This window comes from Pistacia vera, unplaced genomic scaffold, assembly GCF_008641045.1.
Source record: "Pistacia vera cultivar Batoury unplaced genomic scaffold, PisVer_v2 Contig533, whole genome shotgun sequence".
Classification (NCBI taxonomy): domain Eukaryota; kingdom Viridiplantae; phylum Streptophyta; class Magnoliopsida; order Sapindales; family Anacardiaceae; genus Pistacia; species Pistacia vera.
In genome coordinates, this window is record NW_022196372.1 from 119,106 (window position 1) to 191,194 (window position 72,089).

The 72,089-nt window shown below is 35.2% G+C and overlaps 1 protein-coding gene across 4 annotated transcripts; it reads right to left on the reverse strand.

The window, feature by feature from the left end:
* Nucleotides 1-26,374: 26,374 nt before the first annotated feature.
* On the reverse strand, nt 26,375-38,574 carry LOC116107366. 4 transcript variants are annotated; one of them, XR_004124448.1, is made up of 21 exons: nt 38,239-38,574; nt 38,062-38,134; nt 37,776-37,898; nt 37,043-37,212; nt 36,440-36,589; nt 34,346-34,486; nt 33,804-33,864; nt 32,991-33,304; nt 32,470-32,601; nt 31,504-31,623; nt 31,223-31,309; nt 30,972-31,091; nt 30,659-30,779; nt 30,441-30,566; nt 29,884-30,018; nt 29,007-29,158; nt 28,597-28,737; nt 27,732-28,052; nt 26,861-27,010; nt 26,465-26,495; nt 26,375-26,434 (listed from the first exon to the last, which is right to left on the reverse strand). XR_004124448.1 is itself a non-coding variant. In XM_031393648.1 (20 exons), the coding sequence occupies exons 1-19, from the start codon at nt 38,305-38,307 to the stop codon at nt 26,900-26,902; spliced, it is 2,667 nt and encodes an 888-aa protein (XP_031249508.1). In that variant the 5' UTR covers nt 38,308-38,574; the 3' UTR covers nt 26,469-26,697; nt 26,861-26,899. The 4 variants fall into 4 exon arrangements, 1 of the variants encoding a protein (XP_031249508.1); XR_004124449.1 differs by having other exon boundaries at nt 26,379-26,434; nt 26,465-26,492; XR_004124450.1 differs by lacking the exon at nt 26,375-26,434 and adding an exon at nt 26,628-26,697 and having other exon boundaries at nt 26,463-26,495.
* Nucleotides 38,575-72,089: the final 33,515 nt, after the last annotated feature.

Consider the following 72,089-nt stretch of genomic DNA (forward strand, 5'->3'; position numbering starts at 1 on the left):
ATCAACTCCAACCACACATTGGCCAAGAGTTTTCTAGTTTTTCTAGATGCTAATCTTTCTCTCAGAGAAGTCCAACGATTTCTTGGAATTTTGAATTATGGTCTCCTTCATACATAAATTATCCCCCCTGGTGTACCCCTGCAAGTTTAGCTTAAAAAATCCACCCCCGTGGGGCCTTGCTCAAACCACAACTGTCAAGAATTTGAAGATTACATATTCCCTCTAATGGAAAGCGTATTCTCTAAACAGATGCTAGTGATTCTCACTAGTCTGCCATTCTGCTTAAAGAACTTGATGGGGTTAAAAAAATTGTGAATACAAGAGTGGGCATTTGAAACCCAGTGAGGAGCATTATCACTCACCCTATAGAAATACTTGCAGTCCGACGTGGTATCGAGAATTTGAATTTCACCTCGTAAATCACCATTTCTAGGTTAAGATGGATAGGTCTGCTTTCCCCGAATGCTTGAATTCAAACAGAAGGAGATCCCAGATAGCTAACGGCTTTGATGGGCTCATGGTTTTCAAAGTACCAGTTTGATGTCAAACATATCAAAGGAAAACCATACTCTGCCGATAGTTTGTCCCGTCCCAAAATCCAAACAAGATTTTCATATTGCCCGAACCCCATCCACACCTATTATTTGTATGATGAACCCTTTCTTTGATCAACTGCTTGAGATCTTGGAACTCCTTAAGACAAACCTCTACCCTTACAGATCTCTAACCTTACCCAATAGTACCAAACCATGACTATCACGCTACTAGTTTACAGACACTTGGGTCTCCATTATCACCCGGAATACCCATTTGTAACCCTGATCTTGCTCAATGAATACCACCTTCACCCCACATCTCCTGTACTTGCTATGGTGTTTACTGTACAAGTACATCATTGCCATAAATTTCCTATACAACAGAAGGCCTTATATTTGTGTCTCTTAAAAAGGCGTGTCCTACCCGATTTTCAGGCTTATCTCTTTCAAACCTTCCTTGAATGGTTTTATCCCATATCCTGTTGGATAAGCCTTTTCAAAGCAAAAGAGACCCTTTGCAATGGAGAGAATCTTCAGTCTTCACATGTCATTTTTACATTCCAGCACATCCCCTATAAAAACCAAGACTTCACCTACACTCATGTTGGGACAATCATAGAATATGCTATACACCTTTTTATTTACACTCAGCTGGCCATTACATACCACTAGATTAAACACTTCCAAAATCACATGCCAACTCAACCAATACATCCCCTTCCTTTGGCCTCGACCTGATCCAACATCTGCACCTTGGTATTCACTCCCTCCTGAATATTGTCTGACCCTCCTCTCCGCTGTGGAAGAACATGCTTGCAACCAAGGAACCTCATCCTCCGTCCAAAAGTAAAACACACATTTCCTCACAACAATACACCCAACTTCTTAGTCACAGTCCACTTTAAACTTTGTACCCACTTGAGGATACTCGGGTCATCAATCTCTTCCCTGGAAAACAAACTGGTGACCCCGACCTTGATATAGTTCTTAACAATCCAGCATACATACAGTATCAAGATGCCCAGAACCCAATACTCCGGATCTAACTTGGTGGAAGACTTTTGGGTACACCCACTGTTAGAGCAGATGCCCTAGAGCCAATCAATTATTGTAGATTGACTCTTTGTAATAATGTTCATTAATCAATAAAAGGCATTTTATCCCATCACGTAATCATTATTATTGTTGTATGATATATGTCCTTAGAATGGTAGAACTGTGACGAGGGTATCAAGTGTTTCAAATCTGATATTGGAACCCTATGAGCACATATGGTGGCCATTCTAAAACGTCTGTAGCCCTAGTATTATTCTGAAGTAAGGGCACAGATAATACGTAAGGCTATCATAGTGTTGAATGACCCTGCCGAAAGACAGTGACTGATCTCACTTGTCAAGGTTGTTTGGTGACAATCTGGTACAACCATAGGTGCTTGTTGAAGGTGGATATACCACAGCAAGTTCACTGGACTAACCTACCAGAGAATTCCATATGGTGGTAACCCCAGTGTCTATGGACAAATCCTCTATTGAATGGTGATGCATGTGATCCTTAGACTTGAGATCACCAGAGCGCCTTGTGCACCGATTGGTGCATTTGACACTAGCCGAACGCAGTTCTATTCAAAGCTGTCAATCAGTGGTGATTGGCTGCATCAAGAGTATCAGACTATGGTGGATAACAGAGGATTTATCACTCTCGAGTACGGGAGAAGTTATCTTATGCATGGCAATGACACTAAAACTGTGGCCACAATGGTATTGAGTTGTTGCTTCATCTGGTTTATATAGGTCATTGGTCCAGAAACTAAATACTTATCGAGAGTAACCGGAGATTGACAATATTTCTATGCCTTCGTCTCATCGAGATAACGGATGATGAAAGGATTGAAGTGTACGGTAACCATATCGTTGACAGGTAGCTACTTTGCTGAATCCGAATCTATCAGGTGGCCATGATGCCTTGCTAGGGGCCATCTTGGTCTGTGTATTAGTGAGATGATTAATTCGTGTTAATTACGATACTATAAACTATCGGTATGATGAGGAGCCTTGGGTCACACACATAGAAGATAATTTAAGAGCCAGGAAGAAGAAGAGTGTTTTCGTCTTTTTGGGTGAAAGGGTTTTTGGTAATTTCACAGTGCAATTAAATTTGTTGAGGTCGTACCTTCATTTAATTTATAAAAATTAACTAAGTAAAATTACGTTTAAATATGTGTTCGCATATATTTAATAAGTTATCATTATTAAATGTTAATAATATATTAATTATATTATTTGATTTTAATTGAAGATAATGATAAATAAAAATCTCTAATTGGGAGTGTTTGGTAACATGGTGTGTTTGGGTTGGAGCCCAAGCCTTTCCAAAGGGAATAGAGTAACTAAAATATGACTATAAAAGAAAAAGGTGTGTGTGTGATTTTAAATTAATTGATTCTTCTTTGATTGAGAAAGAAAACACACAACCCCAAAACACCTCTCCACGCCACATTGCATTTTGCTTTGAAATCAAAAGAATTTTCTTCTTGTTTCTTAAAGCTAGGAGGATCTAGCAAATCCCTCCTTAGTTCTTTGTGATTGTCTTCGTGTGGACTACGTGGGTTCGAGTCTACAACCTGGTCAATAGCAAAAAACGTTCAGGACAAAGTTGGTGGAGCCTCCAAATGTGCGTAAGATTATTGAACCTTGAATCGATTTTCTGCAGATTTAGTTTATATATGTTAAACTGTGATATTATACCCATATCTTGGTTCTAAGGAATGATCCATGTCATTTTAAGCTTTATTTTCCGCTGCGTAAGTGTCGTTCACTAACAGTGGTATCAGATCAGAGCCTCGGTTATTAATTTCTATAGTTATTGTACGGTTTATAACATGTATTTGGTTGATAACATGTTATTTTGTAAAATTTGCAAAATCTGAAAATCTGCTTTTGGAATATGATTCAAATGATAAAATGGTTTAGAATGTGTTATGGATGTTATATTGGTTGGTTGATACCTGGTTGAACGTGTGTGTTTCGATTTGATTTGGATTCGTGTTATTACACAAAAACTGCAAAAACGCAAACTATTCATATTGGAGTTTCCAAGTTTCGCCGCGGTGAATTGCTCTCTAGAATTTTCCGCCGGCGAAGTCTGTAGCTTTCCCAATTCTGTATTTCTGCAAAGGGACTGAACTGCAGTTTTTAAGACCTATAAAGCCAATAATCATTCTGCACATTTAGAGGGTAATTAATAAATAACCCACCCGATTCAAAAATTGATTGTTTTTAAATGTATGCTATGTACTATTTGTATATTGCATGGAGCCCCGTACATGAGCCTTAGACCTATGGTGAATGTTTTAAAATGTTTGGTATATATGGCTGTAAATTTTAATAGGGCCTGCTGTCCTGCCTATCTCCTCTTCTGAATGTACATTCACTTCTCATCTCATTCCCCTCGAATGTAAATCAAGGTTTCTAAATTTTTTGATGTAAAATTAGTTTAAGATTATTTTATTGTAAATTTAGAAGTATGTATTTGTAATGTACTTAAAGACGGAGCAAGGACGAGGCAACCATACTTGAAGACTCAAGATATTTATTACAGGACCCTAGGACCCACCGATTTCTCTAGGCTCGAGGAAATCGGTTTTAGTTGGGCCATGTACCAGCATGTTAATATTATGTTAGAAATGCAAGCTAAGGTTGAATGTTGAATAACATGCCAAACAATCATTCTAACAAAGATAATAATCTGATGAGACATTAAATAACAAACCCTCAATTAAAGTATATTAAGTCACGTAAGCCTTCCATCACCATGGTTTTAAATCAAATCACTGTTTGTCGAAACCTTGTTCGCCAGTGAGGGTACACTTCTACCAATGGGAGGTTAAAATGCATTAGAGTTTTCCTTAATGGTGATGGGTCGACTTAAAATGACGGTTTTGCTTATTCCCAAAGCGAACGTTGATAAACCTCATAGGCATAGTAGAGTAGTACACATATTGCATATTGTGGTGACATGTAGTGTCCTCTACTGATACTAAGAATCACGCTTGAGGACAATGGTTGGAGCCATTGGATTGTGTGATTGGCTTGGTGGCTTTTCACATTTGATTTGATAGTGGGAGCTATCAACTGGTGTGGATTAAGTTTGTTGGCCTACCTAATCAACTCTTTTGGCTTGTTCGCCAAAGCGAAGGTTTGAAATGGGCAGGATGGGATCTCGGTCCACTAGGAAAGTCAATGGGCTTTCCCGAGTTATAGTGAGGCTATTGGCTTGAGTAAAATAGTGGGAGCATCGTTTAATAAATGACCATATTAAATAATAATGAACTTTATATAACTTTATCTTTTTTGTAATTGTAGATTCACCAAAATGAGCATTATGAACCTACGACCGATAATCGAGAAAGAACATCGTTGGACGGATCCAATTTCTCAGACTGGTATCATAATCTTTAGATTATACCAAGTCAGAAAAGAATGTATATCCGAAAAGCCACGCATGGCTGAGCCTGATCCTGATGCCACTCAAGAAGTAAAGGATACTTATCAAAAGTTCCTTGATGATATGATAGTGTACAATGCTTGATCTTAGCATCGATGACACCTATGCTGCAAAAGCAGCATGAGATATGGATGCTTCTTCCATTATTCTACCCTCAAGGAGCTTTACAAACAAATGCTTGACATGAGAATACAAGGTGTCGAAAGCATTGTTGGGAGTCATCGGACTGAGGAGCCCAATTTGGTCCTCATGTGCTCAAATGATCGGCACATAGAGACTTGAGACTTTGGGATGTGGCTTGGATGCAGAATTACAAATGGAATTAATTCTGCAATCCTTGCCTAACTCTTATGCTCCGTTCATAATGAATTTCAATATGAACACGATGGAAAAACCTTGTCAAAACTTTTGAACATGCTGAGGACTGTAGAGCAAGACTTGAAAAGTCCAGCCTGTTTACTGTTGCTGCCAGTAAAGCAAAAGGTAATGGCAAGGGTAAGGCCAAGGCCAAACCTAAGCCCAAACCCAAAGGACAGGTACTCTTGGGCCTGAGAGTGGATAAGGAAGGGCAAGGTAGTCTGCTTCTTTTGTGGCAAGCCTGGCCACTGGAGGAAACACTGCAGGCTTTCCTCACAAGCAAGAAGAAGTCTGAGGCTACGACTTCAGGTATTTTTATGATTGATATTAATTTCTCTCCCTCAACATCTTGGGTCATTGACACAGGATGTGGTACTCACATTTGTACTGATGTGTAGGGACTAAGGCAGAGTAGAGTACTCGCCAAGGGAGGGTGGACCTACGAGTTGGAAATAGAGCACATGTGGCTGCATTGGCTTTGACTTACTGTTTATCTTTGCCTACGGGCTTGTTATTGGAACTACATAACTGTTATCATACCTTCTATTTCTAAAACATTATTTCAGTATTCGCTTTGGATAATATAGGGTATCATTTTGGATATCTAATGATTGTTGTCCTTTAGTTTGAATGGTATTCTATTTGGAATTGCAAGGTTATATAATGGATTATATGTTCTTGATTTAAACAATAAGATATTCTCAACATTGAAACCAAGAAAGCTAAACATAGCGATCAAAACCGCATATCTCTGGCACTGTAGTTGTGTTATGTTAATAAGACTCGCATTGCAAAACTTCAAAGGATGAAGTTTTGGACCCTTTGACTTTCAGTCATTTGAGGTATCGAGTCATGTCTTTTAGGCAAGATGACCAAGTCTCCTTTCACCGGACAAAGTGAAAGGCTACTGAGATGTTAGGCATCATCCATAGTGATTGTAGTCCCTAACAGTTGAGGCCAGAGGTGGATATTCATACTTCATCACATTTACTGATGATTTCAGTAGATATGGCTATGTCTACCTTATGAGACATATATCTAAGCCTTTGATAAATTCAAGGAATTCATAATGAAGTTCAGAATATGTTGGGAAAAAGTCTTAAAGCTCTTCAGTTGGATCGAGGAGGTGAATACTTAAGCTCAGGGTTTTCAGAGTACCTAAAGGAATGTGGGATAGTATCACAACTCACCCCTCCTTATCACCCCAATACATGGAGTGTCTGAAAGGAGGAACAGGACATTACTGAAATGGTTAGGTCCATGATGAGTTTTGGTGATTTACCTGCATCATTTTGTGGTTATGCCTTAGAGACTGCGACTCACGTTTTGAACCGGGGTGCCGTAAAAGTCTGTAGATAAGACTCCATATGACTATGGAGTGGGCGAAAGCCCAACTTGTCTTATCTAAGAATTTGGGGTTGCGAAGCTTATGTTAAGAAATTGACTTCGAACAAGCTGGGCCTAAATTCCTGTAAATGTATATTTGTGGGGTATCCAAAGGAGACCAAAGGATACTATTTCTACCACCCAGAAGAGCGCAAAATTTTTGTTGCTCGATCTGGTGTCTTCCTAGAAAAGGAATATTTTCTAAAAAGTACTTGTGAGAGAAAAGTAGAACTCGATGAAGATCTAGAAACACAAGATATACTAGACGAATGATGGGATGATGTGCCACAGGAAGTGGTTGAGCATCATGAGGAGGTTACTCCATAACTTGTGGATCAAAGTGAACCACCTCAAGTAGCACAAGAGCTATATAGATCTGGGAGAGTACGCCATGAGCCCGAGAGATATGGTTATCTCGTGACTCAACATGGTGATGTACTAGTCTACCAAGACGATGAACCCAGAACCTACGAAGATGCTACATCGAATCCAGATTCCGTTAAATGGCTTGAAGCCATGAAATCTGAGATGGACTCCATGTACCAAAACTAAGTGCGGTCTCTGGTGGAACCACCTGAAAGGGTAAAACCCATAGGGTGTAAATAGGTCTTCAAAAAGAAGACTAACATGGATGGCAACGTGCATACTTATAAAGCACGGCTGGTTGCCAAAAGTTTCAAACAAATTCATGGCATTGACTATGAAGAAACCTTTTCGCCAGTTGCCATGATTAAATCCATCCAGATTATGCTTGCAATTGCTACATATCATGACTATGAGATTTGGCAAATGGATGTCAAAACTGCTTTCCTGAACGGAAACCTTGAGGAGGATGTGTATATGACACAACTTGATGGTTTCGTTCTTGATAGTCAAGCTAATAGGATATGCAAGTTGCAGAGATCCATTTATGGACTCAAGCAAGCTTCAAGGAGCTGGAACATTCATTTGGATGAAACCATAAAAGAATTCGGCTTTATCAAGAACGAAGATGAGCCCTGTGTTTACAAGAAAGTGAGTGGGAGCGCAGTAGCATTCCTAGTATTGTATGTCAATGACATACTTCTGATTTGGAATGACATACCAAACTTGCAGTTGGTAAAGACTTGGTTATCCAAGTGCTTCTCGATGAAGGACTTAGGGGAAGCAGCCTACATCCTTGGAATAAAGATCTATCGTGATAGATCGCGTAGGTTGCTTGGCCTAACTCAGAGTGCATATATTGACAATGTACTGAAAATATTCAGTACGGAAGAATCCAAGAAGGGATTTTTTTCGATGTCATATGGTGTTTATCTCTCTAAGGAATTGTATCCTAAAACACAAGATGAGAGAGATAGGATGAAGAGGATCCCATATGCATCAGCAATTGGATCCATCATGTATGCCATGCTATGTACTCAGATTGATTTCTCATGTGCTTTGAGGACTTGTAGTAGATATCAATCGGATCCAAATGAGCGTCACTGGATAGTTGTCAAGAATATTCTTAAGTACCTGAAGAGGACTAAGGATATGTTCTTGGTTTATGGAGGAGAAGATGAGCTCACTGTAAGAGGATACAGTGATGCCAGTTTCCAAACGGACAAAGATGATTATCAATCACAATCAAGGTTTGTATTTTGTCTCAATGGCGGTGCAGTGAGCTAGAAGAGCTCCAAGCAAAGCACTGTAGCGGACTCTATAATGGAGGCTGAGTATATTGCATTGTCAGATGCGGCCAAGGAGGCAGTCTGGATTAAGAAGTTCATTACTGAACTTGGTGTGGTTCCTATGATTGTTGATCCTATAGACATCTATTGTGACAACAATGGAGTAATTGCTCAAGCCAGGGAACCACAGTCTCATCAGAAGTCCAGACACATACTCAGACGATTCTATNAACTTAGTGCTTAGCAACAATCCTCGTGGGAACGATACTCACTCATCACTCTATTACTTGTGCGACTAGTATACTTGCTACATATTGCATGTTGTAGGAAACACGCATCAAAACCCCACATTCATTGGTTTAGTGCAGCAAATGGTGAACATTTCTCCCCAAATCTTATTAGTAAACCAATCCACATCCAATTTTTCCCTAACCTTGTCCTTACCCATGAATGTCTCGACTCCCACCATCTTGGCAAAGATATGGTCATTGGTTGGGATCTTCTTAATCAACTCCTCAAGGCAAAATTCACTTTTACCCCTTAGGGATTAAAACACAAATCCTACTTCATGCCCTACAAACACCCCCACAACTATTTCACCACTTTGCCTACTCCTTTACCCAACACAGATGTCGCCCAAGAACTTGTGACCAAATGCTCAGCACAGTCTCACACTGACTTCCTTACCAAATGCTCACACCCTCTATGGTTAAATCCAGAATTCTTTGTTAACCTCCCTTTTAAGAAAAATGAGGATGTCAATCCGACAAACGCCACACATCCAGGCATGCCACCCGATCATCTAGCATTGGCCCAGGAAGAATTAGCCCAACTTGAAAAAGAAGGATTAATTGAACAAACTCAGTCCCCGTGGGCCTGTCAAGCTTTTTATGTTAACAAAAGAGCTAAGCAGATTAGAGGAAAACTCTTATTGGTCATCAATTACAAACCATTAAATTGGTTTCTTGCTGATATGAAGTTCCCCCTTCCACGAAAAGACTTTCTTTTTGGATACCTCTCTAATGCTAGGGTTTTTTTTCCAAATTTGACCTTAAAGCAGGCTTTTAGCAACTTGGCCTTAATCCTGCAGACAGGGAAAAGACCGTCTTTTGCACTCCCTCTCACCACTATTAATGGACAGTCATGCCTTTTGGATTAAAAACTACTCTTTCCATTTTCCAAAAAGCCATGGTCCAAATTTTTCAACCACTTCTAAAGCAGGCCTTGGTTTACATTGATGATATCCTTCTCTTTTCTCTTGATCGTTCTAGTCACCTTGCTCTCTTGTTCCAGTTTTACTCCCTATAAAAAAATATGGAGTAATGCTTTCTGAGAAAAAGATGGTTCTTAATACTATAGAAATTGATTTCTTTGGCATGCACATTACCAATGGGCAATATCAACTCCAACCACACATTGGCCAAGAGTTTCTTAGTTTTCTAGATGCTAATCTTTCTCTCAGAGAAGTCCAACGATTTCTTGGAATTTTGAATTATATGGTCTCCTTCATACATAAATTATCCCCCCTGGTGTGACCCCTGCAAGTTATGCTTAAAAAAAATCCACCCCCGTGGGGCCTTGCTCAAACCACAACTGTCAAGAATTTGAAAGATTACATATTCCCTCTAATGGAAAGCGTATTCTCTAAACAGATGCTAGTGATTCTCACTAGTCTGCCATTCTGCTTAAAGAACTTGATGGGGTTAGAAAAAATTGTGAATACAAGAGTGGGCATTTGAAACCCAGTGAGGAGCATTATCACTCAACCTATAAGGAAATACTTGCAGTCCGACGTGGTATCGAGAATTTGAATTTCACCTCGTAAATCACCATTTCTAGGTTAAGATGGATATGTCTGCTTTTCCCCGAATGCTTGAATTCAAACAGAAGGAGATCCCAGATAGCTAACGGCTTTGATGGGCTCTATGGTTTTCAAAGTACCAGTTTGATGTCAAACATATCAAAGGAAAACACAATACTCTTGCCGATATGTTGTCCCGTCCCAAAAAATCCAAACAAGATTTTCATATTGCCCGAACCCCATCCACACCTATTATTTGTATGATGAACCCTTTCTTTGATCAACTGCTTGAGATCTTGGAACTCCTTAAGACAAACACTCTACCCTTACAGATCTCTAACCTTACCCAATAGTACCAAACCATGACTATTCACGCTACTAGTTTACAGACACTTGGTGGTCTCCATTATCACCCGGAATACCCATTTGTAACCCTGATCTTGCTCAATGAAGATACCACCTTCACACCACATCTCCTGTACTTGCTATGGTGTTTACTGTACAAGTACATCATTGCCATAGAATTTCCTATACAACAGAAGGCCTTATATTTGTGTCTCTTAAAAAGGCGTGTCCTACCCGATTTTCAGGCTTATCTCTTTCAAACCTTCCTTGAATGGTTTTATCCCATATCCTGTTGGATAAGCCTTTTCAAAGCAAAAGAGACCCTTTGCAATGGAGAGAATCTTCAGTCTTCACATGTCATTTTTACATTCCAGCACATCCCCTATAAAAACCAAGACTTCACCTACACTCATGTTGGGACAATCATAGAATATGCTATACATCCTTTTTATTTACACTCAGACTGGCCATTACATACCACATAGATTAAACACTTCCAAAATCACATGTGCCAACTCAACCAATACATCCCCCTTCCCTTTGGCCTCGACCTGATCCAACATCTGCACCTTGGTATTCACTCCCTCCTGAATATTGTCTGACCCTCCTCTCCGCTGTGGAAGAACATGCTTGCAACCAAGGAACCTCATCCTCCCGTCCAAAAGTAAAACACACAGTTCCTGCACAACAATACACCCAACTTCTTAGTCACAGTCCACTTTAAACTTTGTACCCACTTGAGGACATACTCGGGTCATCAATCTCTATCCCTGGAAAACAAACTGGTGACCCCGACCTTGATATAGTTCTTAACAATCCAGCATACATACAGTATCAAGATGCCCAGAACCCAAATACTCCGGATCTAACTTGGTGGAAGACTTTTGGGTACACCCACTGTTAGAGCAGATGCCCTAGAGCCAATCAATTATTGTAGAATTGACTCTTTGTAATAATGTTCATTAATCAATAAAAGGCATTTTATTCCATATCACGTAAATCATTATTATTGTAATATGTATTGATATATGTCCTTAGAATGGTAGAACTGTGACGAGGGTATCAAGTGTTTCAAATCATGATATTGAGAACCCTATGAGCACATATGGTGGCCATTCTAGAAACGTCTGTAGCCCTAGTATTATTCTGAAGTAAGGGCACAGATAATACGATAAGGCTATCATAGTGTTGAATGACCCTGTCGAAAGACAGTGACTGATCTCACTTGTCAAGGTTGTTTGGTGACAATCTGGTACAACACATAGGTGCTTGTTGAAGGTGGATATACCACAGCAAGTTCACTGGACTAACCTACCAGAGAATTCCATATGGATGGTAACCCCAGTGTCTATGGAACAAATCCTCTATTGAATGGTGATGCATGTGATCCTTAGACTTGAGATCACCAGAGCGCCTTGTGCACCGATTGGTGCAATTTGACACTAGCCGAACGCAGTTCTATTCAAAGCTGTCAATACAGTGGTGATTGGCTGCATCAAAGAGTGTATCAAGACTATGGTGGATAGACAGAGGATTTATCACTCTCGAGTACGGGAGAAGTTATCTTATGGCATGGCAATGACACTAAAACTGTGGCCACAATGGTATTGAGTTGTTGCTCTATCTGGTTTATAATACAGGTCATTGGTCCAGAAACTAAATACATAATATCGAGAGTAACCGGAGATTGACAATATTTCTATGCCTTCGTCTCATCGAGATAACGGATGATGAAAGGATTGAAGTGTACGGTAACCATATCGTTGACAGGTAGCTACTTTGCTGAATCCGAATCTATCAGGTGGCCATGATGCCTTGCTAGGGGCCAATCTTGGTCTGTGTATTAGTGAGATGATTAATTCGTGTTAATTACGATACTATAAACTATCGGTATGATGAGGAGCCTATGGGTCACACACATAGAAGATAATTTAAGAGCCAGGAAGAAAGAAGAGTGTTTTCGTCTTTTTGGGTGAAAGGGTATTTTGGTAATTTCACAGTGCAATTAAATTTGTTGAGGGCGTAGCCTTTATTTAATTTTATTAGAAAAATTAAATAAGTGAAATTATGTTTAAATATGTGTTCGAATATATTTAAATAAATTATCATTATTGTTAAATGTTAATATATATATTAAATATATATTAATTGATTTTAATTGAAGATAATGATAAAATAAAATAAATATCTAATTGGGAGTGTTTGGTAACATGGTGTGTTTGGGTTGGAGCCCAAGCCTATTCCATAAGGGAATAGAGTAACTAAAATATGACTATAAAAGAAAAAAGGTGTGTGTGTGATTTTTAAATTAATTGATTCATTCTTTGATTGAGAAAGAAAACACACAACCCCAAAACACTCTCTCCCACGCCACATTGCTATTTTGCTTTGAAATCAAAAGAATTTTCTTCTTGTTTCTTAAAGCTAAGGAGGATCTAGCAAATCCCTCCTTAGTTCTTTGTGATTGTCTTCGTGTGGACTACGTGGGTTCGAGTCTACACCTGGGTCAATAGCAAAAAACGTTCAAGGACAAAGTTGGTGGAGCCTCCAAATGTGCGTAAGATTATTGAACCTTGAATCTGATTTTCTGCAGATTTAGTTTATATATTGTATAAACTGTGATATTATACCCATATCTTGGTTCTAAGGAATGATCCATGTCATTTTAAGCTTTTATTTTCCGCTGCGTAAGTGGGTCGTTCACTAACAGTGGTATCAGAGCCTCGGGTATTAATTTCTATAGTTTATTGTACGGTTTATAACATGTATTTGGTTGATAACATGTTATTTTTGTAAAATTTGCAAAATCTGAAAAATCTGCTTTTGGATGAATGATTCAAATGATAAAATGGTTTAGAATGTGTTGATGGATGTTATATTGGTTGGTTGATATCCTGGTTGAACGTGTGTGTGTTCGATTTGATTTGGATTCGTGTTATTACACAAAAACTGCAAAAAACGCAAACTATTCATATTGGAGATTTCCAAGTTTCGCCGCGGTGAATTGCTCTCTAGAATTTTTCGCCCCGGCGAAGTCTGTAGCTTTCCCAATTCTGTATTTTTCGCAAAGGGACTGAACTGCAGTTTTTAAGAACCTATAAAGCCAATAATCATTCTGCACATTTAAGAGGGTAATTAATAAATAACCCACCCGATTCAAAAATTGATTGTTTTTTAAATGTATGCTATGTACTTATTTGTATATTGCATGGAGCCCCGTACATGAGCCTTAGACCTATGGTGAATGTTTTAAAATGTTTGGGTATATATGGCTGTAAATTTTAAATAGGGCCTGCGTGTCCTGCCTATCTCCTCTTCTGAATGTACATTCACTTCTCATCTCATTCCCCTCGAATGTAAATCAAGGTTTCTAAATTTTTTGATGTAAAATTAGTTTAAGATTAATTTTATTGTAAATTTAGAATGATGTATTTGTAATGTACTTAAAGACGGAGCAAAGGACGAGGCAACCATACTTGAAGACTCAAGATATTTATTACAGGACCCTAGGTGACCCACCGATTTCTCTAGGCTCGAGGAAATCGGTTTTAGTTGGGCCATGTACCAGCATGTTTTAATATTATGTTTAGAATGCAAGCTAAGGTTGAATGTTGAATAACATGCCAAACAATATCATTCTAACAAAGATAATAATCTGATGAGACATTAAATAACAAACCCTCAATTAAAGTATATTAAGTCACGTAAGCCTTCCATCACCATGGTTTTAATCAAATCACTGTTTGTCGAAACCTTGTTCGCCAAAGTGAAGGGTACACTTCTACCAATGGGAGGTTAAAATGCATTAGAGTTTTCCTTAATGGTGATGGGTCGACTTAAAATGACGGTTTTGCTTATTCGCCAAAGCGAACGTTGATAAACGCGTCATAGGCATAGTAGAGTAGTACACATATTGCATATATGTGGTGACATGTAGTGTCCACTCTACTGATACTAAGAATCACGCTTGAGGACAATGGTTGGAGCCATTGGATTGTGTGATTGGCTTATTGGTTTTTTCACATTTGAGGTTGATAGTGGGAGCTATCAACTGGTGTGGATTAAGTTTGTTGGCCTACCTAATCAACTCATTTTGGCTTGTTCGCCAAAGCGAAGGTTTGAAATGGGCAGGATGGGATCTCGGTCCACTAGGAAAGTCAACGGGCTTTCCCGAGTTATCGTGAGGCTATGGCTTGAGTAAAATAGTGGGAGCATCGTTTAATAAATGACCATATAAAATAAATGAACTTTATAATAACTTTATCTTTTTGTAATTGTAGATTCACCAAAATGAGCATTATGAACCTACGACCGATAATCGAGAAAGAAAACATGTTGGACGGATCCATTTCTCAGACTGGTATCATAATCTTTAGATTATACTCAAGTCAGAAAAGAAATTGTATATCCCTGAAAAGCCACGCATGGCTGAGCCTGATCCTGATGCCACTCAAAAGTAAAGGATACTTATCAAAAGTTCCTTATGATACTGATAGTGTACAATGCTTGATCTTAGCATCGATGACACCTATGCTGCAAAGCAGCATGAGAATATGGATGCTCTTCCATTATTCTACACCTCAAGGAGCTTTACGAAACAAATGCTTGACATGAGAAATACAAGGTGTCGAAAGCATTGTTTGGGAGTCATCTGACTGAGGAAGCCCAAGTTGGTCCTCATGTGCTCAAGATGATCGAGCACATAGAAAGACTTGAGACTTTGGATGTGGCTTGGATGCAGAATTACAAATGGAATTAATTCTGCAATCCTTGCCTAACTCTTATGCTCCGTTCATAATGATTTCAATATGAACACGATGGAAAACCTTGTCAAAACTTTTGAACATGCTGAGGACTGTAGAGCAAGACTTGAAAAAGTCCAAGCCTTTTTTTACTGGTGCTGCCAGTAAAGCAAAGGTAATGGCAAGGTAAGGCCAAGGCCAAACCAACCCAAACCCAAAGGACAGGTAGCTTCTGGGGCCTGAGAGTGGGATAGGAAGGGCAAGGTAGTCTGCTTCTTTTTGGCAACCTCCACTGGAGGAAACACTGCAAGGCTTTCCTCAGCAAGAAGAAGTCTGAGGCTACGACTTCAGGTATTTTTATGATTGATATTAATTTCTCTCCCTCAACATCTTGGTCATTGACAACGGTGTGGTACTCACATTTGTACTGATGTAGGGACTAAGGCAGAGTAGAGTACTCGCCAAGGGAGAGGTGGCCACGAGTTGGAAATAGAGCACATGTGGCTGCATTGGCTGTAGGGACTTACGGTTTATCTTTGCCTACGGGCTTGTTATTGGAACACTACTAACTGTTATCACATACCTTCTATTTCTAGAAACATTATTTCAGTATTCGCTTTGGATAATATAGGGTATCATTTTGAGATATCTAATGGTTGTTGTCCTTTATGTTGAATGGTATTCTATTTGGAATTGCAGGTTATATAATGATTTATGTTCTTGATTTAAACAATAAAGATATTCTCAACATTAACCAAGAAAGCTAAACATAGCGATCAAAACCAGACATATCTCTGGCACTGTAGATTGTTTTATTTAATAAGACTCGCATTGCAAAACTTCAAAGGGATGAAGTTTTGGACCCTTTGACTTTCAGTCATTTGAGGTATGCGAGTCATGTCTTTTAGGCAAGATGACCAAGTCTCCTTCACAGACAAAGTGAAAGGCTACTGAGATGTTAGGCATCATCCATAGTGATGTATAGTCCACTAACAGTTGAGGCCGAGGTGGATATTCATACTTCATCACTTTACTGATGATTTCAGTAGATATGGCTATGTCTACCTTATGAGACTATATCTGAAGCCTTTGATAAATTCAAGGAATTCATAAATGAAGTTCAGAATATGTGGGGAAAAGTCTTAAAGCTCTTCAGTTGGATCGAGGAGGTGAATCTTAAGCTCAGGGTTTTCAGAGTACCTAAAGGAATGTGGGATAGTATCACAACTCACCCCTCCTTATACACCCCAATACAATGAGTGTCTGAAAGGAGGAACAGACTACTTGAAATGGTTAGGTCCATGATGAGTTTTGGTGATTTACCTGCATCATTTTGTGGTTATGCCTTAGAGACTGCGACTCACGTTTTGAACCGTGTGCCGTCAAAGTCTGTAGATAAGACTCCATATGAGCTATGGAGTGGGCGAAAGCCCAACTTGTCTTATCTAAAATTTGGGGTTCGAAGCTTATGTTAAGAAATTGACTTCGAACAAGCTGGGCCTAATTCCTGTAAATGTAATTTTGGGGTATCCAAAGGAGACCAAGGATACTATTTCTACCACCCGAAAGAGCGCAAAATTTTTGTTGCTCGATCTGTTGTCTTCCTAGAAAAGAATATTTTCTAAAAAGTACTTGTGAGAGAAAAGACTCGATGAAGATCTAGAAACACAAGATATACTAGACGAATGATGGGATGATGTGCCACAGGAAGTGGTTGAGCATCATGAGGAGGTTACTCCATAACTTGTGGATCAAAGTGAACCACCTCAGGTAGCACAGGAGCTATTAGATCTGGGAGAGTACGCCATGAGCCCGAGAGATATGGTTATCTCGTGACTCAACATGGTGATGTCTAGTCTACCAAGACGATGAACCCAGAACCTACGAAGATGCTACATCGAATCCAGATTCCGTTAAATGGCTTGAAGCCATGAAATCTGGATGGACTCCATGTACCAAAACTAAGTGCGGTCTCTGGTGGAACCACCTGAAGGGTAAAACCCATAGGTGTAAATAGGTCTTCAAAAAAGAGACTAACATGGATGGCAACGTGCATACTTATAAAGCACGGCTGGTTGCCAAAAGTTTCAAACAAATTCATGGCATTGACTATGAAGAAACCTTTTCGCCAGTTGCCTGATTAAATCCATCCAATTATGCTTGCAATTGCAACATATCATGACTATGAGATTTGGCAAATGGATGTCAAAACTGCTTTCCTGAAGCGAAACCTTGAGGAGGATGTGTATATGACACAACTTGATGGTTCGTTTCTTGATAGTCAAGCTAATAGTATGCAAGTTGCAGAGATCCATTTATGGACTCAAGCAAGCTTCAAGGAGCTGGAACATTCATTTGGATGAAACCATAAAAGAATTCGGCTTTATCAAGAACGAAGATGAGCCCTGTGTTTACAGAAAGTGAGTGGGACGCAGTAGCATTCCGTTATTGTATGTCAAGACATACTTCTGATTTGGAATGACATACCAAACTTGCAGTGGGTAAAGACTTGGTTATCCGTGCTTCTCGATGAAGGACTTAGGGGAAGCGCCTACATCCTTGGAATAAAGATCTATCGTGATAGATCGCGTAGGTTGCTTGCCTAACTCAGAGTGCATATATGACAATGTACTGAAAATATTCAGTACGGAAGAATCCAAGAAGGGATTTTTTTCGATGTCATATGGTGTTTATCTCTCTAAGGAATTGTATCCTAAAACCAAGATGAGAGAGATAGGATGAAAGGATCCCATATGCATCAGCAATTGGATCCATCATTTATGCCATGCTATGTACTCAGATTGATTTCTCATGTGCTTTGAGGACTTGTAGTAGATATCAATCGGATCCAAATGAGCGTCACTGGATAGTTGTCAGAATATTCTTAAGTACCTGAAGAGGACTAAGGATATGTTCTTGGTTTATGGAGGAGAAGATGAGCTCACTGTAAGAGGATACAGTGTGCCAGTTTCCAAACGGACAAAGATGATTATCAATCACAATCAAGGTTTGTATTTTGTCTCAAGGGCGGTGCAGAGCTAGAAGAGCTCCAAGCAAAGCACTGTAGCGGACTCTATAATGGAGCTGAGTATATTGCATTGTCAGATGCGCCAAGAGCAGTCTGGATTAAGAAGTTCATTACTGAACTTGGTGTGTTCCTATGATTGTTGATCCTATAGACATCTATTGTGACAACAATGAGTATTGCTCAAGCCAGGGAACCACAGTCTCATCAGAAGTCCAGACACATACTCAAGACGATTCTATCTCATCAGAGAGATAGTTGAGAGAAAAGACGTGCAGATTAGTAAAGTGCATACTGACGAAAATCTCGCAGATCCACTGACAAAGTCTCTGTCGTAGCAGAAGCATGAAAGGCACTTGAGATCATTTGGTATTAAATACATGAATGATTGGCTATAGTGTAAGTGGGAGATTGTTAAATAGATGCCCTAAACCAATCAATTATTGTAATTGACTATTTGTAATAATGTTCATTTCAATAAAAGGCTTTTATTCTATATCGCATAATAATTATTATTGCAATATTTATTGATATATGTCCTTAGAATGGTAGAACCATGACGAGGGTATCAAGTGTTTTCAAATCTTGATGGTAAGAACCCTATGAGCACATATGGTGGCCATTCTAGAAACGTCCGTAGCCCCAATATTATTCTAAAGTAAGGGCACAGATAATACGGTAAGGCTACCATAGTGTTGAACGACCCTGTCGAAAGACAGTGACTGATCTCACATGTCAAGTTGTTTGGTGACAGTCTGGTACAACACATAGGTGCTGTTGAAGGCGGATATGCCACAGCAAGTTCACTGGACTAACCCACCAGAGGATTCCATATGGATGTAACCCCAGTGTCTATGGAACAAATCCTCTATTGATGGTGATGCTGTGATCCTTAGACTTGAGATCACCAGAGCGCCTTGTGCACCGATTGTGCAGTTTGACACTAGCCTAACGCAGTTCTATTCAAACTGTCAATATGGTGTGATTGGCTGCATCAAAAAGTGTATTAAGACTAGGTGGATAGACAAGGATTCATCACTCTCGTAGTACGGGAGAAGTTATCTTATGGCGCAATTTAGTATATGGCAATGACACTAAAACTGTGGCCACAATGGTATTGAGTTATTGCTCTATCTGGTTTATAATACAGGTCATTGGTCTAGAAACTGAATTAACTGGAGGTTGACACTATTTCTATGTCTTCGTCTCGTCGAGATAACAGATGATCAAAGGATCAAATTGTACAGCAACCATATCGTTGACAGGTAGCTACTTTGTTGAATCCAAATCTATCGGGTGGCCATGATGCCTTGCTAGGGGCTAATCTTGGTCTGTGTATTAGTGAGACAATTAATTGGTGTTAATCGCGATACTATACACTGTCGGTATGATGAGGAGCCTATGGGTTACACACATAGAAGATAATTTAAGAGCCAGGAAGAAAGAAGGGCGTTTTCGTCTTTTTGGGTGAAAGGGTATTTTGGTAATTTCATAGTGTAATTAAATTTGCTGAGGTCGTAGCCTTTATTTTATTTATTAGAAAAATTAAATAAGTGAAATTACGTTTAAATATGTGTTTGCATATATTTAAATAAATTATCATTATTGTTAAATGTTAATATATATATTAAATATATATTAATTGATTTTAATTGAAGATAATGATGAAATAAAATAAATATCTAATTGGGAGTGTTTGGGTTGGAGCCCAAGCCTATTCCATAAGGGAATAAGGCAACTAAAATATGACTATAAAAGAAAAAAGGTGTGTGTGTGATTTTTAAATTAATTGATTTATTCTTTGATTGAGAAAGAAAACACATAACCCCAAAACACGCTCTCCCATGCCACATTGCTATTTTGCTTTGAAATCAAATTCTTTTGATTTTCTTCTTGTTTCTTAAAGCTAAAGAGGATCTAGCGAATCCCTCCTTAGTTCTTTGTGATTGTCTTCATGTGGACTACGTGGGCTCGATCCTACACTTGGGTCGATAGCAAAAAATGTTCAAGGACAAAGTTGGTGGAGCCTCCAAACATGCGTAAGATTATTGAACCTTGAATCTGATTTTCTGTAGATTTAGTTTATATATTGTATAAACTGTGATATTATACCCGGATCTTGGTTCTAAGGAACGATCCATGTCATTTTAAGTTTTTATTTTCCGCTGTGTAAGTGAGTCGTTCACTAACACCCACAACCCGATCAACTCAGAAGAAGATCCAGATAAGACTGACACCTCATCAGATGACGATTGACTGACACCTCAGAATAATCTCTCAGACTGTATTAAAATTTGTGTAAAAACTGTGTAAAATATTTTATTTTGTATCACCTGTATCTATTGTATGTCGGCAAGCTTGTATGCTTACATTTGTCTTTCTTGTATTAGTGTCCCAGTCTTTGACGAGTCTCTTTGTAAACGTCCCTCCTTCGCTATAAAAGGAGGCCTGCCTTCCCTTAGAAGGCGTCAAGGAATGAAAATAAAAATTTCTCTCTCTCTATGTCTCTCTCTAGCTAAAACACTATTTGCATTAGTTCTTCTAAGTAATATGCACTAGTCGGACGCTCATCCTTTTTATCACAAACGTTTCTTTTCTTAATGGGCTCTCAATTCAGCTCTGCTGCAGTTGCCTATTAAGTTTGGAATATTTCTATGATCCTAGATGCGGCGATTGATACACAACAGCTTCTATTCATAGGGTGATTATGAAGTAATTGGCCCCCTAGAATATAGAGGCCCTAACTCACCAGCCTTACCAGAACGTCTATTGTAATAGTACTGTTCACTTCTGTCTTATATGCCGCATAGTTGGTATCAGAAAGCTAGATTGGTTGAAAGCTAGATTGGTTGCTAAGGTTTATGCTCAGACATATGGTATTGATTATTCAGAGACATTTTCTCTTGTTGCTAAGATTACCTCTATTCGGTTATTTATTTCTCTTGTAGTTTCCTACGGTTGGCCCCTTCACCAACTTGATGTTAAGAATGTCTTTCTTCATGGTGATCTTTTTGAGGAGGTTTACATGGAGCAAGCACTAGGGCTTGTTGCTCAGGGGGAGTCTGGAAAGGTATGCAAACTGAGGAAAACTTTATATGGTTTGAAACAATTCCACATGCTTGGTTTGGGAGATTTAGTGATGCAGTGACGGAATTTGGTTTGCATAGAAGTGCTTATGATCATTTTGTCTTCTATAGGCAATCTAGTTCTGGTATTCTTCTTCTTGTTGTTTATGTTGATGACATTGTAATCATTGGTAATGATAATGTTGGTATTCATAGTTTGAAAATCTTTTTGGCTTCCAAATTTCACACGAAAGACTTAGGCTCTTTAAAGTATTTTCTGGGAGTTGAGGTTTCTCAAAGTAGGAAAGGGATTGTCTTGTCTCAATGCAAGTATATGTTAGATTTGTTGACTGAAACATAGATTTGTTGACTAAAACAGGTCTAATTGGAGCCAAGCCTTGTGATACTCCTATGGTTCCTAACGTAAAATTGAATGCTAAGGATGGAAAGGTGTTTGATGATCCAGAGTGATATAGACGAATAGTTGAAAAGTTGAATTGTCTTACAATAACTCATCAAATATTGCTTTCTTAGTGAGTGTGGTAAGTCAATTTATGTCATCTCCTAGGACACCTCATTGGGATGCGATTCTTCATATTTTGAAATATCTCAAGGGGGCTCTTGGACTTGGGATCCTTTATAGTAATCATGGCCACAGTAAAGTGGAATGATTTTCAGATACATATTGAGCAGGATCATCTGTAGACAGGCGTTTTGTGACTAGATTTTGTGTTTTTGTTGGAGGGAATCTTATTTCTTGGAAAAGTAAGAAACAACCGGCTGTAGCTAGATCAAGTGTAGAACCTGAGTCTCGAGCTATGGCACAAATAACTTGTGAGCTTATATGGACAAGATATCTCCTTATAGAAGTTGGAATTGGTGATCCAGGGATTATGGACTTGTGGTGTGATAGCCAAGCAGTCATACATATAGCAACAATCCAATTTTTCATGAGCAGACAAAGCATATAGAAGTCGATTGTTATTTTGTGCAAGAGAAACTTGAACATAAATTAATTTCCACCAAACATTTTAGAATAGGGGAACAACTAGCTGATTTCTTTACTAAATCTCTAGTTGGAAAAAGGATAACCTATATTTGTAACAAGTTGGGCATGATAGATATATATGCTCTAGCTTGGGGGGGAGTGATAGAAGTTATGTGTATAGAGTTAGGGGTATATGTGTAAATATAAGGTAGTAAAATATATATATAGGGTGTAATATTATTTTATTATGATTATTGAATAAACTACAGTAAAATATTTTATCACAGTTTGCAAGTAATAAAATATTACTGGTATTTTTTATTGCAAATAGTGTTTAATATTGGTAATGTAGGGGGTAATCAGATACCCTTCCAATGGGCTGTTATTAAGAGATTACTAAAGTAATCTGATTTTCATACTTATTTTGGCTTTAATTAAATACCATTTCGGACACAATTGTCCTCAAATGTCTACCAAATAACAATTACCTAGCCCCCCAACATTTGAGAAATTAGCTAAAATACCCCAGTCACGAAAAAATTTAAAAGTTAAAAAAATACCCCTAGCCACCTAAGACCACCGTCGGCAGTCACCATAATGGCACATGACCGACAGGATCTAGCCGATCGTGCGCCACAGATCCATGGTTGGAAACAGCCATATCTAGCCGTTTCACGGCCAAATCGGGGTGGATGGGGGTGATTTTGCTATAAATTAAAGTTTTATATGGTTGTGATGTTTTAGCAAAATTTCAAATGTAGGGGGTTAAAAAAATAATTCAAAAAAAATATTATATTAATTTTTAAAAATGAGGATAATTTAGTAAACTATATAACATACTCACCCATTTATCCTCCCAAGCAAACTTATAAATATAATATACTCATCAATTTATTCCAACCAACCAAACACTTTTCTCTAAATATTCCAAGTAATTTTCAAGATGATCTATCTTTCCAATAATATAACATCCTTCTATAATAAAACATTATATAATCCAAACGCACCCTATAAGATTTTTATAGTAATTTAAGATTTTTATAGTAATTTAAGATTTTCACTAAAATTATTNATAAATTAAAGTTTTATAGTTTTATATGGTTGGGATGTTTTAGCAAAATTTCAAATGTAAGGGGTTAAAAAAATGATTCAAAAAATAATATTATATTAATATTTAAAAAGGAGGATAATTTAGTAAACTATATAACATACTCACCCATTTATCCTCCCAACCAAACATATAAATATGTATACTCATCAATTTATTCCAACCAACCAAACACTTTTCTTTAAATATTCCCAGTAATTTTCAAGATGATCTATCTTTCCACTAATATAACATCTTTCTATAATAAAACATTATATAATCCAAACGCACCCTATAAGATTTTTATAGTAATTTAAGATTTTTATAGTAATTTAAGATTTTCACTAAAATTATTAATAATAATATGATTATTAATTAAATTAAATTAATTTCAGATGACATAAATTACAAATTCTGTAAATTCTGTATTATTTGGTTAGTTGTTACAAGGCATTCCAATAACTTATTATTCTAATTTCATTTTTGCATGGTTTAATTAGAAAATATTTATAAGAAAAAATCATATTGAGATAGAAAAATAAATTTTAAATACATAAAATTTGTTATTTATACTTATAGTGAACTATAAATAACTAATTGTTATAAAAAAAAAAATGAATATAATAAAATAGAAATTGACTTTTTGTGACTGAAAAATTGTTGAAATTGGAAAAGGGAAATAGAAAAATTAAATTTCATCTTAGAGTTATATCTTTATATCCAAGTTTCAAATATTATGATACTACACATACAAAATTTCTATACAAAGCTTTTTATACAATATGACATGACAAAACTCGTGTGTTGTTACATCATTCACCATAATTTAATATTTATTTATTAACTTACTTTTTGTACTAATTTGTCTAATCATATTTTGACATATTATTTTATTTAAGAAATTTTGTATCAACTACAATATTAAATATGGACGTCACCAATTTATTTCTATCATAAGGTTGCCTTTGGAAGGTAAGACTGGATTAGATTAGGGTTTGGAATTAGGATAAGATTGAATTAAAATAATATTGTTTTATGTTTGATAAAGTATGGGACTGTATAAGAATATTTATATTAAAAATTAATTAAAACATTAGACATTTAAATATAATTTAGTAATAATTATTAAACTATTACATTTGAAATTAATTATTAAATAATTATATAAATTTGTATATTAATAATTAATTATCATTATATAAATATATTATTTTATAATATTTTCATGAATAATATTTTAATATTAATTATAAACTATAAATAAATCTAATAAGAATATTTTTAACGTAAAAAAATAAAAAAAATAGAAAGTAAATCCCAACTTAGAAGGAGATTGGGACGGGTCTAAAAATGTTGGGATTTGACTATTGTTAAAAGGATAGTCCAATCAGACCTCTAATCCCACTCCCCAAACCAATGTTTTAAAAACTAGATCGAACGTTGACTCGGTTAAGAGTCTGGTTTCCAATTTAACCAACAATTGAACCGTTGACATCATTAAAATAAAAAAAATTTATTGAATACATAAAAACTTCGATCTTTTTCACTTTCTCCTTCTCACTCCTTTCCTTCACCATTCCTCTCTCTTTAATTAATTTCTTTTCGTTGCATATTCCCAAATCCCAAGTCCCAACACTTTTTAATTTCAAACTCTTTCATCAGCAAAAAGCCTCTTCTTTTTCTCTGTCCTTTTCTCCACCACTCCTTTTTCTCTCTCATTAATTAATTTCTTTTTTTTCATATCCCAACACATTTCAATTTCAAATATCAAGCTTTCCCTTTTATCAATAAGTAAAAATAAAAAAAGCAACAATTGTCAACTAATTTTCATGAGGGAAACTGAAGAACAGAGAGGGAAGTGAGGAGAAATGAATAAAATCCATGGGAGAAGGAAGCCAAGGGAGGTGCGTGGATAAAAAGTTGAGAGGAAAGTTGGGGTTCATTTTACAGATTTGATGGCTTCTCATTAGTTCTCACGGGGAAGACTGAAAGCAGCAAACGGAGAGGGAAGTGGGGAAGAAATGAAAATAGAATCATGGGAGAAAGAGTTAGGGGAGTCGTGTGGATAAAAGGTGAGGGAAAGTTGGGGCCATTTTACAGATTTAGCGAAAATTTTCATAGGGAAGACTAAAATGGATAAATTCTGAGAATTAGAGAGTTAGGAGTGAAGATGAAGAGGAAGGTGGGCATTTTCTTAGTGACCTACTGGACTGGTTGGACTGGCGGTTTGATACTGTTGACTGGTCTAATCCGATCCAAATGACATAACGGTTTTGATTATGTTTTAGACCGATAAAGGACCGGTCGACGGTCCAACCAGCCGGTCCGGTTTTGAAACACAGCCCCAAACATCCAGTTTAATAGTGTTTCTGGTAAATTGTTGCTTTCTAGGACTATTTCTACTTCTTAGGTCATTTTCGTTTTACCACTTTTTTTTTTTTAATTAGAATTCCCGAAACTGAGTTCGAAATGAATCCTACATCTAACATTTTCTATTAATACAAATTTGTAAAACTCTTCTCTAAATATATAAGATGACTGTAATATAGAATATCAAATTTGGCCCTTTTTGTGTTCGGTTAAGGATTTGCCTTAAAATATTACAGAATTTCAATATACCATGGCAGAAACAAAAAAAAGGAAATAATATAGTTTCATACATAATTTACATAATACTATTAACCCATTCCAAAATTTCCTACAAAATTTCACTCTTGCACAGATTCTCTAATATACAATACAATCCAGAGACGAACATCGCCTTTTTCTTGTACAGACTCAGACGTAAGAAAAAAAAATGGGTCATCGGAATAGAACTCAAAATTGAAGAATGCATGCCCTTGATTTATGCAAGACATATGCTGATCATAACATGAAGCAGCTGCAAGGTTATCGGCTTAACCATTCTTACAACTCATGATTGCACGCATCTTGTATACGCCAAATCCTCAATTCTCACGAAAATATGTAAAGGCTCCCTAAATTCTCACGGAAAATATGTAAGGCTGCTGCAAGGAAAAAAAAAACTGAAATTAACTTTCAATATGAGATCACGATATTGTCTACGGCCCTGGTGAAGTTTGCCCCTTTTCATTGTCAATTTAGGCACATAATGGAGTTGTATAGTGTTGGGCCAAAACCTTGAGTCAAATACATGAGATAATTCCTCAACTTTCTGAAGATCTTCACGATTTCCGAATAATAGAGCAACTCGAGTCAGGTTTCAGTCAAATTGAAAAAGGAAGGAAAATTAGTAAAATCTAGACCAGAATGAACTATTTATATAACTATCCCTTGTCTATATTGAATATTGGTTTCAGAAGACCCATAGATAATTATTGAAGATGGTCTGGGTAAAACATTCAAGACTCACCAGGGCATCTAGCTTCATTAGTTGGTCACGAACATCCTTCTAAATTGTTGGTACCTTATTAGGTAGCATACTTGTAACCATCTTTAGTTGATCATATGCACATTGTATTTTGTGCCTTTCTTCGATATTTATGTTGGCTTCCTCTGAGGACTGCTTAAACAATGAAAACAGACCAAAAGAATAAGTTCATTAAATCTAATCATGCCACCCGTGACATCAAAGCTCATTCATGCTGTCAATCAAAAGCAAAATTGTATGCCGGGAACTTCACATACTAAGTACCAGCCAACACTAATCGGTATCAATCTAAGTGTCTTCTGCCAAATCAGATTACTCTTATGTATGACAGTACGAGTTACACCTAGGATAGAAACTGTACTTAAAGAATATCAAGAAACATAAGGGAAAAGTGATATTTTTACATCAGTGAAGGGAAGATGACATTTTCGCTGCATGTCAGGCCCAAGTTATTTGTAAATCAATGGCTTCCAATCAAGTGAGTTTCTCAGAAATTTGCTATGTCGGCAAGTTAATTAAAACTAGTATGGCATAGCTGCATACAAAATGCATGAGGTTTTTTGAGAATGAGCGAATGATATCCATACCAGGCACATCTGATTCAATATTGAGCTAGTATAATCAAGGTCCTATAAAGTTATCTAACATTCGAGTGTATCAAAATTAGCACACAAAAATTTTTGACTATCAAATCAGATTTAAGATACTGCAGGGTTTTAAGGTGTTATTTTTCTTTTAAACATATTGCTAATCATTGCAGCAATCATGAATATTAAACAAGGAGATATTAGAAATAAAAAATAGTAAAGTACTTTGCAGGTAGCATGTGTTATGACTGAGATGAAAATAATACCTGCAAAGACATTATGCTCTTTAAAATGTGGACCATCTCTTCCTTGAATGAAGAAACAATTTTTCGAACTTTAGCATCCTTATGCATCAACAAAATCGCAGAGACAACAGCATTTATTCTCTTTGAACGGTCCATTGCATATTGAACATAAATTTGATCCAACGATGATGAACTACTTTGAGTTATCAGTGAACCCATCTTGTTCAAAACAAGTTCCAGTAGCTTGTGGCTTCTATCAAACAAGAAAAAGCACGGTAGAATATAATAACGGCATGTCCGTGTACGAGTAGGGACAGTAATCTCATCATCTTCTGGGATGCACTGAATAAAAGAGCATAGTGTCAAAATTCCAGCTTTAAACAGGCCGTGCTTGGGCCAAGGTAATTTAGATATTTCTGGGCATCATTCTAAACAGTAATAATAGGCTTAAGGATTCTTAAAACATATGGTGCCAAAAGAATGTCAGAACATTTTCCTACAAAAAGGCAAACTTAATTTAAGATAGCCAATAAAAATGAATATCATATAAATTCACATATACCCCAGGTCCAGGAGATCCAAAACTGAAACCAGAAGGTAAAAATGGCTCTGTATTTTTCAGTCAGTAAGAAAATAACACTCGGGTGAATTTTCTTCTCAGTCGAACTGTAAGATACTTTACGTTGTGCGTGCAAAAGTGCACTTTAAAAAGGCTCAGAAGTTAGTTTCATTATGATTAATCCCTCACAATAGGCAAGAACTGAACCCCGCTAAGCCAATCAGAACTTGATAACAAGAAAAAGAAGCAAGGAATTCTACCGAGAAATAAATAAAATTGGTTTTCAAACAGCCAAGGGCAGATTTAAAAAAAAAAGAAACTGCTTACATGAGCAACATCAACTACATATCCTGAAAGATAGTCGCTCAGAGTGATGACACCCTGTTCCGAAAATCTTGTGGGTTTAGAGTCTAGTGTAACAAGCATCCTGAGCATGGCACATGCATTGTCTAGAGGAGGCTTTAATAACTGCAACATAAAAAAAAGGTTCTGTAAGTGCTTCATGTTTCCAGAAATTTCTTAAAGGCCTTATATTAGTCAACCAAAAGATGAACTGCACATCAGTATGTACTAAACAAAACAAATTCCGACACAACATCCTCAAAACCCAAAATACTCGGGGAACAGTCAAGATCAAGATCATGGTGCAACAAAAACATCACTGTTAAAAAAAAAAAAAAGAAAAAAAAAAAGAAAAAAAAAAAAGAAAATTCGTCAGACAAAGAAATACAACTTACTAGTTGGTTAAGTATTGGTTTCTCTAGTATCTGGAAAACAAGAGAATTATCACCCATCTGTGAAAGGCATGAGCAGACAGCATTGGTGAGCAGCTTGAAAGTTCCACGATTTGAGATCTTCGCATCACTCTCTACTGCCGGATGCATAGTTTCTGCAAATGCCAAAGCCTCTTTCAATTCCAGATAATATATATATTTTATATCAAAAGAAGAAATATTAAAATGAAGGACAAAGTGAAAAGCAGCTGACATAAGGGACTCTAGTGCTAATAGTTACTTTAAATCTTCAACTGTGCCAGGGGTTTTGAGCATTTAATAGATGAAAAGTTCTCAAGCTAAAGTTTAGGATTATGTCATTTTAGACAACAATTTACATTTAAAATCTTTCTGTCTGCTTATGCTTTATACTTGCAGGGAAAAAAAATGGTTTTGCAAATTTATCACTCTTAACAAGCTAACCACCACAAATGATGTATAAAGCCTGCTAAATAGAAATCTATTTAATACCAAACAGCAGATGTGCCAGGCAATATAAAATAAAAAGGCAATTTAACCAATTTGGAAAATGAATCAAAGAAACAAATGTTCTAAGAAACCACCGTAGAAGTTTAAATACAACTGCATTAGTCATATGTTCAACTTTGTCGATTCAGTAACTACATTATAACATAACACAAGGTGGTAATATGTTTGTTTCTATTTCATGCTATTTGTGTTTGTATCAATGTGGCGAGTCCATTCACTAAAATTCAGTCATGGAGCACATTAGAGTTTAACTACCACTGTTAAGCTCTTTCTACATGCTTGAACTTTAATGGTTAGTCAACAATCATGAACAAAAAGATAACTACCATAAAAGAAAAAATGACTGTAGTACCAGGGAAAACTCTAAAACGGGAAATTAAAGTGATGAAGAAACTAATGTGGTCAGCAATCTGGATATGCCCAGCATTGAAGGCAGAATGCAGAATCTCTATGATTCGAAATAGCATAAATGGCTCCAACTCAGGACCTGCAAAATATAGGCAGGGAGAATATAAAAAATAATAATAATGTTTACATGATAATCAATAGAAATTGCCAAATTTTCCCTTATATTATCTTCTGACCAATTTTATGGTCCATATGATTCTGTCAAAAATAGATAAAAGCAAAAATTCCCTCACACCACATTTGACAGGTATATAAAACCAAGTACCCACATATATCTAAATGTAAAATTCACCCCTCTTTATGGCTGAACTATGGAAATTTTAAGTACATCTCTCTTCAGTTTCAGGGGAAAATGTACTCTTCTTTCAACTGCCAAAAGGCCTTCCCTGATTGTCAATCTCATTGACCCAGAGTCCAGATCATAGAAAAACATCAAAATGTAATGAAAAGAAAGGGTAATAGAAGACTCAACCAATAAATATGTAATGTACTGATTCTTACATAGGCAACAAAATGTTAGTGACTTCAGCAACAATGGACCCAAGTTAGAGAAATAATAAAGGCAGCAGACAGATAGCTCCTGAGAATCCCTGGAAAGCCTTACAAAGGGACCATCAACTATGTCTCCTGTACAGAAGGAATATTATGATTAGAAGCCAAATCCCAGTGCTCAGAGGTGCAATTTAACCAATATAAATTTCACTACCACTGATTCACACCTTCCTCTTGACATGAGCTATAGAACTTATGAAGTGTGTACTGCATGTTCTCATATTCCCAGGCAAAGGTAGAATTCAAGTAAGCACATTTTCCCAGGCAAAGTAGAATGTTCAGCACAACCTGCAGTACATTTTAATTTCAAGAAAATGGTCACTCATTTTTTATATTTAGATGGTAAACATGGCAACCAGAGAAGGTTATTATATCTGATACATAATGACCAGCTAGGTTTCAACAATTTTATCCATATTCAAAGTTCTTTTGCCTAACCGTCACAGCAAAAAGTGTTCAAGAAGTCAAACAGATAACTACCTGGGAAGAGGATGGGTAGTCATCACCTAGCAGGATTAGCAACTGGGGAAGAGCTCTTATCCATATAATCTGATGTTCAAATAAGGGATCACTTTCATCTGGGAACACCACATCATCTCTCTAAGGTTTAATTAGAAAATTTAAGAGTTAATTGTCATTACACTGAGGTTAGGAAGTGAGGAGAGATGAGAGAGAGATAAATAGATTATCAAGAGAAAGAAATTGTTCTCCAGAAGCAAAACTGAGCTTACAGGAACAAGCATTTTTTCAATTGCAGAAAGACAAGCCAACTTAAGAGAAGACTCTGGGTTGCTATCCTCAAATGTCTTGGTAAATGCCTGAAATAAAGTTTTCATTAGCACCATGATCATTCTTAATGTTCACACAATTCATCATCTTTAAGAACACAAATTGAGAACCAAATTTAAAAGTATAAGAACAGTCAATTTAAGAAAACAAGAGAAATTCAATTAATGAAATCTGCTGAGACAAGCTATCAGTGATCAAATAATTCTTGAAGTACAAGTCAAACCTGAAGAAGACGATACTTCCAATCACTTGTCACTTGCAGTAAAAGTTTTGGAAGAAAAGGCAGCAACAAAAGTAAATGCTTTTCCCAGACAGCTTTACCAGACCGTGAATCACTGCAGCCCTGCAAAGACATAAGTCAATAAAAATCTACAAGAAACAGATACCATTTGATTTTCAATGCCCAGTCTAAATAAAAGGTCTTTATAAAAATTTCAGAACATCTCAACAGCATACAAACAAATTCAGAGCAACAATTTATGTCAAGAAGAACATGTCATTAACTAAATTATATTCAAGTCCCATTTAAAGGTTAAAATGTATTTTGTTTCCTATTTGCACATTTTTTCAATTTTATAGAAAGAGGGACAACGCTGTCTTTGTAGGATGATTAAGAAAGCAAATTCCTTCTTTTTGCTTTTATTCTATTTCAAACTATCACCAGAGTGTATTCAAATGAATTAATAATGCTTAATATCCAACTATCCTAAAGGACAACTTAATCTGTTATGGTTCTAGAGGTTGAAGGACATGGACACATTTACACCCCTTATTGGCCTCCTACTTAGATATGTCCCCCAAGCCTGGCCTCAAACTACCACACACGCAAAGCAGCACCGGAGGTAGATCTGTGGAAGCTGTAACCTTTTCAAATGGCATTTTATTGTCAACCGAGTATCTTAAGCAGTGCACAGAACTATCCCGTTGCTTGCATTAATTAAATGTTGACAAACATGACAACTTCACTTGAACTTGTGAAACTCTCATACCAGCTTAATGGGCTACATCTCATTGTCCACTAGCCAATTATAATTGGGTAAGAAAAGTGAAATTTATAGTTTATACTATTAGAATAAAAAAGAATCAAATAGTAGAATTTCATAAATATATTAATAACCATCAATTGCAATTCACACCTCACCAAGCATTTAAATATAAAAAAGGTAGGAAGTTAGTTGTGAAATCAGACCTTGCCAAGAAGCGCATTTTCTATAAATTCTAGAAATTTCTCCAACAAGATTGCAGGAGGGCAGATCCACTCACTATAATGCAAAAATATTTCTGTAATAACAATGTTCAAGATAAAGTATCTATCATCAACCTGCAAAGTGTTAAGTATAAACAATTAGAGATATCTCTTACTTTAGGAAGAGCAATAAATACAAACTCATGCTATGTTTGGAATGTAAGACCCCTCATGAAGGAAAAACTACAGCGAATATGAGAGAATGGACTGCAAAAACTGAAGCATCTAAAGAGCATATAGGCAATGACCAAGCTCATAGTTCAACAGCATGACTAAATAATGCACCTTAGAAATGTACGCTAGGCATCATAGACTTCCATTATTGCATGACTATAAAGAGGGATAGGTAAGAGGGTTTTCATATAAAATAGATGTAAATTGCAATACCAAACTGAAGCAAAGCGTATAAGAAGTAGTATTCAGAAGCAAAGATAGTTATTACAAAAGTTACAAAAAGGTAATACCTTATCAGAAAGATGATGTGTTGGATTTAGGGGAAATATACTGAATAACTTTTTCAACAACACTGACGAAATAGTTTGATCCAATATTGCCACATCAGGTCCTCCAGAAGAAGGTTGTGATGTTTGTTTTCCCTGGTGGGTTCCATAAACAAAAAATCCAACTGCAAGATCTACGCTCTGAAGTATAAAATGCATACAATCAAATGATTGTGCATCCAGTGACGTCATACCATGAACCAACGGAATAAATTCTTGGAAACAGTTGACTAAAACTGGGACAAGGTCCTTTAGTTTCTTTGTGATAGAAGAAAACCCTACACAGACAAAAATGCAGAAGATATGACAACTAAAGTATATCTTTTACTAACCCAAAATAATATTAAAAAAAAAAAAAAAAAAAAAGTTAAGGAAGAAGGTAACATGATCATTTTACTAGGGAACAAGACCACATGCAAGGCATTTGATTCCAGTGGAAACTAACAAAAATAAAAAGGTAAAAAGTATGGTCAAGAATAACAGAGTAAACACAAACAAATGATGTTGTCATCAATGCAAGACTATGCACTTACAATTTAATGTTATCACTAAAATATTACCACAACCAAAAAACATAACTAAAAGCAGCACAAGATAGAGAAAAGGAATACGATATAAGATATCCTCTAAGCTTAAGCCTTACAACCAGCTAACAGAACTAAACTCCTGAAAACTGCTCGATTTATATGAGCTGACTACAGAACTTTGAATGCTAATATGAAGACCATACATCACATTAAAAACCAAGAGACAAAGGTAAAATGTGCTTTCACTTACCAGAAGCTTCTGAAGGAACTTCAGGCCCAAAAGAATGCAATATTCCTTCTCCAGCAATGTTCTATGAGATTAAGTAAAAGAGCATTAATTAAAAGGTGCTAAGAAGGCAAAAGACTTGACAATCAACACATAAGCATCTTTGACAACTATAATACATCAAAGTAAATCCTAAAGTTACTGTGCTTGAACAGAACTGTAAATCTGGAGGAAAGGTCACATTCTTCAAGAAGATTCTAAGTTAACTCTTCAAAAATTATTTATTAACTTTCTAAAAGAACTCTATATCTTTGGTCTATAATCCTTATAACTTCAACTCAAATAAAAAAACATCACCAACCCAACTAAGATTACACACCCAAAACACATAAACATTATGAGAAACCAGTAATCAAAGATTTACGGAGTAGGATAGAATAATAAATATGTTTGAAGATGCAACCTCATTGTTTCACCAAAACATTGGCTTCTATAGAGAAGAAAAATAAATGAGAGAGCAGAGATGATGTGTTCACACTTTGGTTTGATTGACAAATTGACAGTACCTTTCCACTTGTGTCTTGACTCTTTTTACATGGCGAAAGCGACAAGCAGCGTACCAACCCAGCAAGGGTGCTTTTGAGTTTGCCCTTATCTTGTAAATATAATTGGTTCTTCCGTAGAATATCATCATAATTTTGGAGAATCTGTTGATGAGACAATCAATTGTAAAACTTCCAGACATATATATGCCAGGAAAATGAAGGTAATTATATTGAATCAAAAGAAGATACAAATTTGGAGTAGGATAAGCTGTCCTGAGCACCAAGGCAGGGCTCCAAAATATTAGCCAAAAGATATAACTCATCTCTCATACTATAAACCACTAAAGCCCCTGAACCATAACAGGAAAAGGTAGTGTTTCCCTAATTAGGCCATCAAATATAAGAGATAATAGATTCAACAGAATCAAATTTGAAATAAGAAAAGTTAATATTGAAAACAACAAGTTGCGGACACAACTGGAAGAAATATATACAGGGTAAAAAGAGAAAAGAAAGGTCAGCAGTGTCAATATGATGAATAACAACTAAATCAGTACTAGAATATTAATTTTTTTCTTATCCGTGAAACAATAAGTACCAGCCCAACCAGCTTATATATATGTCTTTCCACCTGTGCCTAGCTTTTGAAACTCATCACATGTAATCATGAGCTATTAAATGAGCTCTTACATGTGTACTTTGAAGGGATAGCAAATTGATTGAAGTAAAAGAGGACAAAATAAATAGATGGGTAGATGATATGAGAGATAGAAGTAAAAGAGGATGAAATAAATAGATGGACATTGAGGGGACTGAAATGATGTTATGCTTCCCTTTTATGAATAAAGGATTGTATATATCGAGGTAGACAAACTTATGGAATTACAAAGCATAAGGCGGGTATTTGTAACTAATTTAAACCGATTAAGTAAAAGGTTTGCTAGACATATGTCTTCATTTGCTATCACTTCAAAGTTTAACACATGTAAGAGCTCATTTTATTGCTCATGATTACATATGATGAGTTTTCAAAAATAAGGCACAGGTAGAAAGCCACCTGGCTGCTAACACTCCCCCTTGAATTTCCACCATTTAAAGATATATTGAAGTAAGAAGAATGAATGTGTAAAGAGAGATGGATATGGGGCTAAACTGATATTATATGAGAATATCTTTGAAACAAACTCATACATATGACACAAAAAATGTATGGTCCTAACATAATTAATGTCAAGAGTCCTAACTAGAAAAGTATCATATATATATGTAAGAGCACCATATTTTTGACGCAAAAAATATGTCACAATTTATAAGCCATTTAATCAAAGCATTTTGGAAATACCACATTTAGATGCAATCTCAACCACTCAAATGCATTAATCTAACGGTTCAAAGTTTGTACAAAACTTGGGGAATTTGACACAAATTCCACAAGTTTGAGGCTCTTGAACCTAACAATATATATATAAATTGGAACTTGACCAATGTATATACATACGCATATATTTGTATGTTATATGTATAAGTATATATCTATTTATACATGCACAAGTATTAACTTCAGAAGTATCATAAAATATTTAATTTCATTCACAGCCAAAAATACAATGGCATAAAAATTGTTTGGAAAAAGATTATAAATTTGAAAACTGAATAATGTTTTACGTTTTCCCCAAAAAAAAACCTAAATTAGACCGATATCTGTTAAAAAAATATAACTAATAATTGCATGCTGAGAGAATAATATATTCAAAAGGAAAAGTTCCATCAATGCAAAATATATAAACCATCAGAGATCAACGTAAAAATATCTAAGAAGCCCCAGTTTTGTAATAGCAACCAAGCACTATAAACAAGCTCATTTAGTTGTTATGCATTTCTTTACCTTTTTCTTAAACAACATTATGCAGACATTATGCAATTATGAGAGAAATGAGTAGGTAAAAAGAATGCAACCTCTTTTCAAACAACTATAACAGAGATATATGAGACAAAACATGATGAGGGAAAAATACAGCATCCTAGAAAGGTAGCCTGAGATTATACAAAAAGGACGAAGTTCCATTAAAATCTTCACATTCAAAAATCAAAAACAAAAATTATGACATTAAGTACCTTTTCAGCTTGTAAAGAAAAGGAAGGTGGATAGTACTGCACAACAAGGTCCAAAAATTTAAAAGCCATCAACCGAACATCAATTGCTAAATTTGTCATTGCATTGAAAATATAGGCCATCATCAAGGAAATGAAAGGTCCTTGATTATCCTGGACAAGAAAGAGAAAAAATTAGAGAATTGGAGATATTGTTGATTCTCAAAGTATTGCATGCAAAAAAAATAGCAATGATAATGAAAAAATATCTGAAATTAGGACCGAAGTTAAATACTGCCCAACAAATATGTTCATGGGGATATCAAGGGAAAAAAAAAAAAAAAAAAAAGATATAGAGAATACTAAGTACCATATGGTTTTGATGTAAAGAATTGCAATCACATAGAAAGTGTAACACATGGTCATATACATGCGATGGGCGATAAACAAAATACACTGCAGACTAATTAGAACGGAAACAAATAGATTGGAATCGGGAAACATTGTGGTGCCATTTGGGTGTCCAGAAGCATAACTCAATGAGTATTACTATGGATTTAATTGTGACTAAGTAGCGACCTGACCAAATTTGAGAGTTCAAACACAAAACTGAAAGTGAAGAGTTACCTCTTTGCACCCAGGAAATATCACAGTCTTAAATAACTGATATAGCATTTCTCTGACAACTTTGTCATCATCACTGATACGTTCACGCAACTTTTCTATAGCGGCATATCTGTGCAACCTTAACTCTCCTGGATGCTTTTGAAATAAATCCTTAATGCCCATCAATGCATCTTCAAAAAGAAATAATTTATGTCAGCACCAACATTGCCACTTCTGTACAGAGGAATACAGTTATGGATACTAATAGTCTAAACCACAGAATCAAAAAAAAAGAAAAATAACTAGCTTAGGCACACTTCGAAAGAATTATCTCAACTTAAACACTTTTTTTCAAAATCATAATAAAGAAAGCATTCTCCAATAATAGTATGTTTATAGATCACAAATCCCAGCAGAATAGACAAACCAATGAACAATTCATTTCCAAGTATCAATCTTAGACCAGGAAAGATGATTAGCTTTTGATTCTTATGAGAATAAATATTCTCCTGAGACACAGCTAATCCAATATCGTTTTTTCTTTTATCCACAATCCTCAGCACTCATTAAAAAAAAAAAAAACAAACGAACAACACAACCACGCATCTTTTCGTTCAAAGTAACTAAAATCCCAAAATTTTCCTACTTCTGAATGATGAAATGGCGCATTACTTCCCATTATCCAATCAACATCCTCATATCCTTAATTTTAATTCTTTAAGCCACAGCATACCACAAAATTGAAATAAAATACCTTTCCGAACTTTTGTGTTGTGATGGGATGTTTGTTGAAGAAGCTCTTTCAAAGTCAAGCCCTTCTTGCTAACAGCTAATCCCGCCTTCTCCGACGCCACACTTTGTTCAGGAAGTATAATCGCTGCTCACATCACAACACAAGTTGATTTTTATCACTAGTGTTCATTACAATACACAATCCAAAGTTCGTTTCAAATAAAAATAAAAAATAAAAAATAAAAAATTCCTAAAAAAGGAAAACAAATATAACTAACAACTCAAGCTTGATATGAAAGACTCTTCACCTTTGGATTTAATCTCAGTATTTGTCGCATTCTTCGGCGGTGGCAGCTTCCTGCCAAGCTTCCGCTTAATTTTCTACAAAAAATATATATATATATATATATATAAGCATAAAAATAAGCATTATTCAAACAACAAACAAAATTAGAGGAAAACAAAGAGTAAAACTTCGTGGTTACTTTGAAGTCGACACCGCGTTGCTTTTGCGGCTTCTGCTGCTTCTTTGATGATGCCTTAGAACGGGCCATTCTGTACTCTACTACAGTATAGAGACGTAATTTTATATTCTTTGTTGTGATTTCATTCAAGAATCAAAAGAGAAAGAGAAGGAGAATATAACAAAATCTTCCGCCGTCTTGCAGAAATTGGACTACGGCGAGTTACTTCGGCGTCTTGCAAAAAGTGGATTATGGCGAGTTTTTGCAGAGAGTGGATTACGGCGAGTTTTTGGAACTAGTTTAGGCTGGGGCTTTGCCGTTGGGGGTTTAGCAGAATGAATAAAAGAATTGATTTAATTTCCATTACCTCCTCTACAGTTTGAGAAAATATAATGACAGTCCTTATGGCTGGGAATTATCTCGCGAACAGGACTAGTATCGTGACCCGAAATCAAACCCGACGCATAATATATATCCGAAATCAAACCCGACGCCGACGCATAATATATGTGTGTATATATATATATATATATATATTAAAAACAAATTTTGAAACTCTAATACCAATAAATATGTCTTAACACATTTTGAAATTCGGAAAATACATAATTCGAATTAATTTATTTAGTTATCTCTAATATTATCACAAAACATTTTTTTTTCTACAATGTTTATAAGTAATTTGAATTTAAGTTTAGAGATATTTCATTTTAGTATACTGAAGTTTATAGTCACATAATTTTTGAAATTTTTTTGTTTATTATATTCAAAACAATGAAACAATTTAATATTGAAAACTTTTTTTACCCAAATATGCAAATACATAATACAGTACATGCAAGCACACCTCATGGGCTAACACCAACACACTATTACTAATTAACTGTATGGGCAAAAAATCGTCTTGGGCCTTATCGAGCGTAACATCTACAACATGGCTCAAGACCATAGCTCAATCTTGATTAGACCCACGATAAGATCCACGTCACATGCTAGCCCAATGTGCTAACCTAATCCCTCGCGGGTTGGACCATCCAAATTGGGCCTTATCATTAGCCTACATAGGCTCAAGCCCATTGGCTCATAATATCTACTAAAGATCCAAAGTCCTATTTAAACCCTAAGAGCATCTCCAAATGACGTTTTTTATGACTCAAACTCTTTATTATAAAGAGTTTATCCATAAAAATAAGAGTCCAACAGACTCTTTATTTTTTAAATATAAATTAAAGAGTGAGTTTGGCCCTCTACATCTAGAGAGTCAAATTTCACTCCCTAGCCTAATTTTAAATAAAAAATTACAAATTTCTATACATTTTATTTATTATTTATCTCTCCTATTAAGTTTCTTTATTGAAAAAACATATTCTCTCTCCTAAAATTTAAAGAGTCTATTGGATTTAAATAAAAAATTTGTTCTTTATATTTAAAAATTAATGAAGATGTACTTTATTTATATGAAAGATGCTCTTTAAAATAAAGAGCACCATTGGAGATGCTCTAATACATCTACTTCCTATTCTATCTTTATCCTAATTCACCTAAGATCCCAAGTCTTAAATGAATGAGGACTCTCACTCCTTCAAAGGCAAGTAAATCTAGTCTTTCCTATTCACTAAGCTTATGTCATTATGGATTCAGAGTCATAATAGGATTTAAAGATCCTACAACTACTATATAAACAGAGGCTTGTCCTCTAATAAATCATTCAATCTCCACTACTCAAAACCACCTACTTGCTCCTAAGTTCTTGCTACTGAAAATTCTACACCTTTGCCATAGTCCTAGCCTCCGACAAGACTCCCAATAATCCTTATTTTCTTTAATTCTTATTAAATCGCCTCTTTCAGCCTTGCTGACTTCAGCGTCCAAATGCCTATGGCAAACTCCACCCCGGTGTTTTCCGTAAGCTTCATGCTTGTCTCTCCGTGTGTACAAGTCCAACGGATTGTCAGTGGCCTCAACTTCACAAGATCAAACCTTATTTCAGTAAACGTATATTTTTTACATTTACAATTTGGCACCCATCATGAGGCCTCTGACAATCATCCTCCCTTCAATGACCTGCTCCACAAAGAATCCCTTCATGACTGAAATCACAGGCAATGCTTCTCTAGACCTCGCAGCTCAGGTCACGACCCTCACTGACTTAATGCAACAACACACTAACAAAGTCATAGCACTGGAAACCAAGAACGCCATCATCCGGACTGAGAACCAAACCCTATGAGAGAAGGTAACTTAGTTCTACTTGATTTCCTACATAACCAAGTGCTAGAGAACTGCTTTCGCGTCCCAATAAATTCCATGCAATCTTTAATGACCCCAAACCCCAGATCCACAATCTTAGACCTCAATCATCCCAACTCCAAACATCTTTAACAGATGGCTCGGCTCCAACTACTACTACGCCTCTAGCCGAGCCAACCCAAATAGAGACCACTCAACCCATCACTCTCTTGGCTACCAAACCATTCATCTAAACAACCTTGCTCCAATAGCACCAACTAAACACGCCTATCACCTCCCCCCAGACTTATCCAGTCAGTTTGGTTCACTTATCCAGTCAGCTTTGCTTCCACTCATCTTATCGATTCAACTTCACTTATCTAGTTGGCTCGGCCTCACACGACCACACTTAGCCACTCGACCTCACTTGTTTACATGGCCTCACTTGGCGACTCGAGCTTAGTCGGCCACAACTTAGAAAGTGGAGCACTTGGCCTCCCCACTCAGCCTCACTCATCTGCAACTTAGAGAGTAGGGCGTGTGGACTCACTCGGCCTAAAGCATCCTCACTTGGCCTAGTACACCTTCGCTCGACTTGATGCCCTCACACGTCCTAATACATTCATTTGGCTTGACACCTTCACTCAGCCTCACTCGGCCTCAAACGACCTCACATGGCCTCAGTCGATCACTCGTCCTCACACAGCCTCACCTGATCACTCGACCTCACATGACCTTGTTGGAATAGGTGCCCTAGAGCCAATTAATTATCGTAGAATTGACTCTTTGTAATAATGTTTATTAATCAATAAAAGACATTTTCTACTATATCATGTAAATCATAGTTATATGTATTGATATATGTCCTTAGGATGGTAGAACCGTAACAAAAGTATCAAGTGTTTCAAATCTTGATAATGTGAACCCTATGATCACATATGGTGACCATTCTAGAAATGTTTGTTGCCCCAGTATTATTCTGACCAAGGACATAGATAATAAGGTAAGGCTATCATAGTGTTGAACGACCCTGTTAAAAGGCAGTGACTGATCTCACTTATCAAAGTTATTTGCTGACAACCTGGTGCAACACATGGGTGCTTGCTATAGGCAAGTTCATTGGACTAACTCACCACAGGATTCCATATAGATGGTAACCCTAGTGTCTATGGAACAAATCCTCCAATGAATGGTGGTGTATGTGATCCTTAGACTTGAGATCACCAGAGCGTCTTGTGCACCGATTGGTGTAGTTTAACACTAGCCCAACGTAGTTCTATTCAGAGCTATCAATACGGTAGTAATTTGCTGCATCGAGGAATGTATCAAGACTATGGTGGATGGATAGAGGATTCATCACTCCCAGGTACGGGAGAAGTTATCTCACGGCGCAATTCAGTTAATGACAATGACAATAAATATGTGATCACAGTGGGATTGAGTTGTTGCTCAATCTAATTTATTATTCCGGTTATTGGTCCAGTAGATGAATACAAATATATCAAGGATAACAGAGGTTGACACTATTTCTATGCCTTAATCTCGATGAAATAACAGATGATGAAAGAATTTGATTTCACGGTAACCATATCATTGATAGGTAGTTATTTCGCTGAATCTGAATCTATCGGGTGGCCATGATGCCTTGCTAAGGCCAATCTTAGTCTGTGTATAGTGAGACGATTAATTGGTGTTAATCGCAATACTACTCACTGTCGATATGATGAGGAGCCTGCGGGTCACACACATAGAAGATAATTTAAGAATCAGTTTGTGCAAGGGGCATTTTCGTCTTTTAGGACAAAAGGGTATTTTGGTAATCTTACAGTGCAATTAAATTTGTTGAGGTTGTTGTCTATATTTAATTTAATGTTAAAATTAAATAAGTGAGATTATCTTTAAATATATGTACACATGTATTTAAATAAATTATTATTATTAATTAAATGTTAATAAATTTCATAAATATATTAATTGACTTTAATTATAATAATAATTAATTTAAAATAAAATACCACAAGAGGGGTGTTTGGATACAAGAGTTGGAGCCCATACCTATTCCTCATTGGAATAGGATTTTGACACATGCATTATATAAGTGCATGTGTGTGTTAAAGAAATGATATAAGTCATTTTCATTCATTGAAAGGAAAAAGGGGCAGCCCCCTTTCTCTCTACCCCTCCACGTTTTGCCTTGCCCTTTGAATCAAAGTTTTCTTTGATTTTCAAGTTGATTCTTGAAGCCAATAGAGGATCTAGCAAATCTCTCTTTGGTTCTTCAGATTGTCTTTGTGTGGATCACTGTTTTTTCAATCATATTCTTGGATCAATAGCGAAGTAGATGTAAGAATTCATGCTTAGAAAGGGTAAAATTGGTGTAAAACATGGTATAAGGTCATATAACATATTATTGAAACTAAAAGGGTGAAATTGTTACCTTTTATGCTTTACAACTCTTGTAACTTAAAAAAGATTTCAAGATCTTCAACAAATTTGATGAAAATCCTCAAAGTAAAGTCCACCCCAAGATGAAAAAAAAAAGAGCCGACCATGAGAGCTCAAGAGACAGAGATTTTCAATCAAAATGAAAAATTAGATTAAATTTGGGGAATATCACTTATTTATATACAAGGACCATTTTGAAATTATTTGAAATTGTTCTCAAGTCCTTGAATTAATATGAATCGTATATTAACACTTAATACAAATTCAATATTATTTTCAAGTCCTCGAAATAATTTCAATTTAATATTAAATCATTATTGATCCTAAGTCCTTGAAACAATTTCAATTTAATATTAACTCTTTAATATTAAATCATTGATTTAAACAAATTTATAATCAAGGCATATAAAATAATCCCGTTTAATATTTAACCCATTACTGAATCCAATTCAATAATATATTTTAGTCCATCATTGAATCTAATCCAATAATGACCAAATCACCTTATTACCCTTGGTAAGTGCTAGCTTCCCATGAGTAATCATTTCTCACTAGTACATAAATTCGGATGTACACGTTTACATCTGAACATCGTTAACCTTTAACGATGTGTATTACTCTCTCTTCTCATACTTAATTTTTTGGTGTGACCACTTAGGTTCATTGTAACCTAGCCGTAGGCCCAATATCACAATCCGATATGTTTCGTTATAACTTTTTATGATTGAAACTCCCACCGATCATGGCAGACATCTAGCAATGCTCCATAACCCCTAAGCCATAATAAAGTTAAACTCCAATGAACCTTTTTTCCCGATCGTACGTTCTATGTAGTAAAATCCCTCCGTCGTCTAATCCCAATTAAGTATAGGTTCATGGTATGTCAAAATCCTTAACTTAATCTTTATCCGAATTGTCAATCAATACAATGGAACGTGTCATCATGAAACTCCTTTTCATATGACTATTTTGTATTCTGGCTAGAGATTTTCTTTTTCCAATGTTTATTGACATTCTTTTGGGAACTCAGGACCAAACCGTTTCGAGTCAACGGATCTCATCTTGACCATCACTTGTCCTCACACATGAATAACATATGATCAAACCGGGTTCTTACACAAGACATGACTAGTCTCGTATATATACACCATATAAATCATATGCATCCTATGTCGAGTCTGACCATGATGTCTCCGGTCCAAGGATTAGTGGTACACTAGTACGATCCTACGATATATCATTGACCACATTCTAAATGTCCATGTAATTTATCGTAGTCGGTCATATTCGACAAACAGTTTACCAACCTTTTATCCATGCTAATGCCCTAGTGATATACCTCTTATAATCACTCACACTAATACCATCACATGATATTCAATGGAGGCATTTAGCATGCCTACTATGCAATGTTATTGCCCAATTAACATTACTTACATAAGGAATACTTCGATGATTTGATCTTCTAAAGATCCGTACATCCGGACATTTCACATGCATTATAAATAGTATAAATGAAGCAGTAAACAACATGTTAAATTAGAACTCTTTCTTTTATTCTCAAAAGAGTATTTACAAGATAAAATGCCCTGAAACCGACAAAATGATTGGTTCTTAGGGCATACACTAACAAATCTCTCACTTGCACTAGAACCAATCAGTGTGGTATCTAATACCCATCTTCTCAAAATGATGGTCCAACTGCTTCTGTGTCATCACTTTAGTGAGTAGGTCAGCTACATATTTAGCTAAAGGTGTCTACTGCACCAAAATTTCTCCAACTCCAACGAATTCTCTTAAAAAAATTATATTTACACTGAATATGTATGGACTTCTGGTGTGCCTTTGGTTCCTTTGCCTGTGCAATAACCACAATATTGACACAATACAAGGTTATTTGATAACCTTTATATTGGAACCATACCAAGTTCAGTTAACAACTTACGCATCCAAATAGCTTCCATATTCAGGTTTTGTAGTGGAATTGACAACCGTCGACTATTTGGAACTTTTCCAACTAACTGTTCATCCATTATATATGAAAATAAAACCAGATGTAGACTTTCTATCATCGACGTCTGATTGAAAAACAGAATCTAAGTATCCCTAAATCTTCAATTTTGAATCTTCGTAATTCAGGATTAAATCCTTAGTTCTTCTTAAGCACTTAAGGATTGTTTTAACATTAGAATAATGCTTATCCCCTAGGTCGGACTGATATATGCTTGTAACACTTACGACATATGCAATATCAGGCCTAGTTGATGAGAATGCAAAATATCATATTTTTCCCCCTTAATGTCTAGTCTTTTATACTTATTTGGTGCCTAAATGTACTCATTATTATTTTATTTTGATTTAGGATGCAAATGGAGGTGCTAAATGCAAAACGAATCTAATTAGGTGATTTCGGACAGTTTTGAGATTGCTTCGTAATATGGGCATAACTCTCTCATCCGAGCTCCGATTGAGATGATTCAAAATGTTGTGGAACACCAAGAAAGAGATCTACAACTTTCATGTTTTGAGTTTGGAGAGTTACTATAATGACTTCTTCCTACCAGTATGCTTCATAAAATATACGATGGAAACATGCATACTTATCATATGAAAAATAGTTGGGCCCACATTTTTCTTTACTTATAAAATATAATTCTTTACATATACCAAAATAACATGTACAAAAACTTGAGCAACGGTGGACAATGATGCCATTTATCTCCGTTTCTCGACGTCCATCCAACCGCTTCTCACCTATTTCCTGTAAAACATGGAAAAACAATGGGGTGAGCACAAAAATGCTCAATAAGTAAATCCTCTACTCCTTTATCCCTGCAACTTATTCTTTGGTTCTTCCCTTACTCTATTCTTTCTCTTCTTCATTCTATCTTTGTTCTTTCTCTTTTCTTTCTCTGTTTCTAGTTCTCACTGTTCTTTGCTTTCTTTCTAATTCTTTTTGTTCTTTCTTTCTATTCTTTCTACTCTTTCTTTCTATTCTTACTAACCATGCTGGAAACCATGGTAATATGCATGGATGCATGGATGCAATGCAATAATGCATAGAAATGCATTTTCTTTCTTCTTTTCTATTTCTTATTCTGTTTCTTTTCTTTTCTTTCTATTCTTTTCTTTTCTTTCTTTTCTTTTCTTTCTTTTCTTGCTTGCTCAAACTCCTCTTTTCTTTCTTGTTTTTCTTTTCTTTTCTTTTCTTTTCTTTGCTTGTTCAAGCTTTCTCATTCTTTTTTTTTTTTCTTATTCTTATTCTTTCTTTTCTTTTCTTTGCTGATCGGACTCGGTTGATGCATGGATTCGGAACTCTGGCCGTGTGAGTGAGTACAATCCTCATCTACATGCANTTGGAAATTCATGTTGAAATGTGCATAGTATCTCTTTCTATTTTATACTATGATATAAGGTTTTTGCAATGGGGAACCCGTGAGTGATAGAGATGCCCACATACACGCCGCCACGAGCGAGCAGCATCAGCAGAGAGATATAGTATTTGTACAGTCCGTGAGTAGTGTATGTGGATGAGGACTGTACCCAGTACAGTATACCTACATGCACGCCGCCACGAGCGAGCGGCCACATCAGAGAGATACAGTACTTGTACAGTCCGTGAGTAGTGCATGTAGATGAGGATTGTACCCACTCACATGGTCAGGGTTCCAAATCCATGCATCAACCTAGTCCGATTGGCAAACTAGAAAGAAGAAATAACAGAAAGAGAAACAGAGAAAAAAAGAAAGAGATACAACATAAAGAAACAAAAACAGAAAAGAAAAGAAAAGAACGTTCTCTTCTCAGGAAAGTTTTATTATTTTGCATATGTATTATGCTACTTACATGATTAAGTATTTTTATGTGCTCGACGATGTATAGTTTTATTCATTGTCTTTGCACATTGGTAAGTAGCAAATCAGAGTATCAGAAAAGAATGCAGAATATTAGAAAAAAATGCAGAATAACAGAAAGGAATGAATAATATTAGCAAAGAATAAAGTGAGAAAAGGAAAATCAGAACATGAGTAACGGAGGAAGAACAGTCATGCAGTTTGGTTTACTTACTGAGCAATTAGTGCTCACCCGTTATTTTACTGTTTTGCAGGTACTAGATGATTTGCAATCAGGTGGGATGTCAAGAAGTGGCGGGAGTTTGGCGGCACTGTTCAAGATTACCTTGTGCCTACTAATGTATATCAGTATTTTGTGTATATATTTATATGAATTAAAATTAGAATTTTCGGATTTTACATTACGTATATATGTTTATAAAAGTTATTTAGTGGATTTTATCATATATTTTTCAAAGAATTACTAGCTATACATTGTATTACACATAGGGAATGCTTCGATGATTTGATCTTCTAAAGATCCGTATCATCCAGACATTTCACATGCATTATAAATAATATAAATGAAGCAGTAAACAACATGTGAAATTAGAACTCTTTCTTCTATTCTCAAAAGTGTATTTACAAGATATAATGTCCTGAAACCGACAACATGATTGGTTCCTAGGGCATACACTAACAAATCTCCCACTTGCACTAGAACCAATTAGTGTGGTATCTAATACCCATCTTCTCAAAATGATGGTCCAACTGCTTTTGTGTCATCACTTTAGTGAGTACGTCAGCTACATATTCAGCTAAAGGTGTCTACTACACCCAAATTTCTCCAGCTCCAACGAATTCTCTTAAAAAAATTATATTTACACTAAACATGTATGGACTTCTGGTGTGCCCTTGGTTTCTTTGCCTGTGCAATGACCACAATATTGACACAATACAAGGTTATCTGATAACCTTTATATTGGATCCATACCAAGTTCAATTGAGAACTTACACATCCAAATAGCTTCCATATTCAGCTTTTGTAGTGGAATTAACAACCATCGACTGTTTGGAACTTTTCCAACTGACTGTTCCTCCATTACATATGAAAATAAAACCAGACGTAGACTTTCTATCATCGATGTCTGATTAAAAAACAGAATCTGAGTATCCCTAAATCTTCAATTTTGAATCTCCGTAATTCAGGATTAAATCCTTAGTTCTTCTTAAGCACTTAAGGATTGTTTTAACATTAGACTATTGCTTATCCCCTAGGTCTAACTGATATATGCTTGTAACACTTACAACATATGCAATATTAGGCCTAGTTGATGAGAATGCAAAATATCATATTTTTCCCCCTTACTGTCTAGTCTTATATACTTATTTGGTGCCTAAATGTACTAATTATTATTTTATTTTGATTTAGGATGCAAATGGAGGTGTTAAATGCAAAACGAAACTAATTAGGTGATTTCGGATAGTTTCGACATTGTTTCATAATCTGGGCATAACTCTCTCATCCGAGCTGCGATTGAGATGATTCAAAATGTTGTGGAACACCAAGAACAAGATCTACAACTTTCATGTTTTGAGTTTGGAGAGATACTCACTGAATCAAGGTTGTAATCGGGCTTGAAGTTGACGCACCTGCACTGCTAACGTTCTGGAACATTTGACCTTATAATGCAATTCAAATTGGCGGTTTATTATTGGAAGTTTTGAAGATCTGGTGCATGAAAGTTACAGCTGGAAACACCACTTTCCTAGTTATATCAGGACTTTGTTTTATTTTTAATTAATCAGATTTGGATAAATGTTATTTTAGGATAAAACTTAGAATATTTTTAGAAGATTAAGTAGAATTCAAAGACTTGAATTGGATATTTTTAAGAGGGTGAGAGAGATCAGATTGGAACAGACTACACACGCCTCTCTTGCCCCTCTTCTTCTTCTTCTCATTTTGAGTTTTCATGATGGCCATGAGCAGCTAAATTTTCATAACTTGGTCAAAGGAAACAGAGGCCTCGGAATCAATAAAATTGTGAGATCTAACCTGTTTTTAGTGTTCAATATATGTTTTGAGTATTGGATGTTCTTCTATGCCTATTTTCATGATTGTCTCATTTAATTACTAGGAGGCCTACCAGTTTATTATTTGTTGCAATCTATCGCTAAATTAGATATCAAATCCGTAATTGTTTGATCCCTCTAATTTGTGAGTACCTAAGATTTAAGAATTTGCTACGTCAGGAATTATTAAATCTTAAGAAGAACGCTCAACTAAATTAAATACAACCGCTTGTGTTTGTGTTGTTCAGCCGATCTCTCTAGTTCTTAAGGCTGCTTCTAAATTAAACCTTAGCGCTTGTCTTGGGTTATTTAGTAGTAAGATTAATTAGATTGTGTTTCCTAATTAACTACAACAAAGGAGAGATAGGAAAATGGTTCCAACGGTGAATATTCAAAGTATGAATTGATATATACTTGCATCGATGATCAGTTGTAAAATTCCGATGGTGGATGTTGACTTAGACCAAGGTTTGTTCTTTTGATTGATTTCGATAATTTGATTTGAATTGTCCCTTAGTTGTTTTTTCCTGAAATTGTTTTCGTTATACTCAAATCCCCCCCATCCTTGTTCACGTAGCATAAAACTAGGCTAGACACTCTCCGTGGGAACGATCCTTACTCGCACTACTACATGTATTCTTAGATTTTAATTCTGGTTGCCTGCGACAGCACACCAAGTACACAACATAGCATACATGAGACTACCTACGGCTGAAGCATAAGGTATCCCACGCATCCACTCACACTCCTGATCAATCTTGGGACTCATATCTTTCGAAAGACAAATTCCATGACCGCAGGCAAAAACACTTTTTTGAAGTCTTACATGCCGAACCGTTTCAGCATCTTTTTTTATATACATTCTTTGGGATAAGCCTATTAAACATTTCGCTCTACCTCTATAGATACGAGTTCCAAGGATATAGGTTGTTTCTCTTAAGTCTTTCATGGAGAAAGTTCTGGATAACCATAACTTAACTTCAGTCATCATTCCTGTAAGTAACTAACCGAATTCGTGCAGCAGAAAAACGTAATATTTAAAACGAATTGATCAATTACACAAACCAAGATCCGAGTACAGATTATAACATTTTCATGCATAAATTAAAACGTAAAAGAAAATTTGTGTAAAAACAAATCCATACAAGGATTCAGAATGCTTACACACGTTTGGAGGCTCCTCTGAATATCTCTGATTTTGCTCACAAACACTGTTCATAGCCTGTTCACTGGCTACTATTCATTGACATGTTCACCAAATACTGTTCATTGACACTGTTCACGTGATACTTTGCTAATCGATCCAATGTAGGATCGCACTCACGGAAATCTACACGAAGACAATCTGTAGAACTCTTGATTATTTTGCTAGAGCAATCTAGGGCTTCAAGAATCAAGAAAGAAGAATAAGAAAAATCTTTTTTTCACTCAAGAGTGTAACGTGAGAGAGAGCGAGAGAGAGAGAGATAGGGTGGCTAGGGTTTTTAATTGAATGAATATATCACACATGTTTTAATTTTAAGTTGCACTTATATAGTGTAACAATTAAAACCATATTCCACTTAGGAATAGCCATGAGCTCCAACCCTTGCAACCAAACATCATGTAAAATTAATTAACTAGTATTATAATTAAAATCAATTAATATATAATAATATATTAACATTTAATTAATAACAATAATTCATTTAAATATATGCATACATATATTTAAATATAATCTCACGTATTTAATTTTAATATCAAATTAAATACAGGCAACAACCTCAGCAAATTTAATTGCACTGCGAGATTACCAAAATACCCTTTTGTCCTAAAAGACAGAAATACCCTTCTCACAAATTGATTCTTAAATTATCTTCTAAATGTGTGACCCGTAGGCTCCTCATCATATCGATAGTGTGTAGTATCGCGGTTAACACCAATTAATCGTCTCACTACACACAGACCAAGATTAGCCCCTAGCAAGGCATCATGGTCACCCAATAGATTCGGATTCAGTGACATCGCAGCTTGTCAACCGTGCAATCAAATCCTTTCATCAACTGTTATCTCATCGAGACTGAGGTACATAAATAGTGTCAACCTCATATATCCTCGACATGTTTGTATTCAGTTACTGGACCAATGACAGGAATATCAAATTGGATTGAGCAACAACTTAATCCCACTGTGGTCACAGATTTAGTGTCGTTACCATTTACTAACTTACCTAGTGAGATAACTTCTCCCATACCCAGGAGTGATGAATCCTTTGTCGATCCACCATAGTCTCGATACACTTCTCAATGTAGCCAATCACTACCATATTGATAGCTCTAAATATAACTACGTTGGGCTAGTGTCAAACTACACCAATTAGTGCACAAGGCGCTCCAGCGATCTTAAGTCTAAGGATCACATGCACCACCATCCGTTAGAGGATTTATTCCATAGACACTAGGGTTACCATCCATATGGAATCCTCTAGTGGATCTGTCTAGTGAACTTGCCTCTAGTAAGCACCCATGGTTACACCAAGTTGTTGGCAAACAACCTTGATAAGTGAGATCAGTCACTGCCTTTCGACAAGGTCGTTCAACACTATAATAGTCTTACCGTATTATCTGTGTCCTTGGTCAGAATAATACTAGGGCTACGGATGTTTCTAGAATGACCACCATATGTGATCATAGGGTTCTCACTATCAAGATTTGAAACATTTGATACCCTCGTCACGGTTCTACCATCCTAAGGACATATATCATTACATACACAATATAGAAGAATATGCTTTTTATTGATAAATAAACATTTATTACATAGTCAATTTTACAATAATTGATTGGCTCTAGGGCACCTACTCTAACAATCTCCCACTTGCACTATAGCCAATCATTCATGTATTTTACATCGAATGACCTTAAGTGTTTTTTATGCTTTTGCTACGAGAGAGGCTTCATCAGTGGATCGGCGAGATTGTCATCAGTATGCACTTTACTTATTTGTACATCTTTCCTCTAAACCATTTCTCTGATGAGATGAAAACGTTTGAGTATGTGTCTGGACTTCTGGTGAGACCGTGGTTCCTTTGCTTGAGCTATTGCTCTATTGTTGTCGCAATAGACATCTATTAGATCAACAATCGTAAAGACCACACCAAGTTCAATGACGAACTTCTTAATTCAGACTGCCTCCGTGGACGCATCGGATAATGCAATATACCCAACCTCCATTATAGAGTCTACTATAGTGTTTTGCTTAGAGCTCTTCCAGCTCACCACACCCCCATTGAGACAAAATACAAACCCTAATTGCGATTAATAATCCTCTTTATCTGTTTGGAAACTAGCATCACTATATCCTCTTATAATGAGCTCACCTTCCCCTCCATATACCAAGAACATGTCCTTAGTCCTATTTAGGTACTTAAGGATGTTATTGATAGCTATCAAGTGACGCTCACCAGGATCCAATTGATATCTACTATAAGTGTTTAACACACATGAGACATCAATCCGAGTACACAACATGACATACATGATGGATCCAATTGCTAACGCATATGGGATCCTCTTCATTCTATCTCTCTCATCGTGTGTTTTATGGCACATATCCTTAGAGAGATAGACACCATGTGACATCGGAAGAAATCCCCTCTTGGATTCTTCTATACTGAATCTCTTTAATACCTTGTCAATGTATGTACTCTGACTTAGGACAAGCAACCTACGTGATCTATCTCGGTAGATCTTTATTCCGAGGATGTAGGCTGCTTCTCCTAAGTCCTTCATGGAGAAGCACTTGGATAACCAAGTCTTTACCGACTATAAGTTTGGTATATCATTCCCGATCAGAAGTATATCGTCGACATATAACACCAGGAATGTCACTGCGCTCCCACTCACATTTTTGTAAACACAAGGCTCATCTTCATTCTTGATAAAACTGAATTCCTTTACAGCTTCATCGAAACGAATGTTCCAACTCCTTGAAGCTTGCTTGATTTCATAAATGGATCTCTGCAACTTGCATACCTTCTCAGCTTGCCTATCAAGAACAAAACCATCAGGTTGTTCCATATACATATCCTCTTCAAGGTTTTCGTTCAGGAAAGCCGTTTTGACATCTATTTGCCAAATCTCATAATCATGATATGCTGCAATCGCAAACATAATCCAGATGGATTTAATCATGGCAACCGGCGAAAAGGTTTCTTCATAGTTAATACCATGAATTTGTTTGAAACCCTTGGCAACTAGTTGTGCCTTATAAGTGTGCACATTGCCATCCATGTCAGTCTTCTTCTTGAAGACTCATTTGCACCCTATGGGTTTTACCCCTTCAAGTGGTTCCACCAAAGACCATACTTGGTTCTGGTACATGGAGTCCATTTCAGATTTCATGGCTTCAAGCTATTTAACGGAATCTGGATCTGATATAGCGTTTTCGTAGGTTCTCGGTTCATTGTCTTGGTAGACTAGTACGTCACCATGTTGAGTCACGAGATAATCGTATCTCTCTGGCTTATGGCATACTCTCCCAGATCTACACAGCTCTTGTGCTACTTGAGGTGGTTCACTTTAATCCACAGATTATGGAGTAACCTCCTCACGATGTTCAACCACCTCTTATGGCACACCTTCCCGTCCTTGGTCTAATGTATCTTGTGGTTCTAAAACTTTATCGAGTTCTACTTTTCTCCCACTAGTACTTCTTAGGAAAAATTCCATTTCTAAGAAGACACTAGTACGAGCGACAAAAATCTTGCACTCTTTTGGGTGGTAGAAATAGTACACTTTGGTTTCCCTAGGATACCCCACAAAAATGCATCTCTCAGATTTTGGGCCCAGCTTGTTCGAAGTCAATTTCTTGACATAAGCTTCACAACCTCAAATCCTTAGATAAGACAAGTTGGGCTTTCGCCCACTCCATAGTTCATATGGAGTCTTATCTACAAACTTTAATGGCATACGGTTCAATACGTGAGTCGTAGTCTCCAAGGCATAATCCCAGAATGATGCAGGTAGATCACTAAAACTCATCATGGACCTAACCATATCAAGTAAAGTCTTATTCCTCCTTTTAGACACTTCATTGTAATGAGGTGTATATGGAGGGGTGAGTTATGATACTATCCCACACTCTTTCAAGTATTAAAAAAACCTTGAGCTCAAGTATTCACCTCATCGATTTGACCGAAGAGCCTTAATACTTCTACCTAACATATTCTGTACTTCATTCCTGAATTCTTTGAACTTATCAAAGGCTTCAGACTTATGTTTCATAAGGTAGACATAACCATATCTACTGAAATCATAAGTAAATGTGATGAAGTAGGAATATCCACCTATGACTTCAACTGTTAGCGGACCACATACATCACTATGGATGATGCCTAACAGTTTATTAGCCATTTCACTTAGTCCTGTGAAAAATGACTTAGTTATCTTGCCTAAAAGGCATGACTCGCATACCTCAAATGACTGGAAGTCAAAAGGGTCCAAAACTCCATCCCTTTGAAGTTTTGCAATACGGATCTGATTAACATGACCCAATCTACAATGCCAGAGGTATGTATGGTTTTGATCGCTATGTTTACCCTTTTTAGTTTCAATGTTGAGAATATCCTTATTGTTTAAATCAAGAACATATAATCTGTTATATAACCTTGTAATTCCAAATAGAATACCATTCAAACTAAAGGACAACAATCCATTAGTAATTTCAAAACGATATCCTATATTATCCAAAGCGGATACTGAAATAATGTTTCTAGAAATTGCAGGTACAAAATAACAATCTTTGAGTTCTAATAATAAGCACGTAGGCAAAGATAAACAATAAGTCCCTACAGCTAATGCAGTCACATGTGCTCTATTTCCAACTCATAGGTCCACTTCTCCCTTGGCAAGAAATCTACTCTGCCTTAGTCCCTGCACATCAGTACAAATGTGAGTACTACACCCTGTGTCAATTACCAAAGATGTTGAAGGAGAGAAGTTAATCTCAATCATATACATACCTGATGTCGAATCGTCTGACTTCTTCTTGTTCGCGAGGAAAGCCTTGCAGTGTTTCCTCTAGTGGCCAGGCTTGCCACAATAAAAGCAGACTACCTTCCCACCTTTCCCACCGCCACCCTTAAGCTTGTGAGCATCCTATCCTTTGGGCTTGGGCTTAAGATTGGCCTTGGCCTTTCCCTTGCCCTTACCCTTTCCTTACTAGCAGCAACCAGTAAAACAGGCTTGGACTTTTTCATGTCCTACTCTGCAGTCTTCAGCATGTTCAGAAGCTCTAACAGAGGTTTCACGATGGTGTTCATATTGAAGTTCATTATGAACGATGAAAATGAATCAGGTAAGGATTGCAGAATTAAATCCATTTGTGATTCTGTATCCAATCCAAATCCCAAAGTCTCAAGCCTCTCTATGTACCCAATCATCGCTCCCTCAATCATGCGACTTCTAAATAATGCACTCGACACCTTATACCTCTCATGTCAAGCGTTTCCTTCGAAAAGCTCATTGAGGTGCAAAATTATGGCAGCAACGTCTATATTCTCACGCTGCTTTTGCAGCTCATGTGTCATCAATGCTAACATTAGGCATTGAACAGTATCAGCTAGGGGTGAGCGGTTCCGGGTACCCTACATTTTTCGAGGGAACCGGAACTACACAGTGCAGGTTCCCAAAAACAAGGGACCGGAACCGCACAGTGCATGTTCTTAAATTCAAGGAACCGGAACCTAAAATGCAGGTTCCGGTTCCCGGGTACCCTATAAAAAATCAATCACCCCCTATTAGTTTAAAAAATGACAAAAATACCTTAAAATTTTACAAATACACCCCTAACAAATTTTGATTACTCATTCATTTGTGTCCCATGTAACTCATAACCTGTAATCTCTGGGCAACACTTTAATTCAACCAATTCATTACAATTCACATAAAATTCGTCAATCAAAACCAAAACACAAACAATTATTCATCACAATTCACATCAAATAACTATAATGTAATGTTATAATTAATTAAGTAATCATACTATAATATAATGTTATAATTATTTAAGTAGTTATTTAACAATAATTTAATATTATAATCAATTAAATTTCTTATAATTTAATTAATTACTTATATTTAATGTTTATAATGTAATATTATAATTAATTAAATTTTTAATCATTTAATTAAGTATTGTAATATTGTTTATAATAGAATGCTATAATTAATTAAGTAATCATACTATAAATTTATAATGTAATGTTATAATTAATAAAATTCTAATCATTTAATTAAGTATTGTGTAAATTAGCAAATTACTAATGTTTATAATATAATGTCATAATCAATTAAGTAATCCTTTAATTATGTAATGTTATAATTAATTATGTGACCATACTATAATGTAATGTTCTAATGAATTAAGTAATCATACTATAAATCTATAATTTAATATTGTAATTAATTAAATTTCTAATCATTTAATTAATATACTAATGTTTATAATGGAATGTTATAATTGATTAAGTAATCATACTATAAATATATAAGGTAATATTATAATTAATTAAATTTTTAATCATTTAATTAAGTAATGTAATAATGTAGTAAATTACTAATGTTTATAATGTAATGTTATAAATTCATAACTAATTATGTAATCATTTAACTATGTAATGCTATAATTAATTTAGTGATCATAATATAATGTAATATAATAATGTTATAATTTAATTAAGTTATTATTTAACTATAATGTAATGCTTAATTAATTAAATTTTTGATCATTTAATTAAGTAATCATTTATTTATAATGTAATGTTATAATTAATGTTTATAATATAATGTCATAATCAATTAAATAATCATCTAATTATGTAAAGTTATAACTAATTATGTAATCATACTATAATCTTTAATATAATATTGTAAATTTATAATTAATTTATTTATAATTAATGTTATAATTAATTAAGTGATCATTTATTATAATGTAATTTACTATTAATTAGTAATCTTACTATAAATTATAATGTAATGTATAATTTTAATTTTTAATCATTTAATTAAGTATTGTGCTATTGCTAATGTTTATGTAGTAAATTAGTAATTACTAATGTTTATAATATAATGTCATTCATTAAGTAATTTTTAATTATGTAATGTTATAATTAATATGTGATCATACTATAATGTAATGTTATAGTAAATTAAGTAATCAGACTATAGATCTTTAATGTAATATTATAATTAATTAATTTTTTAATCATTTAATTAAGTAATGTAATAATGTAGTAAATTATTAATGTTTATATGTAATGTTATAAATTATAACTAATTAAGTAATCTTTAATTATAATACTATAATTATTAAGTGATCATAATATATGTAATGTAATAATGTTAAATTTAATTAAGTAATTATTTAACTATAATGTAATGTTTAATTAATTAAATTTCTAATCATTTGTTTATAATGTAATGTTATAATTAGTTTGTAATCATACTATAATGAAATGTTACAATTAAGTAATCATACTATAAATCTTTAATATAATATTATAATTAATTTGTTTAGTAGAATGTTTCAATGTTATATTAATTAAGAATCATTTAATTATAATGTAATGTTACAATTAATTACGTAATCTACTATAAATTTATTGTAATGTTGTAATTAAAAATTTCTAATCATTTAATTAAGTATTGTGCTAATGTAGTAGTTTATGTAGTAAATTAGTAATTACTAATATTTATAATATAATGTCGTAATCAATTAATTAATCATTTAATTATTATATAATTACATTATATGTAATTTTAAGTGAATTAAGTAATCATACTATAATTTTTAATGTAATATTATAATAAATTAAATTTTTAATCATTCAATTAAGTTTGTACTAATGTTTAAATGATTAAGTAATTATACTATAAATCTATAATGTAAGCTATAATTATAATTTCTAATTATTTAATTAAATAATATACTAGATGTTATAACTTATAAGTCAATTAATTAAGTAGTAATCAATTAATATAAGGCTATAATTAATTATACTCTAAATCAATTAGTATGTTATAAAATTATAATTAATTAAGTAATCATTTAACTATAATATAATGTTATAATTTATTAAGTATGATATTTAACTAGTAATTAAATTTATTAATGTTTATCAATTTATCATATATAATTAATTAATTTCTAATTTACTATAGATATACTTAGAACTTGATAATTGAAGTAAATAACTAAATATATTATTATTCAATCAAATATAATATTTTATTCAAAAATAATTATTTTAACAGCATTAAAACACTTTTAATAGATCATAATTCCTATTATTCACTTAATTAATCAAAACTTTAATATTAATATATTATAATTATTAAAGTTTTTAATATGGTGTAATTTATATGTAATAAGTATAATTGTATATTTATTTAATTGGGTTATTCTAAAAAATTAACTTTTTCTATTTTAAATTTTTTTATATGTAAAATAATAGAAACCCCCCATTATTCTTTATTCACATTTCACAAATATTTTAATATTTTCATTGCAGTCCAGGTTCCAAAAATCGATTCTTTTTCCAGGTTCCGATTCCAATTCCTCCACACATAAGAACTGGAACCGGAATCGCACAATATCGGTTCCAATAAAATGGAACCGGAACCTACCCGCATAGTGTCGGTTCTGGGTAGGTTTCGGTTCCGGTTCTACCCCCAGATTCCGGTTCTACCCGCTACCCGTGCTCACCCCTAGTATCAGCATCGTCAAGGAACCTTTGGTAAGTTTCTTTTACTTCCTAAGTGGTATCAGGATCAAGCTCAGCCAAATAAGGCTTGTCAAGGATATATAATTTCTTTTCGGACTTTAGTACAATCCGAAGATTTAAATACCAATCTGAGAAATTAGATCCATCCGGCTTGTTTTCTTTCTCGATTATCAATCGTAGGTTGATATTGCTCATTGATAATCCTATTTTTTCCTATGATTTTGCATTGAATTTCGATAGGATTTATGATACTTTTCATACAATTTGGGCCATAATTGCTACCTAATCATTTTAATTTTTCTTTACAGGCCTAAACGATGATTTTGAGCATAAAAGACAGTTTTGAGCATAAATTGAGTAACTTGAGCTTGAGAACTCGGAATAACCAGAATTTAGAATCTTTGAAAAGCTAAGAAGCAGAGCTACAACTTTTATGTTTTGGGTTTTTCCTAATTCTAACTGGACAAGGGTGAAAACTTGGCTTGAAATTGTAAACAATACGTTGGGAACTGAAGAAAAACGTCTTTGAATGTGCTTCAGTAGTTTGGAAATAACTTGCGATTTAGACCTCTGATCTGGCTGATTTTTAAACGAGTAGAAAGATAATTTAAAGGATACAATTTATATGTTTACCACTTTTCCGGATTCAGAATATATCATGCTCGAATTTGGCCCCAAAGATCCTAGCCGCAACAAAACTGCGTCAGATGTGAAAAATAAAACGATGCGTTTTGGCTTGCTAGGGCTTCGTCTTTAAGTGAAAGAGGTATAAATTAGCACAAAAAGGAATGAAAAAGGGTCTTGGTTCGTCATTTGGAAGGCAGCTCTTGGAAGGAGAAGATTATTGAAGATTTGGGCTTCAAATTATAGAAGATTTATCCATCTTTTGCTTGTTTTTCAATGATGAAACTTGATTCAGTTTGTTTTTGTTATTTTGTTTTGTTTTTGAGTATGAACTGAGTTGTTTAGCTAGGGTTTGATGTAATCTTGATACAACAATGATTCAAATTTATATGAATTGATTTACTTTGAGTTTTAATTTCATGATTGAGTTGTTATCTATTTGCTTAATGACTTTTAGATCCTTAATCACCATTCAAATGTATGTTGTTCACAATGAGACTGAGAAGTGATTTGTGATTGTGCATCTTGGGATAAATACCATAGATTGAGCGAAAGCTAGAGATAGATAAACGCGATCTATGAAATCTAGATAGAATTTCATAAAGCTTAAAAGACTTTGAACTATTAATCTTCATTTTGTTGGGTGCGGAAGCTTAATAGGGATAAGTAGGAAAATATAGCTTGAGAAGGTATGTTTTATAACTTAGGGAATTCGATTTTCAATCAAGGAATCAGAACTTGAGTAATAGATTCTATATTTTGGGTTAACGTATCTAGGTGAAATCAACACCCTAGCATTTTTTTAGCATTGGTTAATTAGTTAAGTTGTTGGGTTTTGCTTTAATTTCATTATCATTCATTTAAATTTTGTTAATTTGTATTTAATTGTTAATTTTCCATCAATCCAATTTATTGTTGCTTTAATTAGGACTTAAACTAGGGAAATCGATACTTAGTAGCACTATCCTCGCGGGAACGATACTCTACTTATCACTTCATTACTTTTTGCGACTAGTGCACTTGCTACACATTGCATGTTGTAAAATCAACGCATCACTCATTTTTAAATGAATCTACAATATAGAAAAGTAAAGTTATTATCATGTTTATTTTCATTATTTAATAAGGCTTTTTATTAAATAATCGCTCCCACTATTTTCCTCAAGCCAATAGCCCTCACTATTAACTCGAGAAAGCTCATTGGCTTTCGTAGTGGATTGAGATCTCATCTAGCCCATTTCAAACCTTTGCTTTGGCGAACAAGTTAAAATGGGTTGATTAGGTAGGCCAAAAAACTTAATCCACACAAGTTGATAGCTCCCACTACCAACCTCAAATGTGGAGTAAGCCAACCAGCCAATCACATAATACAATGACCGAAGCCATTGTCCTCAAGTGTGGTTCTCAGTATCAGTAGAGTGGACACTAAATGTCGCCACGTACCACATAACGAGTGTACTTCTCTACTACGCTTATGGCATGTTTATCAACCTTCGCTTTGGCGAACAAGCAAAACTGTCATTTTAAGTCAACCCATCACCATTAAAGAAAACTCCAATGAATTTTAACCTCCCACTGGTAGAAATGTACCCTTCGCTTTAGCGAACAAGGTTCTGACGAACAGTGGTTTGATTAAAACCATGGTGATGAAAGGCATACGTGACTTAATATACTTAAGTTGAGGGTTTTTATTTAATGTCTCACCAGATTATTATCTTTGTTAGAATGACATTGTTTGGCATGTTATTGAACATTCAACCTTAGCATGCATTCTAAACAAAAAATTAAACGTGCTGATACATGGCCCAACTAAAACCGATTTCCTCAAGCCTAGAGGAATCGGTAGGTCAACCTAGGGTTTAAAAGTTAATCTTGGGTCTTCAAGTTAGTCCTCTTCATAGCTCATTCGTTTCTTTTTCATGATCATTACAAAGAATTTTATTACAAAAATCCTATTCTAATTTACATCAATAAAATAGAAACCTCGCCTTACACACAAGGGGAGTGAGATGAGAAGAAGAAATACATTGAGATATTAGACAGAGAGGTAGGACACGCAGGTCCTATTTCTTTATAAAATTACAAACAAACCTAATAAACAATAAACAATAGGTCTAAGGCTCATGTACCGGGCATCATGCAATTACCAAACAAGAACATTGCATACATTAAAAAACAATCAATTTTTGAATAGGTTGTGTTGAAATATCAAGTTGCCCTCTTAAATGTGCAGAATGAATATTTGTTTTAAAGGTTCAAAAACTGCAATTTAGCCCCTATGCGAAAAACGAAAAGTAAAAACGAAACAATAGGTTTCTTGTTGCGGCGAATAAATTATTCACCCTGGCAAAGTTCATATACACATGGTCGTTGCGGTGAAGTTTTATTTCGCCGTGGCAAATGCCGTAAACTTCCAGAAAACACAAAACATTCGAGAGAGTCTTGTGTCGCGGCGAAGTTTTATTTCGCCGCGGTATGATCTACTTTTCAACACAAGGCTGCGGCAAAGATTTATTTCGCCGTGGCAAGATTTACTTCTAGCTTATCACCGCGGCGAAGTTTTATTTCGCCGCGACAAATGCCGTAAAACTGTGAATCGCATAGTGACGCCTTTTTGCAGTTTTTCATGTAATGATACAGATCCAAATCGAATCGAATGCACAAGCATTCGACCAGGACACCAACCAACCAATACATCATTCAATCAACAAATTATTAATTCAATTAATCATTCAAATTATGTAATTAACAAAATTTTACAGATTTAAAAACAACCAATTTATGCATCAACATGTTATCAATCAAGTATACATGTTATCACTCATCGCTGAAATATTATAATCTGGTACTCAAGGCTCTGATACCACTGTAAGTAACTGATTAGATTCGCGCAGTGGAAAAACGTAATATTTAAAACGAATCGATCAATTACATGAACCAAGATCCGAGTACAGATTATAACGTTTTCATGCATAAATTAAAACGTAAAAGAAAATCTGCGTAAAAACAAATCCATACAAGGATTCAGAATGCTTACACACGTTTTGAGGCTCCCTGAATATCTCTGATTTCGCTCACAAACACTGTTCATAGCCTGTTCACCGGCTACTGTTCATCGACACTATTCACATAATTCTTTGCTAATCGATCCAATATAGGATCGCACTCACAGAAATCCACACGAGGACAATCTGCAGAACTCTTGATTATTTTGCTAGAGCAACCTAGGGCTTCAAGAATCAAGAAAGAAGAACAAGAAAAATCTTTTTTTTCACTCAAGAGTGTAACATGAGAGAGAGAGAGAGAGAGAGAGAGAGAGAGGGTGGCTAGGGTTTTTAATTGAATGAATATATCACACATGTTTTAATTTTAAGTTGCACTTATATAGTGCAACAATTAAAACCCTATTCCACTTAGGAATAGTCATGAGCTCCAACCCTTGCAACCAAACACTATGTAATTGGTATTTTAAATTAATTAATTATTATTATAATTAAAATCAATTAATATATAATAATATATTAACATTTAATTAATAATAATAATTCATTTAAATATATGCATACATATATTTAAATATAATCTCACGTATTTAATTTTAATATCAAATTAAATACAGGCAACAACCTCAGCAAATTTAATTGCACTGCGAGATTACCAAAATACTCTTTCGTCCTGAAAGACGAAAGTACCCTTCTCACAAATTGATTCTTAAATTATCTTCTAAGTGTATGACCCGTAGGCTCGTCATCATATCGGCAGTGTGTAGTATCGCGGTTAACACCAATTAATCGTCTCACTACACACATACCAAGATTGGCCCCTAGCAAGGCATCATGGCCACCCGATAGATTCGGATTCAACAACACCGCAGCTTGTCAACGATATGGTTACCGTGCAATCAAATTCTTTCATCAACTGTTATCTCATCGAGACTGAGGTACATAAATAGTGTCAACTTCAGATATCCTCGACATGTTTGTATTCAGTTACTGGACCAATGACAAGAATATTAAATTAGATTGAGTAACAACTCAATCTCATTGTGGCCACAGATTTAGTGTCATTGCCATTTACTGAATTACTCAGTGAGATAACTTCTCCCGTACCCAGGAGTGATGAATCTTTTGTCGATCCACCTTAGTCTTGATACACTTCTCAATGTAGCCAATCACTACCGTATTGATAGCTCTGAAGAACTACGTTAGGCTATTGTCAAACTACACCAATTGGTGCACAAGGCGCTCCAGCGATCTCAAGTCTAAGGATCACATGCACCATCATTCGTTAAAGGATTTATTCCATAGACACTAGGGTTACCATCCATATGGAATCCTCTTGTGGGTTTGTCCAGTGAACTTGCCTCTAGCAAGCACCCATGCGATACACCAGGTTGTCGGCAAACAACCTTGACAAGTGAGATCAGTCACTGCCTTTCGACAGGGTCGTTCAACACTATGATAGCCTTACCGTATTATCTGTGTCCTTAGTCAGAATAATACTAGGGCTACGGATGTTTTTAGAATGGCCACCATATGTGATCATAGGGTTCTCACTATCAAGATTTGAAACATTTGATACCCTCGTCATGATTCTACCATCCTAAGGACATATATCATTACATACACGATATAGAAGAATATCCCTTTTATTGATAAATAAACATTTAGTACATAGTCAATGTTACAATAATTGATTGGCTCTAGGGCACCTACTCTAACAATTCCAATTTCATTTCCCATCAGTAGTATGTCATCTACATACAACATGGGAAACATTATGGTATGCTCCTTTGTCCATTTATAAACACGAGGTTCATCCGGATTCTTCATGAAACCAAACGATTTGATTGTTTCATCAAACCACATGTTACAGCTTCTTAAAGCTTGTTTTAACCCATAAATTGACCCATGCAACTTGCACACCTTATTTCTTTCAAAACTGGATACAAAACCTATGACTGTTGCATGTAGATATTTTCCTCAATGAATCCTTTGAGAAACACTGTTTTGACATCCACTTGTCATATCTCACAATTCTAGTGTGCAGCCATGTTTAGCATAATTCTGATTGATTTAAGCATAGCAACTGGTGAGAAAGTTTCATCATAATCTAACCCTTGTTTCTGGGTATAACCTTTCGTAACCAATCCAGCTTTTTAGGTCTATACCTTTCCATCTTTGCCAATCTTTCTCTTGAAGACCCACTTACATCCATTAGGAACTATTCCTTCTAGAGGATCAACGAGAGTCCATACTTGATTAGCATGCATGAAATTATCTCAGAATTCATAACTTCTAGCCATTTACCATAATTGATATCTAATATCGCTTCTTCATAGGTTCTAGGATCATCCCCGTGACTGACTTTTCCAATCATGATAGATTCAAAAATCTCCTCATGAAGATATCCATATCTTTTCGAAGGTCGAGATACTCTAGAGGTTGACAAATAGGGACCGATATTTTAGACGTTGGGATTTCTTGAAAGGTACCATCTATTTGAGTATTTTTGGTCAGAGGCTCACCAGACTCTTCCTAGAGCATAATTTTTCTTCCCGCACCACCTTCCTCTAAGAACTTTTTCTCAAGGAAATGTGCGTTTTTTTTTTTTTTACTGATCGAAACTCTTTGATCAAAACGGAAGTAAAAATAATATCCTAAACTATCTTTAGGATATCCAATAAAACAACTTTCTCAAATCTAACGTCCATCTTATCTGTCTTGAAAATTTGGACATAAGCTGGACACCTCCAAATTCTCATACATTTGAGACTAAGAGGTTTACCATATCAAATCTCATATGGTGTCTTCTCGATAGATTTAGATGGTGCCCTATTCAGAATGTGCACAGTGGTAACAAGGGCAAATCCCCATGGTGACGTTGGCAAGTCCGTGAAACTCACTATCGACCGTGCCATATCTAATTAAGTACGGTTCCTCCTTTTTTGACATACAATTATGTTGTAGTGTATTTGGAGGAGTCAATTGGGATATTATACCATTATCTTTAAAAAAAAACTCTCGAAATTTTGTACTCAAGTATTCACCACCATGATCTGATCGTAAAATTTTAATACTCCTTTTGATTTGTTTCTCTACTTCATTCTTGAATTCTCTGAACTTTTCAAATGATTCAGATTTGTATTTCATCAAATACATGTACCCGTACCTAGAATAGTCGTCTCTAAAGGTCATGAAGTATATATTAAAAACCTTCTCGAGCCATTTCACTAAATGGTCCGCATACATCTGAATGTATTAAATTCAACAATTCTTTGGATCTTTCCCCTTTACTCTTAAAGGGAGATTTGATCATTTTTCTTTAAAGACAAGATTCACAAGTCAGATAGGGTTGTGAACTCAATGGGCTTAAAAGCCCCATTTGCGTCTAACTTGATTATCCTTTTATCTTTTATATGACATAATCGAAGATGTCGAAGTAATTTAAGATTTATTTCATTTCGAGTTCTTTTATTAGTAATGGTATTAATTATGTTATGATCATTCAATTCTTCAACATACAAACCATTTGTATTAATAGCTTTGCCAACTAATTTATTTCCAAAATAAATTAGATACTCATTTCCATTAAACTGTATTTTGTAACCAGATTTACATAAAACAGAAGCATAAATGATATTTCTAGTCATTTTAGCAAAAACAAAACTCTGTACAAACACAAAATATGTCCTGATGGCAATGTCAAATGGCAAGTCCCTATGGTCTCGACCTCAACTTTTGCTCCATTTGCCATCTTCATAATGATTTCATCCTTTAACAATACAAAACTATTCTGCAGTGCCGGTAATGAGACACATATGTGAGATGTAGCAACTGAATCTAATATCCAAGAATGATCATTTGAATTAACACTTAATTCAAATTCTATAACATAAGAATGGAACATACCTACTCAAGCTTTCTTCAAGCTCTCGAGATATAGAGGACAAATCCTCTTCGAATGTCCATCTTTCTTGCATTGGAAGCCCTACCCTTTATCTCTCTTCTGATGTGGCATCCGGAACTATAGAGAGTGGAAGGGGTGCTTCCATAACATACACCGCCTTTTCAAAGTTGAGAACAATTCTTAGGTTCCTCAACCAATCTCTGAAATTTGGTCCGGTCAACTTGTTGTCATCCAAAATCCTCCAAAGAAGATTACTGCTCATTTTCAAATAAATATCACACAACAACTATTGTAAAGAGGTTGTAAGAAATTAAAACATTTTATCAGTGTCTTGTAAATTTAAACCTTTAATGCTAATCTAATTAGCTCCCACTATTTTATTCGAATCCCATACTTCCCTAAATGACAATTCGGAACCCTAAATGACGATTCGGAAATTTCTTTAGAAAAAATTTCTAGTGGGGAATCAAATTCTTATCAAATTTAATAAATCTCACATAATAGAAATCTTGGTCCATTAAATTCAATAAGTACGAAACTATTTCCTTTTATATCACCATATAAGTTATGATTCATTTCCTTGCCTCTAGTTTTAGATACCTCACATAACAGAAATCTTGGTACCCTAGACTAGTTAAATCCGACCCATTATGCTTTCTCAAAATAGAATTCCCATTATACCCTCACATAATAGAAATCTTGGGTACAATGGAATTTTTTATCCAAGAACTAAGACAATTAATTCCATGTCATAAAATTAGCATCCCTTACATAATAGAAATCTTGGGATCTCTAATTTTTATGCCAAAGAATTAATTGGCCCATAATGGAAGGCATGGACTTAATATTATTCCTTAGGGAGATTTTAAAGATTAGGTTTTGTTTTAGGTTAATGTTTTAATATATACCCTATACATATCCACCATATGTATCAACTAAATATAAAACATAAACCCCAAACTACAAACCTAAAACTAAATGTTATACCATAAAATTAAGTTTCAACACTTCATATAAATATTAAAACTTAACAATAAACATTGGCATAATTTCTATGCATAAATCATACAAGCATATTACATGCTTCAATGCAACATCATATGTTATCAAACATAACAAATATGCATTATGTTAATATAACACATATATATCTCATATATCAATTATATTTAATAAATTGCCCATTAATAATCATTAATAAAAAATTTATTAAACTTTATGGGATAATGTAACACTTACATTAAATAAGCAATTATACAGCCAACATTTAGCAATGAAAAGTTGGTAGAGTAAATTTATGCTTATCTTATCACATGGCATATTAATATACATTAACGATTAATTCAATTAATCTTGTCAAAGACATAATTAACAATTAAAATATGTTCACACTACCTTTCCATGTTTTTGGCACAAAGACAATTTTACGCTTAACTCTTTAAGGCAAATTATCTTTTATGCTTGCTGCAATATATATGAATTCAATGACTTATGCAACAAGTTCATATAAATATGTCATAATTAACTAAAAGGGCATTAGTGACATTTCACCACCCTAACATTTAATGCACTTTAATCTCATTTGTTAATCAAATTAAATGAAATGATTAAAGGCATTAACCACCCATCAACCATGGTTTAGTTAATAAATCATCCTTATCCTAATTCATATCTCTAATTACACATGTCATTCATATTAATCAAATTAATTAACATGTCATCACCTTAACACCATTCATGCATTATTTGATTAACATCTAACATGGTCGAATTTTGCAATTGGTATGCATCATCCATGCATTCAATTATCACACGAATTTCAAGGATAATTCATGTAGAAAACATATCAATAACACTACTCTTACAAAGGAATATACAAAGAGACTCTACAAAGTGATGTGGCAATGCCACGTCATCTGCCATGCGATCACTTGCCACATTATCAGCAAATATTTTAATCCAAAATGTATCAATCTTCTTCTCCCCGCTTCTCTTTCGGGCTCTTTCTCCATCACCGTGTTCAACTCTGCTCTTCTCCAGCTCCATCACTCTCTTCATCTTCATCTCTCTTCTCCATCTCCATCTCCATCTCCATCGCTCTCTTCATCTTTGCGCTCTTCTCCATCTCCTTTCTTCATCTTCATCGCTCTTCTCCATCTCCATCGCTGTCTTCACGCTCTTATCTCCATCTCCATCGCTATCTTCGCGCTCTTATCTCCAGCGAGTGAAACATAAAAACTAAAACCATATTCGAGACAATCCTCAACAAAATTGTATGAAACTAACTACTGACTACTCAGTACTTGACGGGAGCAAGGACGTCTAGTTGGGTGCCAAGCTTCTCCTCTGCTACCTTCTCAGCCTTCACCCTAAGTTTGTTCAGCTGCTTCTTCCTCTTATAAACCACCTGAGCCCTTTCTTTTCTCTTCTTCTCTAGCTCCTGTGGTAAGAGAGGGCACATATGAATGAAATTTGCATAAAAAATTTGATCATTAATCATGACATAAGAATCTTCCATAAGTAAATTCGAAAACAACTACTAAAATAAGGTAATCTCCCAACTTTACATTTTTTTTTTTCGCAAATGATGCTCCATCACCAAGATCAACCAGTAAAAATGCAATTGCAAAACCAAGACTACTTACAGATGAATTCTACACTAGCTTGATAGAAACACTAAAAATAACGAAAGACAACAAGGAGCAAAAAATTACTAGAAAGTACATACAGAGGACACATGCAATTTGCTTGCTAACCATCAACACATGGTAAACAAAATCCGACATAGCACTGGTAAAACAAACGACCAACTCAAGAGAAACTTCATTTACATATCTGATCAGGTTTGTGGAACCATTCTATAAATAGAAAGAGGTACACTCAAAGTCCTACTTGGATACTTCACTAAGCACATGCATCTGAAATACCCATACAATTCGAGAGAAAGGAAGAGATAATAACACTGCAATGGAGATGGAGATAAGAGCATGAAGACAGCGATGGAGATGGAGAAGAGCGATGAAGATGAAGATGAAGATGAAGAAAGGAGATGGAGAAGAGCACGAAGATGAAGAGGGTGATGGAGATGGAGAAGAGAGATGAAGATTAAGAGAATGATGGAGCTGAAGAAGAGTAGAGTTGAACACGGTGATGGAGAAAGAGCGCGAAAGAGAAGCGTGGAGAAGAAGATTGATACATTTTGGATTAAAATATTTGCTGATGACGTGGCAAGTGATGACGTGGTAGATTGCCACATCACCTGCCACATCACTTTGTAGAGTTTCTTTGTATATTCCTTTGTAAGAGTAGTGTTATTGAAAACATATACACTAATCTCCATTAATCATGTTTTCTACACATAAACTATTCATGCATGAATCATCACTAAGACGTGCACTAATCACCATTAAAACATGCCTTATTCAACATGAAAATCATGGCCAAAATGAATAATTTCATCTTTAAAATTGTATTCACAACACAATTCATTTATATGCATCAATTATCCATGACATCAAATATTGTACCCATGAGTCTTGCATTCAATAAAATTGACGCACACATCAAGTGTATGCCGAATTCAACCCATGCTATAATCATCAAATTTTTGCATCAAATTGTGGATCTAGCACATACATGTAACAACCAAGGACAACAATTATCCAAAGTCATAAAATTGCATATATAATGCAACAACTCATCATACATGTACATAACCAAACCCTAACATGAAATTCTTTGTTTCAAAAACATAAAACTTCGTATATATACATGTTATCTACCATGAACATCACATATCCATGATCATTTGCATAAAAAATACACCGTAACACATATTGTTCTTCAAAAACTTTGATTCAATTTTTCACCAAAAAATTGAACATATAAGCATAGATCTAACATGGCTCTAATACCATTTGCAAGAATTCATGCTTAGAAAGGGTAAAATTGGTGTAAAACATGGTATAAGGTCATATGACATATTATTGAAACTAAAAGGGTGAAATTGTTACCTTTTATGCTTTACAACTCTTGTAACTTGAAAAAGAGTTCAAGCTCTTCAACAAATTTAATGAAAATTCTCAAAGTAGAGTCCACCCCAAGATGAAAAAAAGAGAGCCGGCCATGAGAGCTCAAGAGAGAGAGATTTTCAATCAAAATGAAAAATTAGATTAAATTTGGGGAATATCACTTATTTATATACAAGGACCATTTTGAAATTATTTGAAATTGTTCTCAAGTCCTTGAATTGATGACTCCTATATTAACACTTAATACAAATTTAATATTATTTTCAAGTCCTTGAAATAATTTCAATTTAATAATAACTCTTAATATTAAATCATTATTGATCCTAAGTCCTTGAAACAATTTCAATTTAATATTAAATCCTTGATTTAAACAAATTTATAATCAAGGCATATAAAATAATCCCATTTAATATTTAACCCATTATTGAATCCAATTCAATAATATATTTTAGTCCATCATTGAATCTAATCCAATAATGACCAAATTACCTTATTACCCTTGGTAAATGCTAGCTTCCCATGAGTAATTATTTATCACCAATACATAAATTCAGATGCACACATTTACATCTGAACATCGTTAACCTTTAATGATATGTATTATCTCTCTTCTCATACTTGGTTTTTAGGTGTGACCACTTAGGTTCATTGTAACCTAGCCGTGGGCCCAATATCACAATCCGATATGTTTCGTCATAACTCTTTATCATCGAAATTCCCACCAGTCATGGTAGACATCTAACTTTGCTCCATAACCCCTAAGCCACAATGAAGTTAAACTCCAATGAACTTTTTTTCCCGATCATACGTTCTATGTAGTAAAATCCCTCCGTCGTCTAATCCCGATTAAGTATAGGTTCATGGTATGTCAAAGCCCTTAACTTAATCTTTATCCGAATTGTCACTCAATACAATGGAACGTGTCATCATGAAACTCCTTTTCATATGACTATTTTGTACTCTAGCTAGAGATTTCCTTTTTCCAATGTTTATTGACATTCGTTTGGGAACTCGGGACCAAACCGTTTCGAGTCAACGGATCCCATCTTGACCATCACTTGTCCTCGCACATGAATAACATATGATCAAACCGACTTCTTACACAAGACATGACTAGCCTCGTGTATATACACCATATGAATCATATGCATCCTATGTCGAGTCCAACCATGATGTCTCAGGTCTAAGGATTAGTGGTACACTAGTACGATCCTACGATGTATCATTAACCACATTCTAAATGTCCATGTGATTCATCGTAATCGGTCATATTCGACAAACAGTTTACCAACCTTTTATCCATGTTAATGCCCTAGTGATATATCTCTTATAATCACCCACACTAATACCATCACATGATATCCAATGGAGGCATTTAGCATGCCTACTATGCAATGTTATTGCCCAATTAACATTACTTACGTAGGGAATGCTTCGATGATTTGATCTCCTAAAGATCCGTATCATCCGAACATTTCACATGCATTATAAATAGTATAAATGAAACAGTAAACAACATGTGAAATTAGAACTCTTTCTTCTATTCTCAAAGAGTATTTACAAGATACAATGCCCTAAAACTGACAACATGATTGGTTCTTGGGGTATACACTAACAGTAGATTCAAAGACATTTGAAGGAGCCTCCAAACATGCATAAGATCTCTAATCCTTGTCTGGATTAATGTTATATTTGTTCTTTTCTATTTAAGCATGTAAAATATATGCATATCAGACCCTGATCTTGGGTTATTCAGAGTAATCGATAGGAAATATTTTTGTTTTCCGATGCGTTTACCCACCGATTTACTTACAGGCCTTACTCAGCCTCACACGACCTCACTCGGCCTCACACGGCCTTTCAGTCTTAATCCGCCTCGCTTAGCTTCACACGGCTTCACTCGACTGCTTAGCCTCACTCGGCTCATCCCCAAGGCTTTCACTCATCTTCAAAAGA

What these genes read in the sequence shown, in the direction of transcription:
- LOC116107366 (XM_031393648.1), bottom strand. Translation starts at nt 38,307, where the DNA reads ATGGCCCGTTCTAAGGCATCATCAAAGAAGCAGCAGAAGCCGCAAAAG. An exon ending in TATTTCCTGGGTGCAAAGAG is followed by an intron (nt 36,590 to 37,042) that starts GTAACTCTTCAC and finishes TTTCTTGTCCAG; the next exon opens with GATAATCAAGGACCTTTCAT. An exon ending in TAGCTCATGTCAAGAGGAAG is followed by an intron (nt 30,567 to 30,658) that starts GTGTGAATCAGT and finishes CCTTCTGTACAG; the next exon opens with GAGACATAGTTGATGGTCCC.